At 59.6% G+C, this 60,948-nt stretch overlaps 3 protein-coding genes and 1 non-coding gene across 4 annotated transcripts; 3 read left to right on the top strand and 1 right to left on the bottom strand.

Annotated features, from left to right (window-relative positions):
- Positions 1 to 524: 524 nt before the first annotated feature.
- LOC128938130 (sterol 26-hydroxylase, mitochondrial) lies at positions 525 to 5,411 on the bottom strand. Its single transcript, XM_054278175.1, has 9 exons — positions 5,178 to 5,411; positions 2,950 to 3,140; positions 2,485 to 2,684; positions 2,210 to 2,407; positions 1,911 to 2,071; positions 1,418 to 1,584; positions 1,122 to 1,203; positions 848 to 1,048; positions 525 to 749 (listed from the first exon to the last, which is right to left on the bottom strand). The coding sequence occupies exons 1-9, from the start codon at positions 5,409 to 5,411 to the stop codon at positions 624 to 626; spliced, it is 1,560 nt and encodes a 519-aa protein (XP_054134150.1). The 3' UTR covers positions 525 to 623.
- A 9,106-nt stretch (positions 5,412 to 14,517) lies between these two features.
- WNT6 (Wnt family member 6) lies at positions 14,518 to 26,638 on the top strand. Its single transcript, XM_054278293.1, has 4 exons — positions 14,518 to 14,594; positions 22,487 to 22,707; positions 25,585 to 25,886; positions 26,155 to 26,638. The coding sequence occupies exons 1-4, from the start codon at positions 14,518 to 14,520 to the stop codon at positions 26,614 to 26,616; spliced, it is 1,062 nt and encodes a 353-aa protein (XP_054134268.1). The 3' UTR covers positions 26,617 to 26,638.
- Positions 26,639 to 37,398: 10,760 nt separating this feature from the next.
- Positions 37,399 to 54,140, top strand: WNT10A (Wnt family member 10A). Its single transcript, XM_054277943.1, has 4 exons — positions 37,399 to 37,639; positions 40,355 to 40,617; positions 48,364 to 48,740; positions 53,378 to 54,140. Exons 1-4 carry the CDS (start codon positions 37,581 to 37,583, stop codon positions 53,843 to 53,845), a joined length of 1,167 nt encoding a protein of 388 aa, XP_054133918.1. The 5' UTR covers positions 37,399 to 37,580; the 3' UTR covers positions 53,846 to 54,140.
- On the top strand, positions 50,987 to 51,059 carry TRNAV-GAC (transfer RNA valine (anticodon GAC)). The gene has a single exon. It is a non-coding gene; the product is annotated as a tRNA-Val (tRNA).
- Positions 54,141 to 60,948: the final 6,808 nt, after the last annotated feature.

The raw sequence follows: 60,948 nt of genomic DNA, 5'->3' as shown, positions 1-60,948 counted from the left end.
CCCCTCCTGAGCAGGCTGGCTCTGCCAGGGGATGCAATACCAGTCCTGGGTGGTGACAGGCCTCCTCCCATCATGAGGAATGTGTTATTGCTGGGCTTTCCCAGGGCCACGGCTGGCTCTGTCCCTTGGGAAAGGCGCAAACCCCAAACACCACCAGCACTCAACCCTCCCCTGGGGGCAAGGGGAAAAGTGAGGCACAGAGAAGTTTCTGAGGCCAAGGTCAGCTGTTCAGAGAGGACCCAGATGTCCTGGCTCCAGGCACAGATCCACACGCAGCTACACAAGGACAGGACGAAGGAGACACCGAATGGCTGCAAGCCCCCTCCCTGCTTTCCCCCAGCCCCAAAAGGGCTCCCAGGTTCCTGACACAGCCCAGCTGGGCACGGGATGGGTGGGACACAACCCCCCTGCAGTGTGTCAAAGGCACAGCAGTTCCCCCAGCCTCCTGCTGATTTTGGGCAAGGGGCTACTAGTGGCCATGGGGTGATTTGGGTCAATCTCTCATCCCCCCCACCTTTCCCCCTGGCCCAAGCTGGCCAGGGAAGGGGTTTGCCTTCCTGTCCTCCTTGTGGGGCAGTAAGGGGGATCTCCATCTGGCACCCAGGGTGGGGGTGGACGTGCAGTCAGGGGGCTCCCGGGCGAGCGATGAATTCCAGGTTGATGGGCTTGTCAGCCACCAGGACAATGCGGGACACAGACGTCACTTCTACGCCACGGGGGTCCGGCCGCACCTCAAATGCCTGGATCATCTGTGGGGAGAAGAGGAGTTGGCAGTGCCTCAGGGACTCTCTGGGATGCATATCCCAGCTCATGGCAAGACACCCGAGGTGGAGGGATCCCTACTTACCCTGGCAAGGGCCAGGTGCATCTCCAGCTCAGCGATGCGGCGCCCGACACAGGCACGGACCCCGTAGCCGAAGGGGATGGAGCTGAAGGGGTGGTGAGGGGAGCCGTGTCCCCGGAGCCAGCGCTGGGGCAGGAACCGCTCGGGCTCGGGGAAGTAGGTTTCATCATGGGACATCGCGTAGTGCGCCAGGACAAAGAGGGTCTGCAGGGGGAAACTGGAGTTTAATGACCCCACTGAGTGCAGAGGGGGTCCCCACAGCACGGCCCCCACTCACATTCTTGGGGAAGAGGTAGTCTCCGATGACAATGTCCTTCTCATAGAAGACCCTGGCGTTGGTGGGCACCACAGGGTAGACTCTGGGATATGGAGAGAGTTAGTGGGGGAGCAGAACTCATCTGGAGAGAGCGAGATGAGACACGAGGACAAGGCTCAGCAGTTCCCCAGGGGAGAGGTGGATATTAACTCCAGAGGGACTGAAATACAGCCTTGCCTCCTGCCTGGTTGGTGCATCCCCCCTGGAGAAGGGGCTGGTGACCAGGACCTCAGGGCAGGGACAAGGCTGGCATGTACCTCAGAGTCTCCTTGATAATGGCCCGAAGCATCGGCAGCTTGGGGATATCCTCAGCAGCAGGAAACCGGTCGGGAGGCACAACAGCTTTCAGCTCCTGGTACAGGGTCTCCTGGATGTCTGGGTCCCGGGAGAGGTGGTACAAAGCCCAGGACAGCGTGTTGGAGGTCTGGGGAGTGGAGCACCAGGGGGAGTGAAGGAACTGGGGCCAGTACCTGAGCAGCCTTGTGCCAAGCACAGCATCGGTACGGCACCAGAGAGCCCCTGCTCTGGTAGGCAGAAAAGTCAGGGGTGAGGGGCAGCAAGCACAGGGGAGAGGGAGGCAGGGAGCAGAGGACAGGGTCTATATTGACCAGTCCCTGAGGGTTTGCCCCTGTGGAACATCAGCCGCAGCCAGGCTAGAGCTTGCAAGGGCTGGGTGGAGCATCGCCCCATGGGCTCCCCTGGGCATGGAGCACAGCAGGGATAGCCTGACAGCAGCTGCCTGGCTCTCACCGTGTCCACACCAGCCAGCAGCAATTCGGCCACGCTGCCATAGACCTCATCCAGGCTGAGTCTGCCACTGGCCAGCAGGTAGCTCAGGTAGCCAGACACCTCCGTGCCACGCTCCACCTGCCCCTCCAGCTCCTCCATCTTTCGGTCTATCAGTTTCTTGCCTGCAGGGACAGAGAGCAGGAACCAGAGCTGACAGAGCAAGGGCTGCCAAAAAGACATTTGGCCAGGGACTGCCCTGCTTTTGAGGGTCTTTAGGGAGTACAGTGCCACCACACTGGACCTCCACTGTCACCGCTCACCAAAGGCGAAAATGGTGTCCCAGCTGTCCAGGTAACGGTCCCAGAAGGGCAGCACCTTGCGGCTCCATCGGGGCAGGACGGTGGCAAAGATGGAGTTCTTGAACATGAGGTTGATGGAGTCAATGAAGTGCTGGGTCTCAGGAGGGACCTGCTGCTTGAGGCACCCGATGCGGGTCTCGAAGAGGATGTAAGAGATGCCTGTGGGGGACAAACAGCATCCAGACCTCTGGCAGAATGGGAACGGTGGGACAGGGTGGGGGTGAGGACACCCCTACCTTCCAGGGCAAAGCGGTAGAGCAGGTTGGCCACGTCCCCCACCAGCACCCCCGAGGGGCTGCGGCTCCGCTCCTCCCGCAGGCGCACCATCAGGTCTGACACCACCTCCCCGATGGCGTCCGCGTACAGCAGCGCCTCCGAGGGCTTCAGCAGCCGCTTGTTGAGCACCTGGCGCAGGCGGTACCAGCGCTCCCCTTCCCTGCATGGGGACGAGGTTCAGCGCCGGGGGCACGGACGGGCAGGGGGCAGTGGCTGGCAGCAGTTCCCCAATCCCTGTGTGCACACTCCCCACCCAGGCTGGAGCCATCCCAGGGGTCATTCTGCCCGCCATGGCCATGCCCTTCCGCTTGGTGGGGACAGGCAGCTTGCAGGAGTGGGAGTAATGCCAACGGGCACCTGGGCCCTGCACCTAGGGGAGGGGCAGGAGATGCTGGCCCAGAGAGCGCAGCCAGGGCGGGACTCACTCGGTGAAGGGTCCGTAGGGCAGGCGCCGGGTGTCCCGGTGCTCCTTCCACAGCGCCATGTCGCTCCGCATCGGGTACTTGCCCTCCTGCCGCAGCAGCTGCTCCAGCACCACTGGGCTCCCAATGTTGATGTTCCTATAATGTCCGAAGGTTGACTTCCAGATAGGTCCATAGAGGCGTCGGGATATCACCTGTGATCCACAAAGCGTGGCAGGGTCAATGGGACAAGCTGGGTCAGATCCTCCCTGCTCCAACCCTGAATGTGCCTATCTGCACCCATCCCACGGACCCCTCAGCATCACCTCAGCTCAAGCACCTGCCTCTGATGCCCCCAAGCTGGCAGCATCCTTGAACTGCTCTGCAGATGGCCTGGGCTGGTGTCTCCAGGCTCATTTCCTCTCCCAGCACTAAGTACACCAGGCACTGACCCCTCAGCACAGACTGGCACATCCTTCACCCACCCCAGAGATGCAGAGACAGCCTGGAGGGTCTTTTGGGGAAGGATGACCAAGAAGGGACAGCAGGGACAGAGACAACTGCCAAGCACAGGAGTGTGCTGAGATGCAGGACCATTGCAGCAACCACCAGCAGGACTAAGTCCTGCTGCTTCCAGCATGGCCCCAGCTCTGCTTAACGTGGGGACAACAGTTGCTGAGTGGGTCCTTGAACTCACCACCCAGTAAGGGTGGTTAATGATCACCAGTGGGAGAACAGCACCAGGCTAGGGCATGACTGGGCTGCTCCCAGAACAGGCTGTCACGTCCAGGGCATGGCCCTGGGGCCACAGGCTCACCAGCCAGCTAGGGGATGTTCGCCAACATCAGCCCTGCTCTGGGCCCTGTTGGCTGCAGCTCCCTTCTCCTTGTCTGCAGCCACAGGTGCCATGCCTGCTGCCCTGGCCAGGAGCACCATGACCTCCAAGTGCATCCCTTGGGGGCAGCTGGGCAGCCCTTTGCAAATGGATCTGCACAGGGCCACGTCCAAAAGCCACTTTCCATCCCACCCAGGCACTGCCAGAGCCCCTGCAGAGCATGGCCAAGCATGGGGGGGTTGCAGGGGACTTAGCAGGCAAGCCCTGGTCCCTGTTCCCCGTGGCTGCGGGGATGCACGTGGTACAATCTCCCTTGGTGACTGTCTGCATCGCAGCCTGTGCCTGGATTCAGCTGGATTCGTCACCACGGGGAGACGTTCCTCGTTCCTCGTGCATGGTGGCAGGAGGAGGGGGAGGGATGGCTGCCCTGGTACTGAAGGCAGCTCCTGGGCATGGGGCAGCTGTGCCCCGGCTTGGAGCCTGCCCACCAGCATCTGCTGGCAGCCAGGACCTGACACAGTGCAGGCCTTGGAGAGCTAGAGCTGCCTGGATACGGGGAAAGGCACCTCCAGAGCATGTGGGCATCTTTCTGCAAAGCCAGGCTGTGTCCCAAGGGCAGGAGGGAGCTCCAGTGCCTACACCCCAAAACCCCACTGTCCTGAGACAGTCCCTTCTTCAACCAGCAGTGCCTGGTGCTCTGAGATGCCAGGGAGGCCTGATCCCGCACGCTCCTCGGGCTGGTCAGAGCTCCAGGGCGCTGGAAGATGCCGCCTGGCTTGCAGCCAGCCAAGCCCATTGCTTGCTTCATCCGACGTATGAGGAAGTGTTGAGAGAAGAAAACAAATACCTCTGCCTACCCCTCCCCTGTCTTATATCATCTGCCCAAAAACCAGCCCAGTCACCTGCACCCAAAACCGCTGCTCCCTCCAGCTGTCACAGCCGGGAGCCCAGGCATGCCAGGACCCTGTGAGATGCCCCCGAACCTTTGCCCTCAGCTGCCCGGCTGGCTCGGGGATGTTGGAACAGCCCTGGGCAGGCTGGACCCTCCCGAGGTCACTCGGTTCTGCTGGTCCCTCTCTGCCTGCTGCCCTCAGCATCACCCTACGGCGCCGAGTGCCCCCCGCCGCCCAGCCCCTCTGCTCCCCGGCACTGCCGCCCCCGCTCAGCTCCCTGCCGTCACTTGTCGGCAGCTCACCCCCTCCCCGGAGCGCATCTCCCCCTGCCCCCAGCCCGCACCCACTCCCTCCCTTGCAAAGCCCCGGGTCCAGCACCCTCCCTGCAGCCCCCCGGCAGCCCCTCCATCCCACGCACCCCTCCGAACCCTCCTCCGCCGCTACGCCCCCGAGCAGGGTGGCCAGGCCCCCGCGCAGCCCGACCCCCGCACGCCCGCACCCCGGGCCGGGCTGCCCCGGCGCACCTGCAGCCGGTGCGTGTGCAGCAGGTAGCCCCGCAGGAAGAGCCAGACGAAAGTACGGAGCAGCCCCGGCCCCGGCAGCTCCTCCGGTCCCTTCAGCCGCGCCGGCCCAGCCGCCGCTGCCGCCGAGCCCCCGGTCCTGCGCGGCGGTCCCGGGCTGCTGCGCGGCGGCGGCGGGCGGGGGCGCAGGAGCAGCGGCAGCAGCGGCCACCGGGCCCCGCCGCTCGGGCCCGCCATGCTCCGTCGGCAGCGCACGGGACGGGGCGGGGCGGGGAGGCACGGAGGGTGGTGGGGGGCGGCACCGGGGGCGGTGCGGGGGGCGGCGCGGGGGCGGCGACCGGGCACGGGCACCGGGGACCGAGCATCGCGCACCGGGTACCGCGCACCGGCGAGAGAGAATCGCGCACCCGCGGCGTTGCGCAACGGGTGCTGGCCCCGGCTGCTGCGCTCTGGGTGCGGGGTACCGGCTGCTGCTCAGCGGGACCGGGCACGGGGCAGTCCGTACCGTGCGCCGGGCGCCGGCTGCGGCACACCTTCCACCGGGCCGTGCAGACCGGCTGCAGCGTGCTACGTACTCGGTACGGCACACTGGGCACCATGAGCCACACACCGAGTACTGGACAGTGGTGACTGCTCAGCAGCATCCCGGATCAGGCAGCGGGTGCTGGGTGCTGGAAATGGCACCAGGGGTGCCCGGTGCCCCGTAGCAGGTACTGGGTGCCAGGTGTTGTGCCTGGTGGAGCTTTGCACGTGGCAGCTGGCAGCCAGCACTGGCGTGGCACGGCAGGTACAGCGCCCTGGCACCATGGAGCCTGTGGCACCAGGTGCTGCTGTATCCTGGGCATTGCATCCATAGGCAGCGGGTGCTGGGCATTGCACACCAGGCACGGGCACAAGGACTGAGCACAGCACCAGCCAGGGAACAACGTGTGCCAGCACTGGCATTGCACTCTGGCATTGGATTTCACATCCCAGACCCTGCACACCTCGTATCAGCTCCAGGTTCACTACTGGGCTCCTCTTTAAGTCTGCTTGGCCTCCTGGACTGAGCCCTCCTGCCCTGCTTCTGTTCCCTGCCTGTCACCCCCCTGTGTATGCCTCGACCCCCAGCAGGGCAGGATGGTGCTGTGGGGAGCTGGGTCCAAACTGTCCCAGGCTCTTTCTCACCACTTTCTCCAGGCACTGCCAGCCAGGACCACGGGTGGGGAGACCTTGGTAAGTCCACTGTGGCTGCTGGCACCAAACTGGAGGGAGGTTTGCTATGTTTTCACACCAGTGAGAGAACAGTGCCAGCTCCTGCCTCAGGCTGGTGCAGGCCAAGCTGTCCAGCCCGTGAGCAGGACCCTGCTGGGTGTCTGGGACCATGCATGCAGGACGTGTCTGTTCTGGCCAGCCTGGGACAGTGGGGCAGGCAGGACCCTGTCCAGGTGTCACTCCAGGGGTGTCCCACACCATGGGACATCAGTGCTGATCATTAACCGCCCTTATCGGGCATTGGGTACAAGGTCCTGGCCAGGGAGGCTGAGTGAGGCTGGGCAGGTATCTGGGAGCCCCGTGAGTGGCTGTTGTTGCCCTCGGTCCTGTCTCACCAGGGCACCGGGAGTGTCCCGGGCCAGGCTCCAGGCTGATGCTTTGTGTGCTCCCTGCCAGCGGGACCGGGACTGGGGTGCAGGACACGGGCACCCCCGTGCTTGCAGACACCCCTGAGGCACCCCAGGCTGGGACAGCCAAGAACGAGCGCCTGCTGCCATCTCATGGCTGCTCACAGCCAGCTCTGTGCTTGCCCTGTCCCGGCCGGGTTCAGAGCCTGTGCACCAGGAGAGTCCCCGCCCGAGGACTTCTGTGAGCTCCCAGCCTGGGAAACTGAGGCCCTGTAGCTCTCACTCCCCCCGGCAGAGGATGCCCTGGCCTCTCCCAACCTGCTGTAACTGTGCTTCCCTTTGCCGGGCAGTGGAACCCTGAGACCTCTTTCAGTTTAAAACAATTGCCACTTGCAAAAAGAGTGAAAACTACAGCTACTGGCAAAAGGTCCCTCTCCATCTTTCTTATAAGCCCGTTTATACATTGAAAGGTTGCAATAAGATATTCCTGGAGCCTTCTCCAGGTTGCACAACAAAAATCTCAGCCTGTCTTCACGGGAGAGGTGCTCCAGCCCCCTGATCATTTTGTAGCCTTGTCTGGCTCGCCTGAACCTGCTCCAACAGGTTCATGTCTCGCACTGAGGACCCCAGAGCTGCTCTGTTTCACGTGGGTTCTCCAAATGTGGAGTAGAGCAGGAGCAACCACCTTCCCTGCCCTGCTGGGCATGCTGCTTATTTTCCAGTCTCAGACGTGATCTGCAAGTGCACATTATTGACTCATTTACTGATCCACCAGTGCCTCTGACTCCTCCACAAGGCTGGTCTCCATCCATCCATCCATCCATCCATCCATCCATCCATCCATCCCACAAACCCGTACTAGGGTCGCCCCGATCTGTGTTCAGGACCTGGCGCTCGGCCTTGTGAAGGACAGGCTGTACCACGGCAGCGACTCCCCGGGCCGGTCCCCGGTGCTCCCCAACCTGCTCGGGACGCGGAGCGGGGCCCCGTTATCCCGGCTCCTTCCCGCTCCCGCCGCTAGGCTGTGCTCCCCGCCCTCGGACGGAGGGAGCGGCGGGGCCGCTGCCAGGGCTGCGGGGGAGGCGGTGCTGGGGGCCGGGAGCGCTCGGTGGATCAGCCCCTCTCAGTCTCCCGGCGGGGATTCCGAAGGGATCAGGCTGGGCCATGGCCCCTCCAGGCCGGAGGATGCCGCCCGGAGCCGGGGACACCGGCAGCTCCCGGGAGGTCCCGCAGCGCGGGGCCAGCCCGGCCTGGCGACAAGCGCGGCAGAGGCGGGAGAGCAAATGCTGTCTTCAGCCGTGGGGATGTGGAGCTGGGGGTGGCAGGTCACATCCTGTGTGTCACTTTGCCCCAGGGATGCTGTGACTGTACTCATGCCACAGAGCCATTGTCAGGTCCGATCTCATCTCCCTGGCAGGACCTGTGCGTGCAGAGTCAGGCACTGTGGGACCCCCTGCCCCTCTGTCCCTCAGCCATCCACCACACGCTGCTCATGGAGGGTCCTGGCTGCTTGTCCTCCTCAGAGGGAGGGTCCCCTCCTTTATGTGACTTTGCAGTGTCACCCAGGAGCTGGAAATCTCTCCCAGAGCTGCATCCACTGACCCCGATTTGCTCTCCCACCAACGGGGGGAGGAAGTGGGGTGTCCCAGGAGAGGGCATCCCTTGACTCATCCCCAGGAAAGCCCAGGCTGTGAGAAGGCTGATCCTGGGACCGAGGACTGTAAACAGCCCAGAGCACTGAACTGGAGATAGCCTGTTACATCAACTGTGTGTCACCACACTGTCACTGCCTGAGTCATGAGCCACGCTGGGGCCAGTGGGGCTGCAAAGGGGGACATGGGGAGATCAAGAGGAATGTGCACAGATCCCAGGTCTGGAGACAGCTGCTCTTCTCTGACACAAAGAGTTCAAGCGGGCCCTCTTGGCCCTCTCCCAAAGGTCCCCTTCCCCTCCTTTCCCTCTGTCTGACCCCTCAGACCTGGGCAGAGGCCTGGGGGCAGCAGAAAGCTTTTGAAACAAAGGGCAAATCAACCAGCATGATGGTGTGTCCCCCATGAACACCATGGAGGGCCCAGCACCTGGCAGAAGGCTCTGATCCAGGCTGCCCCTGCCTTGTGCCCCATGGGACCCTGGTGGGCCAGGAGCTTCCCCCGAGGACGTGAGAGTGGGATGCCGGAGAGAACCCGGGGCTGGCATGCTGTTATCACAGGAGACGGGAGGCAGCCCCAGGCTGCTCTCAAGTGCTCCTGGCTGATTAGTGACTTCAAGTGCCTATGGAGTTATTCTAAGTCAAGTAGGAGCAAAGGGAGCCGACCCGAGAGCAGTGCCGGGCTTTCCTGGAGTTTCCCACATCACCTCTGCTCCCTGCCAAACTCTCCAAGATGGGGAGGTGTCTCCTCTTTTTCCATCTGCTCTCCCTGTCCCTTACTCCTCCTGCAAGAGGCTGTTTGCTCCAGCCTAAAGCAAACCTGATTTTATCTCCTGACTCCAGTTCACTTGGCTGTGGGCCATGGTGGATGCCTCCCACGCAGAGGTTGTGAAGCCCATGCGGGGACCCGTGCACAGAGCGGGCTGTGTGAGCTGTGTGTGCCACATGACATCATGTTTACAGCCCCGGGGGCCCAAGGACAGCGGCATCGCTCACAGCCCAGATATGCGTGTCCTTCCCATGGACGGACAGATGGACGCGTGGGGAGCTGGGGCGAGTGGGACTGGCCGCACACCCATGCCTCCCTGAGGAGCGGTGGTTTCAGCTTTGTTGCTCTGCAAGCCAGTTTCCTTGGCCTCAGTTTCCCCTTTGGCCAGTGGAGAGTGGATTCTGTGCTAGCAGTGAGGGTGCACTGCTGCAGCAGCATGAAGTCAGGCCTTCAAATTGTTGTGCAGCGAGAATGGCAAATTTTCTCCCCTTGGGACGTGGATGTTCCCTTCTCTCCCAGGACACATGCTGTGTGAAACTTAGGTTGTTTGGAAAGAGCAACAATGTCCAGAGTTACAGGCTAAAAAGTGCTGCTAGGGCCTTTTTTTCTCCTGTCCATCTGTCCATCCATCCATCTATCCACACTCGCAAGCAGCTTTCTCACAGCCATCTCTCTATCCATCTCCTGAGCTTTCTGTACACTCATCCATCCATCCATCAACAAATGCATACATTACTCTTCCCATCCAGCCCCCTTACCTGTCCAGCCAGGGCTACCAACCCATCCATCCATCCATCCATCCATCCATCCATCCATCCATCCATCCATCCATCCATCCATCTCCCGCCTGTCAGTGCCTAAGGGATGACCAGCCCTCCCCGGATGTGGTGTGTGCTCACAAGTGTGTGCACATGTGTGTGTGTGTGGGTCATGGCCATGCAAAGTGCTGTGGGTTGTGATGTCCCAGGCCATGTCCAGCCATGGGGCAGGGCCAGGAGTGCTGGCCAGGGGGAGGGGGACTTGTCTAAATTAAGAATGGGCCCTACAGTCGCTGTCAGCACCGGGCTGCTGTCATCTGGGGACAGGTCCTCATCAGCTCTGCTTGCTGCCCGCCAGCCTGACATGAAAGGGCTCTGCACCCCGATAAGGCCCCAGACACTTGGTCCCAGAGGTGGGCAGCACTGTGGCCAGGCCTGGGGACCCCTGAGGAGTAAGTCCTAGCATGGCTGTCCCCAAATTCACTGTCACTTCAGCACCATGTGGCTTGTTTGTTTGCATCAGTTGGGAGCCCAGCCCTGGGGGCCACCCTCCACTTTGAGACCTGGATCATGCCCTGTGTCACCACCATCTCCCACTGGTGACATAACCCCAGGGAGGGCACCATCCTCATCATCCCCCTGGCTGCCACAGGCCTGTCTGCTGGCTGCTACCCTGCACTGGAGTCCCCCAGCTGTGAGCAGCCATGGATGGGGACCGTGTTGTTTTAATAAGATCATTCTGCTCCTGCCGTGAGGTCGCAACCCGGGCTTATGACATCACAGCGCGCTGCCATGGAAATGCCGGGATGTCACAAACACAGCTCGATGACCTCACTGCAGGAGCAGCAGAGGAGGCCAACGTGGGTTTGATTGCCAATGTCCTCAGGAATAAAGGAGGGGAGGGACGCTGGGAAAGTATGCGGCCGCTGAGCGCCGGGGTGTTTGGGTTGGAAATGGCCACGCTTTCCCCACAGCGGGAAAGGCCCATTACTTCCTCCCCTGTCCACTCCCTCCCAGCAGCCAGAGCCCCCCCAGCCTTGTGGCTGTGGGGTAGGAGGGCTGTTGGAGCAGGGCACCCCCATCCATGCCCTTGGGGCTGCATGGCTGGGAACGAGAGACAGAGCTCAGCAAGTACCAGGGCACCAGCCTAGAGCCAGAGGGGGGTCAGTGGGGGGTGCAGCATGGGCCACTCAGGGGATGCTTTGTCTCACAAGCAGGCTGGGGATCGCTGGGGATGCTGTCACAAGAGGCAGAGTGGCCTGGAGTCCAGGGGAGGTCTCCTCTTCCTTAAGAGGACTTCAAAGTCACACTGCTATATGGGGATGATTCCCCAACACAGCACCCTCAAAACTGGACCTCAAGACACCTCTTGGCCCAACCCAGCCACCCAATAACTGTCCCCTCCCCAGCCCGTAACCAACAACTTCTCCTGGGGACCCTAGGCCCAGCTGGGGACCCCACAGCCCCTCTGTCCCCTCACCCCTGCCACAGCTGAGCTCTATGTCCTTTGCCACTGGGAGAAACATGGCTGGTTGGGGGGCACCCGTCCCCCCAGCTCTCTGTTGCAGGGGTGCAGGGGTGCCTGCTCTCCCCCTGCAGTCCCCATCATTAATTTCCATCAGTGGCCAAGTGGGGCCGGGGCTGCCTGGGGGTGGCCGAGGAACACGGCGCTTTCCCCTGATAGCAAAAATAAATACATTAAAATTCTTGCAGGAGGCAGAAGAATGCGGGACGGCAGGAAAAAATTGTTTTATAATTTGTAATAACACAAAAGCCGGGGGGGGGGGGGGGGAGTGCGCTGCGAGAGGCGAGGAAAGGCAGAGACAAAGGATCAGCTGTGATGGTGGAGGCTGCTTCAGAGTGGCAGTGGCATCCCTGTCACCCTGGATTAGTATGACCACTGTCACCTTGTCCCCTGAAGTACGTGTGCCTTTGGGTCTTGTTGCAGAAGGGGAGGAAGCAAGAAAATTACCAGGGCTGAGAGAACAGACAACCACTCCCCACCTGCTCAAGCAGGTCTCAGCATCTCTGTGCCTCAGTTTCCCCTTGCTAAAGGAGAATTCTTATGCAGCTGTGAGAAGAGCTGTGAAATAGAGGCAAACTCCTGGCATACACCCCATCCCAGGTCCTCTGATCCAGACACAGGGCAAGGAGCCCACCTTTGTCCAGTCTGCCCCACAGCCCCTCTAAGGGGGCTTTGCCCTGGGACCCAGGCAGTGGGACCAGCTCCCCTGAGTGTGCTGGGGGCACGGCAGCCCCCCGGCCCCTCCAGCCTCACCGGAGCTGACATGACAAGGCGAGTCGCTGAGCACCAGCCGCACCTGCTCGCCGAGACGGCACCCCCGCCCCCCGCTCCCCTCTTCGGGGCAAAATCAAAGGGATTTTTCTGCCCTTAGGAAATCAGATAAAGGCTTCTCACCTGCCCCGCGCTGCCTTTGCGAGGAGGCCAGGCGCTAGGGGCGGAGGGACAACAGGCACTTTCAACACGCCGGCAGATGAGCCGAGCCGAGCGCTGCCGGCAGGGGCTGGGCCCCTGGGCACGGCTCAGCCTGGCCAGCCGCAGCAGGGATGTCCCCTCTCACCAGCTGCGGTTGTGGACTATCCCCCAAATCAGAGCTTACGGGGCCCCTGTAGGACAGCCAGCATGGAGGGGTGGGTGAAGGAAAAGCAACAGGGACAGGGCATGGTGCAGCAATGCAGCGCCCAGCTCAGGGACTGAGCCCGTGTCCCTGTGTCCCCGTGTCCCCACGCTGTGGCCAGGGCAGCTCAGTGCTAGTCACCATGGCAAGGGTGCAGACCAGGAGCCCATTTCCTGTGTGGGAGGGCAGAGAAGGAGCAGGTGTGAGTCCTCTAGAGGTGGTGGGAGTCTCTTACCTCCTGTGCCCAGGAGGGAGAGAATTGTGCCAAGCTGCTGATAAAGCCTGAGTCATTCACCACCGAATGCTGCTAGCAGGGAGCAGACGTGCCCAGGTGAAGGGATGAAACCACGGGTGATCAAGGCAAGGGGAACATTATGGGCAAGCCAGGGGCTTGAGATGGGCAGGGTATGGGAGGCCATGTGGGGGGACAGAGCACAAATGGCTGCTGGAGGGAGGGCTGATCTCACCAGCAGCAAGGGTGCCCTGCTTTACCCATCACGGGTGGAAGACACTTTTCTTTCCCTTGGGCTAATCCAGTGGGCTGGCTGGTTGCTCCATGGAGCTGGGTACAGAGATCAGGTGAGACTCCCCCAGGGCAGATCCTCTCCCAGGATCCATGGCCCAGAAGCTGCAGGGCTGGGAGCTGATCCCCAACCTCTGCTGGGAGCCATAAATGGTACAAGAGGAATCAGAGATGCAGAGCACTGGACTGAGCTCTGGAAAACCATCCCTGAGGCTCCTCTGTGGGGAGCATTGGTGTGGCAGGCTATGGGCTCCTCCTGTCCCCAGCTGCACAGCCCTTGTGTGGCCCCTTGCTACCTTCTGGGCACGTCAGCTTCCTCCTGCCCTGGCAGCTCCTGCTGCTCCTGCTGTTATGAGCTGGTGTGGGAACTGTGTCTCCTCTGGGTCCCCAGCACCTGAAAGGAAAACACCATGAGCAAGATGTCCCTCACCACCAGGAGAATAGTAACTCCTGGTCTCCTTGCTCCTAGGGCTGGCTCCATCATTCTCCTGCGTGTCCCTCTGCCCCAGGTGTGTCTCTCCAGAGTGCTGGAGCTAAATGTGGGGAGATGCTTGTGAGGGGTCACTCCTCCAGCTTTCCCAGGTGGGACAGACTGGTCCGAGGACAGGCAGGGTCATGGAGCCAGGGTTGTGCCAGGCGAGCCCAGGCAGGGACAGGGGCCGGGCAGGGCTGTGCTGGGGCAACACGGGGGCGCCAGGTTTGGGCAAGGCCACGCCAGGGGTGTCAGGGTCGTGCACGAGTGTGACAGGAAGGTGTCGGGGACACCTCGAGGCCAGGCCGGGTTTGACAGGGCTGCGGCAGGACCCCGAGTGGAGCCGGGCAGGGCTGTGCCAAGCAGGGCTTTGCCAGGCAGGTCCGCGCCAAGCAGGTCCGCAGCAGGTCCGGGGCTTCGGGGGCAGGGCTGTGCCAGCCAGATCCGCAAAAAGGGCTGCACATTCACACATTCAAACGCGGCGGCAGGACGCGGGGCCAGGCGGGCTGCGGCCACCGTCCTCTCCCGGAGAGTGCCCGTGCCCGCATCGCGTCCGTGGCTCTGCGCTGGGAACGGAGCCTGGCACCCGGGAGTCCCCCCGCCCGGCCCGCCCTGTCCGTCCCCCGGGCTCCGGTTTCCCTGTCGGAGCAGATGCTTTCGCAGCCCCGTCCCTCCTCCTTCTCCGGAGCAGCCTCCGCGCCGCGCTCCAGCCGCCCGGAGGTGCCTGCCCAGCCCAGCCCAGCCCAGCCCGGCCCGGCTCGGCCCGGACGGCCCCGCCGGCCGCGCTGCTGCCCGGCCCGGCCCGGCCCGGCTCGGCCCGGCGGAGGGAGACAGTGGGCACCCACCCGCCGGGGCCCCGGCCGGACCTCGGGGGTGCCCGGCTCCCGGCCAGCGGCGTGGAGCGAGTTCGACGCTTTCCTCAGTCCTGGCAGGATGCTGCCTTCCTCCCGGACCCAGCTGGGGCTCTTCTTCATCCTCCTCTGCCCCGCTAACATCATCGGGCTCTGGTGGTGAGTAGGACATCCCGCGGGGGGAAGCAGGAGGGCGCGCAGGGTATCTCGATCTCCGGGGGCTGTCTCCCCCAGCCTGGGGACAAAAGAGTCCCCTGCACCCAGGCACCACTTGGGTTGGAATTGCTGCTCGCTGGCTGCCCTGGTCCAGGCCGGGGCACCCACATACTGTCAGCGTTTGGGCACACAAGTGTGCTGGAGGCAGCAGCTGGGGGATCCCCAGGAGTACAGGGTGCACGGGTCCTGTGGTGAGAGCTGCACTTTGCCTCCCCGCATCCCCAGCCCACTGCCTGGGAAGCTTGCATGCCTGAGGGGTGGGCAAGGGGGCTTAGCGGCTTCCAGACCCCTTCAATAAGTCAAATTTAATTAAAAGCCTTAGGGTCCCTACAGTGTCCCCCCTGAATGGTGGCCCGGACACAGCAGGGACAAAACCCCTATTTGTAATGGTGCCCTCATCAAAGGCAGAGACGGTGCCTTGCAGGATACCAGAGGGGGTGGGGGATTCATTACAGGCACAGAACTGGGACCCAGCCTTGGAAAGCCCAGGTATCTGTCGAAACATGAACTATTTAAATCTATTAAGAATTTCACCCAGCCTGTCTTTATCCGGTTTTAAGTGCTTAGATTCCAGCTCCCCGGCGTGCCGTCCGGGCTATCATTCATTATCTGAGGCTATTCGTCTCCACATTGTCACACTCTTTTGACCCCTAAAATAAAGCTCTCCATAAGCCTTTCCCCTCACAGTGCCCTGCCTGCCCACCAGTGATTTATTCCACATCTCCATTCCCTCTGCTAGCCCTGGCTCCAGGGCTGCACTGGGGATCTTTGTGAGAGTAAATGGTGCTGTTACAGTCACTTGTGCATCAGCTGAGAGTTTGTCCCTGGAGCCCAAGCGTTGAGTTTATTGCCAGGCAAGGGTTTAGCATGGGGCTGAGAGGGACTTGCCTTGGGTTTTTGTGCTAGAAGAGGGGAGGGTGAGGCAGGGCAAGCCTGGCCAAGGCAGGGTGCTTGTGGAGGGGCTCCATGCTCCGTGCCACCCAGATCAGGGTAGCTGTGCCATTGCAGGGCATGTGCCATCCTGCTGCTGTTTCTTCCTGGCCAATTCTCAGACACACACAGAGCTGTCCCTTCAGCTGTCCATGCTTTCCCTGCCCCATCCTTACCAATATCTCCAAGTTCATGGTGCTGTACTCCAGTTTTGAGGACATCTGCCCATGACTGGAGCAGGTAAAGGGGAAGCAGAAGCTCATTTTGCTGTCATTTCAGGGGCAGGCAGACAGCACCAGCCAGGGCAGGGTAAGGGGTACCAGTGTCCCTTGCTCCAGGTGCTCAGAACTGCATCCCCCCATGGAGTCTGGGTCCTGCTGGTGCCATGTGTGCACAAGAGCAGTGACTGCAGGAGATTAGCAGGATTTGGCAGAGGAGGGCAAGGGGTCAAACTTGCTTTTTCTTCTTTTAAAAAAAGAAGAAGAAGAAAAGGAACCTTTATTTTAAGAAAAATAACTCAGCTGCCTGATGCACAGCAAATGCACTGGGCAGTGGAGTGGCTTCAGGGGGATCACCAGCTCACTCTGCTTCACTCTGGAGCCAGAGAGCTGGGAAGGGATGGTGGGTGAGTGAGGCCACCAGCACTGCCAAACAGATGTGCCAGGCTTCCTGGGACCGGGCAGAGGAGCAGCTGGGTGATTCATGAACTGCTTCTCTCAGAGTTTGGTGTTTTGGCCCCTGGCTGAGATGATCTCAGGGAGCCCTTCCTGTATGGGGCAGAGGAGTCTGGGCACTCATGACAGGCATCTCCCGTGTGCCTGCTCCTGTTCTGGTCCCCTCTCCCCGGTCTGGGTAGCACTGGTGTCAGTGGGTTTTGCTGTTGGTGGGAAGGGGTTCAGGGGAGCAGCTGTGTGTTGTGCCAGAGCTCCTGGAAGCCCCAGGACTGGCGGCATTGATAGAGCAGTTCACTATCACTGATGCATGGGGACTTTGGTGGCACACATTTGTGTGTGCATCACTGGGCACTTGTGGGTGCTTAGCCAAGGTGCTCAGCCATTTTCCCCTGGCCAAGAAAGAAATGTCTTTACAATTTCCCCATCCCACCCCTGAGTACATTATCTGTGTGCTGGGGGGGATACAGGGGCTGCCTGTTTAAGCCAGCATTTTCCCCCACTGATGTCTTAATTTCTGAGAGGGCTGGGCTGGATCTCAAGATGCAGTCCCAGCCCAGGCAAGCAGCAGGGCCTGGCCACTCACAGGTGGTAACTGTGCCCATTGGGATCCTGGCACATGGCTGCATCTATGGAAAAAGAATTAGGTGTGGTGTACAAGCACCGACACCCTGCTAGTGACACTGTAGCCTGAGAAAGGGCATCCCCATTGTGTGAGGATGTCCCCAGAGAGCTCACTGAAGACACACACCTTCCCATGGCAAAAGGGAGCAGGCTGTGGTCAGTGCCAATGGAAGATATGTCACTCACGTGCTGCTGGCACCTTGATTAGTGCCAAGCTGCAGGGAGTAGGCTCTCCTTGCTCCCAGCGGCTCTGTAAATCCTCTTTCTTCCTCCTCCCCTATTCTTTACACATTTCTTGCTCAGCTCCTTGTGCAACAGTGATTTCTCCCTGAGCAGAACAGGTAGGGACTGCCTGGGGCTCCTGGGCTGGCCCAGAGGCTGCAGAGATACAGAGCAGGCAAACTGAGTGTCTGAGGAGCCCCAGGCAGGTTCAGGGCAGGGTTTCAGCCAAGCCGGTTTGCAGGAGCGCAGAGGCACTCTGGGGATGGGGGCAAGCAAAACCAGCTCCCCTGGTGCCTCTTGGCTCTCCACGGGCATGCTGAGAGCAGCTGGGAGATGGAGGGGAAAGCAAGGGAGAAAATCATCCCAGCTGAAATGTGCTCTGCTCCAGCTGTGGGTCTGAGGGGGCCCAGAGGGACGGACACCTGCGCTCCATCCCCTGCCCATCCATGCACGAGGGCAGTGCACCTCCAGCTTCTCTTCAGAGGTGCTCAGAGAGGACCTCTCTCACCAGCCCCTGTGGCTGTACCCTTGCTTGAGGGGTCCCAGTCCCATGTCCCTCAAACCACACACCTGTGTGACCACCCAGCAGTGTTCTCTCCTCTTTCCCTGCCCAGCTCCCCCAGTGCAGGGCTAGAGCCTGTGAGGGCAGGCTGCTGGGCTGGAGGGCCCTGCCTTGGGCTGAGCCTTGTGAGTCACTCCTGGCCCTGCTGACCCACAGCTGCCACCCCACGGCTGCCCAGCCTTCCCCAGCATGCCTTCTGCCCTGGGGCAGCACCATATGGGCAGGAATGAATCTGCCACGGGGAGAGCCCCTGCCTGATGCCATCTCCCTGTGCCCTTGCTGGGGCAGCTGCTGACCTGCTGGGCTTTTCAATGGGACAATGTTTCTCTTGCACCCTTTGAGATGACTACTGGCTCCAGCATTGGGTGACTTGTTTTCTCCCACAAGGCAGCTGAACTTTCCCCAGTGCCATTCCTTGTCCCTGCTCCTGGTCACATCCATCTCCCATGGTGACACACAGGCTCCCTGGACATGGGAGATGTGCCCTACTCATGCCCACAGCTGGAGGATTTGTCTGGCCTTTGCATCAGAACCTTGAGTGCTTCAAACCCCCCTCGCGCAGGAGGGTACTGGGCACACCCTGACATCTGCTCAGGATTTGCAGAGTCCCCCCACAACATGTGGCACCCACATCTGGGCATGAACTAGCCAAGCCCTCATGCTACCCCAGCTCCAGCCTCTGCCAGCACCCAGAAGGAGGCAGTGACCATGAGTGAGTGGACTTCTTTCCTCTTATCCCAGCCCTTCCAGGGTTTGGACATGGCCTTAAGACCACCACCTCTGCAGATGGATGCTCCCTCCATCCCCCCAGTACCTGCAGCACAAGTTTGGGCAGCTCCTGCTCACGACAGCCTGGCCTCAGCATGATCCTGCAGCCAGCAGGTCCATGGCTTGGTGCAATGCCATGCCAAAGCCTCGATCCTTTAGGCAGCTCCCCAGCTGTTTGCAGCCATCCTTGCCAAGGAGATGTAAGGAGGAGGGCGGGGAATGGGGGTCCCCCTTCTCTTCCCAACCCATGGCATTTCCTGCTGCCTCAGTGCCCCGGGTGCTGCTCGGCAGCCAAGCCCTGGCTGTGCCCCCCGGGGCAGTGACTTGCTGCTTACTCACCACACCCCCGTGGGCTCCTGCTCTGGCTCCACACCCAGTGCCCTGGTACTGGCAGCACCCAAACATGCCCTGGGTGAGGGGCTGGGTGCCCACCACATGCCTGCATGGGCTGAGGGAAAGCTGGGTGGGTGAAAATTCTTCTGTGGGTTCCCCTTGCCCTGTTTGCACAGCTGGGAAAGAGACAGGCTCCCTTTGGGTGTGACTTGTCACACAGTGTGACATCATTGTGTGGGGTGTGAGGTGACCCATGTCCCCAGGGATGGAGGTCAGGTGTCCAGGGCTGTCACCCTGCAGTTCTTACCTCTCCAGGTGGGTGCAGAATTACCTGTGGGCTCAGAGTGCTGACCTGGGTACCCCAGTACCTACATCACCCTGCTAAGGGCTTCCAGAGGCTGGGACAGAGACCTGTATGCGAGGCAAGATGCAGCCTTACTGCCCTAGAGCAGATCCCCCTGCCCCACAGGAGTGCCCAGGCAGCAGTACCCAATGGGTGCAGGCCTGTCAGATCCCACATGGAGCTGGCATGGCCCAGCCACTGCTCTCCTGCAGGTGTGACTTTTGAAAGCTGACTGTCCTCCTCCTCACTGCGTAGCTCTACTGGCCTCACTGCCTTGGCTTCCTGCAAACCAGGACCCTGCTGGTTCCCCTCCATAATGGTCTGCTGGCAGGGAGCAGAAGTCCTGCTCCACATCATCCCCATGCCCAAGGAGAAGATGGTGACCCGTCCCAGGCTCCTTGGTCCATGATTTTGGCTGGGAATGAGAGTGGGACATAGTGGAAGTCCCATGACCATGAGCTGAGCTGTGGAAAATGGTGATTGTATCTCTGGGAACCCCTGTCTCTGTTGCAGCAGGCACAGCATCCAGAGCACAGGGGTTGCATCAGAAGCCCCAGTGACTCCTGTTTGACGTGTGTCACTGGGACTGGGCTCAGGCTGTGGCTGTGGCAGCTAAGGGCTGACAGCAGCAGGTGGGCAGTGGTTTGCAGCCCTTTGTCTGTGCCTCAGTCTCCCCTTTCAGCAGTGGGGGCTGTTTCCCTTACACAGGGCTGCGGGAGGTTGGATAGTGGGGCTCACCATCCCACTGGCTTTTGGGCCCGCCAGAGCCCCCAGCAGCAGCTCTGGCAGGCAGCAAAGGGCACAGGGGCAGGCAGCAGGGATGCTCAGTGCTGCTGATCCTGGCTGGGGTCTCTAGGCAGGGGCCGGGGTGCCCCAGGTGAGGTGTGGGGAGCCGGGCTGGCGACCCTGCTCCTTCACCAGGGCAGGGGGAGGAGTGCCCGGCAGCAGAGGTGGGGCACCTTAATTGTAGATGCGGGAGGCCTTGGAGCGGGACAAGCTCAGGCAGATCTGGGCCCTGCGCCGGAGCCCTTGCCAAAGTGGTAGCAGTTTGGCAGCATTTTTCTTGCCCTTGTCTCCCCCCATTCTCCCCCGCTCTAAACCCTCCAAAGCAAAACAGCTCTCGGGCTCCCGGCAGCCTCGCCGTGCCAGAAAGTGGAGCCCAGCGGAAATTAATATCGCTCTGGACTTAGGAGCCCACCCCAGCCTGGCCGGCAGGGACAGAGCTGCTGCTCTCCCGCCAGCCTCGCCGCCGCCTGGACCATGGGTGGGGACCCCCGGTGAGGCGCCCATCGCCCCCAGACCCGCGGGGCTCAGCTCTCCTTCCTGGCCTGATCCAGCGGGCCGGGGTGAGCCACAGTTCAGCATTTGATCTGGCGGCCCCGGGGGCTGGAGCATCGTTTTTATATGAGTACAAAGAGTCGTCTCTTAATGAAAGTCCCATCCCGGCTCCCCCTCTCCCCCACTCCAGCGGCGGGGGCAGCCAAACCTCCGCCATCCTGCGGTGGCCACAAAGGACAGCAAGCTTGGGGACCAATATGGAGGCTTGGATCCCTCTGTGGTCATCATGGGATGGGTCTGGACAGATTTTCTGGTCACATTCCACGTGGGCCTCAGTTTCCCCATCTGTGGAGGACCTGGACCAGGCAAGCTCTGCAATGCTTCCCCAGCTGCCCCATCTCTTTGCAGAGGTCCATGTGAATCATGCAGCAAAAGAAACTGAGCTGCTGGGAGCAAAGGGAGATGAGTTCTCCCTGGCAGGAGTGTGGGATTGACTCAGTTTCCCTGCTGGAAGTTCCCTTTCCAGGCTGTTTGTTGAGCTGTTTAACCTTTAAACCTCCAGTGAAAGCATAAGGGCTCCTTTTCCAGGCTGTGTGAGAGGGCACATCCTCTCCAAGCCAGCTGGGGTCTGGTAGGCTGGAGATCCAGGCAGCTGGGGAGCTGACATGAATCAGGGGGATCCTGGCAGGGCTTTGAGCTTCAAACAAGGGGCTTGGAGGGGGTTTGCACTGGGGACAGGATTGCAAGCAGAGAAGTGCAGCCTGGTGTCCCAAACACAGCCCCCCAGCTGCACGAGAGTGAAAAGGAAACCCAGAACACAGTTAAACACTGAGATTCAGCTTGTGATTTTTGAGCCCCTGGGGCTTGGCCAGACTATAAAGCTCTGGGTTTGGAAGCTGTGCAGCTGATGCTCTCCAGTGAGTGGGGCTGAAGGCAGCACGGGCCGCCCAAGCACTGCTCCCCAGGGAATCCCAGGGATTGTAACCCTCCCAATCATCAGGCATATCCTGATCCTGGGGTCTGCTGGGTCCAGCCCTGAGCTTCTGTGGGCATCCATGGCCATGAAAATCATGTTGTTGAGCGGGATGATGAGCCCACAGGAGCAGCGCTGGAGGCGGGGGTGGGCTGAGTTTAGGCTGTGCTGAATTGGTGTGGCCCACGGCTCCGGAGCTGCCCGTGGCAGAGCTGGAACACGGCCCGTGCCAGCACGAGGCAGGGCGCTGGAGGCTGCGCAGCTGCACCGTGGAGGGCACTCCAGGCAAAATGTGTGGGGAAAGTACAGGAGTTTCTGTAGCCCATGGCACACCGGGGAGCACAGCACCGCGCTCAGACTTTGCCTTCGGGGCCAGGGAGTCAGGCACCTCACGCCAGCTGTGCTGGCAAGGAGGAGCTGCCTCTGACGTGGGCCCAGCCAAGACTTGCCCTCCCTCGCTGGCATTGGCAAAGCTGGCAATGCCATCTGCATCCCTCCCTTGCACTCCCGCAGCCGCCTGCGGCTCCGTTCCCTGGAGTCAGGGCCTGGGTTTGGGAGGTGACTACAGGATCCTGGCCAGCAGCCGAGGGCCTTTATCAGAAGCAAGGTCACTCTTCTTGTCTCCCACGGGGTGAAGCAGCGAGAACCCGTGGAGAGGGGGAAACACACCAAGATTCTTGGCTGGGCTCCTTGTTGTGTCCACAGCTCTGGGAGACGCAGCTGCATCGGGCATCAGTCACATGGCAACGCCAGGGCTGGGTCAGGTCAGTGCCAGCCCCAAAGAGCAGGTGCTGAGTAGCACAATATTTCTGCCATCTCCCTTGGGGACACCACCATGAATGTCTCCAAGGATGTAGAGTGGTTAAAGCCTGTCCCACAGTAGGAGATCCCCCCAGTTCCCCAACGGATGGACAGGGCAAGGTATTGCCTGGGTGAGCCACCCATCCCTATTGTCCTAGCCCCACTGCATATGTCTTTCTGTCCCCTTGTCGCCCGGGCTCAGCATGGAGCTGGCACTGCCCCACAGCCTTGCTCCATCCCTGGGGGTAGGGCTGCTCGTGTCCCACCCACACCCTGGTCTCTGCTGGGCTTGGGTGCTGGTTTTGCTCTGCTCGCTGTCCCCTCCTGCAGGGCAGTGGGGAGCCCCCTGGTCATGGACCCCAACAGCATCTGCCGCAAGACGAAGCGGCTGGCGGGGAAGCAGGCAGAGCTGTGCCAGCTGGAGCCAGAGATCGTGCAGGAGGTGGCCAAGGGCACCAAGCTGGGCGTCCGGGAGTGCCAGTACCAATTCCGCTTCCGCCGCTGGAACTGCACCAGCCACAGCAAGTACTTTGGCAAGATCCTGCAGCAGGGTAAGGCCAGCGCTTCCTCAGCTTCCCGTTTCCCAAAAGACCCCAGCTTGGGGAAGCACCTCCCCGGGGCTCCTGGAGGAATCTTGGCGTGCAGAGTTGTGTGTGTGTGTGTGTGTGTGTGTGTGTGTGTGTGTGCAGGGGGTTGCTCAGTGCTCCCCGGTGCAGTCACGCCGAGGTTTTACTGCCAGGACATGTCTCCCTGTGTTGTAATGAAGCAATTACCAATGCTCCCAGACAGCGCGGGGCTTCACGAAGCCCAAGAATGCACCCTCGTCTGGCAGTGATTTACTGCTCCCCCGGGACCCCAGGGTGTGCTGTGGGAAGGGGCCCGGCTGGGAGGCAGTGTGCAGCCCTTGGGAGCTGCCCCCCACACGTGGGTGCCCTTCACATCCCTCCTCCTGGCCTTGCAGGCAGCAGAGGAGTGTTTGTCTCCTGTCCCTGTCCCTGTCCCTGTCCCTGGATGGGCATCCTGGTGTCACCCTGAGGAACAGGGCTGGGTGGCAAGAAGGCTTGTGCAGGTCTCAGGCAGTGGGTACAGCAGTCCAAGCCAGGCCCAGCTTCCCCAAAATCAGAGCAGGGGCAGAGCAGGAGGGCACCCGTGAGTGTGTGAGGGATGGGAAATCCCTGCCATGCTCCTCAGGGAGAGTAGCTGGGAGTGGATGGTGCTCCAAGCAAGAGGGGCTGCTTGAAACTCCTTGGGCTGGTAGGATCACTTAATGGGAAGTGAGTTTAGCCCTGTCCCTCTTCCCATGTTGGTCCCTGTGCTATGGCAGATGAAGATGCTGGAGCAAGCCCCGGTCTCCTCAGCCATCGCATCTGTTGGTGCTTGGCCAGCCCAAGGCAAGGTGGATATGTCCATGGGCCATGCAGGGGGGTGAAGGTGGCATCCCTGGGGGGATTGGAGAGGGCGGGGTGCCTTGGGCACCCAACTGACTGCTGATACTGGTGGGGGTCAGAGCTGAAGCCTCAAGGGAGACACTGGCCCATGGGAGAGGAATAGGCTCATTAAAAAGCTGATTTGCGGATGTGGGTTCCCCCCAACACAGGGAGGTGTATTCAGCCAAGAGGCAGAGAGGGCACATGGGAGACTCTCCTGCCTCTGGAGTCACCTATTGTCACCATAAACTGGCAGTGAGGCAGGTGGGACCTGTGCCAGGCAGGGATCTGCTCTGGAAGTGGGCCGGTGCCAGAACGCAGGGCCAGACCAGGTGGGGATTGAAAGGCTCTGGCAGATGAGCTGCTGGGTACCCAGGAACAGCTCATGTTGGAGGAGGCACAGGCACATCAGGCATGGGGATGCTGAAGGAGCCACCACGATGGTGGTGGTTGGTCCAGCCTCGATGCTGGGGTGCTGGAGATAAGCAATGTTTTAGGGACAGTGGTGAGTTTGAGTCCCTGGCATTCTGAGGACATGGGGCATCCCAGCTAGAGGTGTTGAGTTCCCCAGGGCAGCAAGGTGGGTGTCAGAAGCCTTCAGAGGTGCAGGGACTCCTGCAGGGACTGCACAAAGTATCTCACCATTTTCGGAGTTCCAAGCTCCATCAGATGAATACCACCCATTCCAATATCCTTTTCTGTCCAAGGATGCTGCAAACCTCTCATTCCTGGCCATGGCCTTCGTGGCACAGTCATGGCTGTCCCCTCTTCCCTTGCTGCCACCTGTGCCAGGTGTGGCATGCCAGGGCAGGCTGGCTTGGGGGCAGCCACGTGTCTGGAGGAACTGTCAGAGGAGCGGCATCCCCCCAGGGCCCGGCTGGCAGGGTGGCATGGGGACCTCTGCCAGCTTTGGGCTGTCTGCTGAGGGTTCTGCCAGCCCCAGGTGGGAGCAGGCGGGTGGTCGGGTGGGCCCGGGGAGGGGGTGGTACCCCCTTGGTGGCACTGCCAGAAAGGCACCGCTCTGCCCAGCTCCTGCTCACACCGGAGGGATGCAGGTGCTGCGTGGGCTTTTGGAAGAGCCGCTCATGGAACTGGTGCCCTGCTATCCCTCTTCCTGCAGCCTCCCCACGTCAGAAGATGGAGGGATGGGACACCCCCCAAACCCCCCCGTCCCCTCCCTGCCCAGGAATCCCCTGCAGGCCAGCCCCTGGGCCAGCCCTGCCCTGGCATCCGGGCGGGCAGGAGCGGGGCTGGCACGGCGCAGGGGGCGCGGAGCCCCCCGAGCAGGGCGCCGCACCCCTGCCGCCAGAATCCCCCGCTGGCTGCGGCTGCGAGCGGCAGGTCCGGGCAGGGGAAAGATGCTTGGAATTCGTGTCCCGGAGCAGAGAGAGACAGGAGCAAATACTAATAATAAATAATCCTGCAGGGTGGAGGCTGTGCCGGTGCAGAGGGGGGGGCGGGCAGCTCCCCATGGCAAAGAGGGTGGTGGGGGGGGAGAGCAGGCAGCACAGCTTCATCACTGCCGCCCTGCAGAGGGTGAGTGGCACCCTCGGTATCCCTCGCAGTGTGCCCTTCCAGGTGCCAGTTTGGAGACTGGGTTGGGATTTTTACTGTTTGGAGGGAAATTGCAGGGTAGTGTGAGGAAGCTGTGGGTACCGCCTGGTCATCTGGGACCACCCTCTGCTCTCTGATCTTCCCTCTTTGCTATGGGGCAGCACCCAGACTTTCAGGGGAGGTGGGAGATCTGTTGCATCTCCACAGCTGAGTGCAGGAACACTGGCAGGGCCTGACCATCCCCCAGAACCTTCAAATCTGCTCGCAGGAGGCATCTCCTGCTCCAGGCAGCCCGTTCCAGGGTGGGTGCATCGCCCAGGGAACAGCACTGAGCACATGTGAAGAGGGAGAACGGGGAAGCCCCTGGGATGTCAGCCAGGGGTGGTGCTTTGCTAGCTGGAGCTGACCCCCCATCCCAGCCCTGTCTGTTCTCCTGTTCTCCTGCAGATATCCGTGAGACAGCCTTCGTGTACGCCATCACGGCGGCGGGAGTGAGCCACGCCATCACGCAGGCCTGCAGCATGGGCGAGCTGCTGCAGTGTGGCTGCGAGCTGACGCGGAGCCGGGCGCCCCCCTCGCCCACGGCAGGGCCGGGCACAGAGGGCACCGCCTGGGAGTGGGGCGGCTGCGGGGATGATGTGCAGTTTGGCTACGAGAAATCCCAGCAGTTCATGGATGCCAAGAACAAGAAAGGCAAAAATGACATCCGAGCTCTTATCGACCTGCACAACAACGAAGCCGGGCGCTTGGTAAGGCCCCTGCACTCCCTGTCCCCCGCAGCCCTTGTGCCCCTGCCCAGCCCTCCACCTCCAGTGTCCCCAAGTCGTGTACCTGCACCAGCTTTGGCTGAAATATTACCCAATATCTTTTGGGAATCCTTTGCAGGTGCTTTGGAAACCCCTGGGCCTCTCTCCACCCCCACCCCTCTCCCAGGCCAGGGCAGCAGCACGGGGCAGGGTTTTGGCTGGGGGTGCTGGGCAGGGCCCCGAGGGCTGAGCATGGCTGTCTCTCCCTCAGGCAGTGCGCAGCTACATGAGGACAGAGTGCAAATGCCACGGGCTCTCGGGCTCCTGCACGCTGCGGACCTGCTGGAGGAAGATGCCCCATTTCCGCGAGGTGGGCGATCGCCTGCTCGAGCGCTTCAACGGGGCCTTCAAGGTGATGGGAGGCAACGACGGCAAAACCCTCATCCCTGTGGGCGACAACATCAAGCCTCCCGATAAACAGGACCTCATCTACTCAGCCGACTCGCCTGATTTCTGCTCGGCTAATCGTAAGACGGGCTCGCTGGGCACCAGGGGCCGCGTCTGCAACAGCACGGCCATGGACACGAGCGGCTGCGACCTGCTGTGCTGCGGGAGAGGGCACCGGGACGAGACGGTGGTGCTGGAGGAGAACTGCCTCTGCCGCTTCCACTGGTGCTGCGTGGTGCAGTGCCGCAAGTGCTCCGTCCGCCAGGAGCTCAGCCTCTGCATCTGACGGCCCGGGGTCAGGCGAGGACAATTTGGGAGGCCACCTCCAGGCTCACAGGGCCCCCCGGGACAGAGACAGGTGGAGCCGGGGGCAGGGTCAGCGTGGGTGAGCTCAGCTCTGCGCTCTGCGGAGTCCTGGTTTCCCCAGAGGGCAGCACGGGGCTGCCTGGCACCCCCATGGTCCCCGTGGCACAGAGCTTCCATAATAAAGCTATTTAAAGCCGTATGCCACAGAGCTTCCTGGGGAGGGCTGAGAAACGCTGACCACTGTACTGGAGTGGGATTTACCAGAGAGCTGCCTTGCCCCAGCTGTGAGTCGCAGTCAGTCACACTCCTGCCAGCACCTAGCCCTGCTGGGACCTGTAGTGAAGTCCAGCTCATTTTTTATCTACCCTCTGTTTTTCTCTGTGGTTGTCAAGCCTGGAGATGTGTGTGGATGAGGGCGAGTGCTCTCCTGCCCTGCTCTGCTGCTTCCAGTGTGTGAGTGCTCTCCTCCCATCACCCACAGCTGTCAGTGCTTGGGGTGCCCGTTTGTGTCCTGCCACCATCTGACCTGGGATGTTTGCAGTCCATGGTGCCTCCACTCGTGCCTCATGCCTGAGGTACATCTAGCTGCCCTAACACTGTGCTGTTGTGCTCTGACTTTCTCGAGGGGACCCTGTATTCTTTTCACTCCATCCATGTCACTGCAGTCCCCGCTGCAGAGCCTGGCACACAGAAGCCCTGGACAGCGCTGACACTGTTGGCTTGGTGGCATGCAAGGCATTCACTTGGCATGCCATGGGCCACGTGCAACCCCACCTGGGTGGCAGGGTGCCAGGCATGTGTGTCTTTATAACCTGATCAGCCTGTGCCCCTCATGGACAAACACAGGGTGAGGAGCAGCCTGCCTGGCTGCCCAGCAAGGCAAGCTGCCAAGCCTCTGTTCCAGGGGCTCCAGGAATCTCTGAGGGGGTCCCTCCCATGCTGCAAGGAGCCCACAGGAACTGGTTTCTCCAGGGTTACCCAGCACAGGGGTTTAGGTAACTGCAGGGTGGAATGTGTGTGTGCAGTGCCTGCTCAGCTGGCAAGGCCCACTGGGCTGAGGACCCCCAGAGGGCAGTCAGCAGGATGAGAGCCTGGGCAGAGGCCCACACTCCTTTGCCTGCCCTCCACACTGCAGCAGTGCTGCACACTGGGGGCTTTCCTGTACGCCCCTCTTCAGGAGAGCTTTAAACTGAGATGGCTGAAGTGGCAATGCCCCATGTGCTGGGTACTGCCAGGCAGGGTGAAAGCAGAGCTCACAGTGCTGGGCACACTGCAAGGCAGGGGAGGCTGCATGGGGTGCTGGGGATGCCCCCCAGTGTGCCTTCCTCGCCTGCCCCACCCCAGGCAGCCAGCAGGGAAGGGCAGCAGAAGCACGGTGCTGGTGAACCATTAACTTAGCCCAGCAATCATTAGGGAGGAAGTCTCTAAATCTGTTAGCTGCAGCTTTGCAGCTGGAAATTCTCTTCTGACTTGGCCACAGTGGTGCTGGGAGAAGGGAGGCACACAGGGCTCCCGGGAACTCCTGTGGGAAAGCCCACCCACAGGAACACAGGGGTGGGTGTGAGCAGGGTAGGGTGGGTGCTGGTGAAGGTACCTGTGCATGCAAGCAGCTTGGTGTGTGTGCATGCACAGGTAGCATGTTTGTGCTTGTTCATACGTGTGCATGTGAGCTTGTATCACCCTCACTGTGTGTGTGAGCCCCTCGTGGGTGTGTAAATAGGTTGGCCTGTGTGTTTTCCTGCATCTCTATGAATACACAGCAAATCGCCAGTGTGTGTGACTGTGACACTGTCCCACATGTGCCTGTGTGAGAGTATGTTTGTGTGTCATATTATGTATCTTCAGGTGTGTCTGGGACAGGGAAGACGTGTGTGGGTGCAAAATGGTCCTCCAGGAAGGGAGCTGGAGAGTTGCAGGAGCTGTGTGCTGGAAGATGTGCAGAGCTGTTCCATAGGCTCTGCAGGTGCCTCTGAATTGGATGCACTTGAGCACACCCCATGGCCTGGACTGCCTGTCAGGAGAGGTCAGTTCAGACAGGTCCTGTGAAACTTTAGGTCACTCCTGCTGTCCTCTGGAACCATAGCTGACACCACCTATAGAGGGATTCTGAAACTCTCTGTGAGGTGTTCAGAGTCTGGGCTCCAGCCTTCAGCAAGTTCCTTCTCTGGATTCTGTCTCAGCTCCCCCACAATGGGCTGCTTTCATGCTGCATGGACATGGCTCTGGAGATGTGGCAATGGATAAACCCCTGAGAAGACATTCAGTACTTTTGAGTAAGGCATCTGACCTGTGTCCTCTCTGCCATTGCCCCAAATCACAGCTCCTGAAGGATGGAGATCACAGAAGCCAAAAATGTGGAGGGGAAGTGCACGGTCTGTGCTTGTGGGGTAACGCCTCTGCACATCCACGAGTTACCTCTGCACTGTGTCTGTGAGCTTCCCATGGGTGTGCAAACCACTTGGGCTGTGTGTCTTGTTCTCTGTCCATCTGGGGAAAAGGGGCAGCTCTTGTGGGGGCTGACAGCTCCTTACTGGAGCTCCCTACTGCTCTTGATCTGGCAAAGCCAATTCCTTTCCCTCGATAGCCAGGAGAAGCCCTGACACAGGCAAATGCTGCCAGCAGCCTGTCAGGGTCTGGACTGGCCCAGTGGTCTGGAGAGGGCTGAACAGCCAGCAGAGGCCCCTAGAAATCTCCGAATTCTCTAGACCTCCACAGCTCCCCAAGAGCTCCCCATCCAATAGGACCTCACCCCAGACTCCCAACACACCCCAGCAGTCCCTCAGGGCAGTTACTCTCCCCATGTCCCCAGAAGTGCTCCAGGAGTCCCTCAGATTCCTAGAAGTCCTGCAGCCCTCCAGGCCCCCAGGAACCTGCGGAACCCCTCAAACCCAGCCTGAAGAACCCCTCAAGCCCTCCCGGCCTGGGGGCAAAGCATCCCCGCCGTCGCTATGGCAACCCGGGATGCGGAGTGGGCAGAAGGAGACCGCCAGGGGGCGCTGCGGCACGGCACGGGGGACATGGAACGGGATGGGATGGGATGGGATGGGATGGGATGGGATGGGACGGGACGGGACGGGACGGGATGGGACGGGATGGGATGGGATGGAAGGATGCATGGGGAACATGGGAGTGGGAATAGGATGGGGTGGGATGGAGAGATGCACAGGGAATGTGGGAGTGGGCACAGGGTTTATTGGTGAACATGGCAGTTTGATGTTTACAGTTGGACTCCATGATCCTAGAGGTCTTTTCCCACCAAAATGATTCTGTGGCTCTGTGAATGTGGCTGTGTGTGGGGGCTCGTGGAGATTCATTGGGTTGTGCAAGTGGCTGTGCTTGGGGTGAACGTGTGGGGTGTGAGTGTGTATGGGTGTGCATGGCAGAATGGGCACAGGAGTGGATGTGTGTGAGTGTGTACAACCCATGATTCCCATCCCAATGCTCCTGTGGGCAGTGGTCAAGCAGGACTCGGTTCTGGGGGGGCTGGTGAAAGCCAGGAGTGCACAAGGGGGGCTGTGTGGGTGCAATAAGGAGCTGGAGAGCTCGGGAGTGTAGCTGTAGATGTGCGTGTGTAGCCCAGATCCTGCTACTGGACAGTTTACATTGCAAAACTTGCAGGATCTTCCCAAGGGAAAAAGAGGAAGTTTATAATAATTGGATTAAAAAAAAAAAAAAGAGAGAGAGAGAGAGAGAATCCCAGACCCCTGTAATGTTAATTACTCTGGTTTTTGTTTTGTTTTTGTTTTTTACATTTTCTTTCCAAATGGGAAGAATGCAGTTTCCCTTCAATTTCCCAAGTAAAAACAGCTGGACAGATTAATTCAATCAAATTTGAAAAGGAAAATCTCTCTGGACTGAGACCAAAATTGGAATATTTTTGCCCCCCAAAAAGAAGTACTTTAGGAAAATTTGCAGTAATGCTAATAAATTCTAAGAGGGGGAGGCCAAGAAACCTGGGTACCAGCTGAGCCAAGCTGAGTGGTCAGGCTCAGACAGTGGCACCCAAGAGCTGTGTCAAACCCTGTTCCTGTGGCTGTGCTGCCTGCTCACTGCTCGTGGCTTAGCAGGGGCTGCCTGGCCAGCAGCAGGGCTGGGTCCTGGCCAGGGCTCCTGCCTGCCCAGCCTTGCTGTCCCGGGAGGCCTCTGACTCTCCTTCTCCAGGCTCTGCTGCTCCCTCCAGGGAGCTGCCTGCAACTGTCCTGCTCTGCCCTCACTCCATTTCCAGTGACAGATGTCAGCCGGGCAGCCATGAGGACACATCAAACCCCAGTTTGTCCAGGTGGGCCTGGCTCATCCCTGCCCATCGTGGGGGTCCTGCTGAGCCAGCCCAGCCCCTCCTGGCTCTGCCCCGTTTCTGGGACTCGGGTGTGTGCAGGGGCTGCCTGGAGGAGGGCACACGGGTACTGGGGGGTGTCCAGGCCAGATCTGCTGCAGCATCTCCCAGCACCCAAGAAGGGAATATTTTGGGACCTAAAGCAGAGTGCAGAGAGGGGTGTGATCTCTCGAGGGACAGGAGATGGGCTGCACAAGGACCCCAGACATGCTCTTTGGAGACACTGCCTATGAACATGAGGGGTCTATGTCCTTCCTTTTCCTGTTGGACCCTGTCCAACACTGGTGTCTATGCCCTGCTCTGTGCACACAACCCTAGAATGGTGGGACTGGCTGTGCTGGCCTGGCACACACTAAGCAGTGCTTGTGAGGGCAGTGGGCTCTGGAGCCTGTCAGGGAGCTGCCTGACACCAGGGCACCCCTTAGATCCCCCATCCCAGAAGAAGGGCAGAGCAGAAGCTCTGTCACTCCTGGGTCCTGTTTCTGATGGCCAACATCTCACCTTACCCAAGCATCTTCCACTCCATGGCCTCATTACTCACCCTGTAACAAAGGCAGCAGCCGTCCTCCATCTCTAGGGAGGGGATCTGCCTATGCATACCCCTGCAAGGCAGAGCTGCAGGAAAAGTGATTGCTGAGGTGGCTTCATGCCCTGATCACTGCACATGGGGACCAGCACTTCCCACCTATCCTTGTGGCTGTGCCCCCTCCCCACAGGAGGCACCTGGAGCAGCCCTGCACAGATGTGCTTGGGCAGTCCTACCCAGCCACCTCCCTGCTGCCTCAGCAGCCTGGCCCTTCTGGGGACATGCTCTCCTTGCCAAAGGCAATGCAAGGGCTGGGATCCCCATGGTGGTCGTACCAGCTCTGCCATGGGGTGTCCCTGCATGGCCAGTCCCTGTGTGTGTGGGAGGCAGTGTGCACGGGGGCTTGCTCCAGCCCCGTGGGATGGTGTCCACAGCAGGCTTCAGCCCTTTCCTTGCACCCTCTGCCAGCAGCTGGGAGGAAGATGAAGAGGCAAGATCTGCTGCCTCACTGCAAGGATGCTCCAGGGATGGCCAGAGGCAGGCAGGCCCTGCCTTTCCAGCCTGACTGAGGCAGCGTGGCTGAGTGCTGGTGCTGGCCCTGCCCCAGTGCCCCGGGCAGCTGGCAGGACTGGCCGGGCCAGACCAGTGGCCGTGCCTGGTCCTGAGTCACAGCAAGCACACCCGGGCAGGCTGTGGGGTATGAGCCAGCCACAAGGCAGTGATGCTGGGGGCTCCAGTGCTGCTGGGCTGGGGAAGTTTGGCGTGGTGACTAATGCTGCCACAAAAGGCAGGGTCACCCTGACCCCACACCCAGCCCTGACTCACGTAGCTGTCGCTCCAGCCCCATGAGGAGAGCTGTGCTTCAGGATGTCAAAAGCTGGGTAAGTGGATGGCTGCATGGGCTCCCAGCAGGTCTCCCCTTCCTCCTCCTTCTCCTTGTCCAAGCTTCCTCTCACTTTAAGATTTCCCAGAGATTTACCCCTGCACCCCTTCAGCCCCACTCTGCGTCATCAGAGCTGCCTCACCTTCCCACACCTGCACACACAAGCTGGCTGGCCCTGGTGGTCCCAGAGGCCATCAGCCCCTCCAAAGCTGCAGCATGGCCAGGATTGTGCTTGTCCAGAGCAGGCTGTTCTCTCCCTGTGCTGCTTTCTGGTCACATCTAGGGGCCCACAGCCAGTCTGTAAGAACAAGTAGGAGCAGCATGGCACACACAGAGGTCTCAAGCCCTGCATTTTCCTGCCATCCATTCCTAGTTTGTCATCCTTGGACATCACAGAATCTCAGAGAAGCTGCATGACTGTCCAGGACACAGGCCTTGGAAGTTGCTTATCACAAGGCAGAAGGGGCTGGAGGAGGGCATATGCCAGGAGGAAAGGGGGGAACAGAGCCAGCAAGTTATGGGCTGAGCGCTGAGGTGCTGCAAAGGAGCTCAGATGGAGAGGGCAACAGGAGAGCCAGCTCCATTGTCCTAGGGCTGTGGGGTGCTGCTCCTGCACAAGGGAAGGGAAACAAAGCAGGCAAAGTGCAGGCAGCATGAGGGCTGGACAGGAGGATATGCAGTGTAAGAGATGGAGGGATGGCAAGAGGGACGGAGAGACAGAGAGACAGAAGGATGGAGGGAAGGGAGGATGGAGAGGAAGAGGTATGGATGCTTCCCCAGTCCCCTGCACAAAGCACATCCTGGAGCATCATGTAATCTGCTGAAAGAAGGGACCTGCCTGAGTGCTCTGGCCTGGGCAGGGGAGTTCCAAGGGGTATTCCCAAAGTGCACTGCACCAGGTACTTCCCCATCACCTTTTGTACGCTGGTTCTGGGGAGCAACCACCTTCATTCCAGCTCTGACAGCATCTCACATCCCTTCCTGGTCTCTGCAGAGTGTGGGGCTGCTGAACAGTGCTGGAGATGGGACCGAAGCTTGGAGGTGACAGGTCCCATGATCAACTGATGCTGCATTCCCAGCTGGGAGTCTATAGTACTGACAAGAACAGATGCAGTGCTCTCAGAAAGCTCAGCTTTTTGCCCTGAGCTTTGATGGTCCCATCAGGACCAAAGCACCCTCCACCAGCCTCACATCCCTGCCTACACCCATTCCTGCTCAGCAGGGCCAGGTCCTGTCCTTGGCCCCCCAGTTCCCCAGGCCTCAACAGGTGCTTAGTCTTGTGCTTGAGGGCTTTGCTGGTGTGATGCAGAGGAAAGGGTGGAGCAAAAGGCTCACCTGGCTCCTCTTGAGCCCCAGGACATTGCTGGGACATGAGGAAACAGGTTCCCCCCCTGCCTGCCCCCACTGTGAGCACTGGGACACAGCAGCTGCTCTCCTCCCCAGGTCAGCAGGAGTGAGATACACTTGGAAGTGATTGTGAAAGGATGAAAGTTCTTCTCTGATTTGCCTTGGCATTTATTTTGTGCACAGGATCCTAACAAACAAACATCTGTGCTCCTGAAGCCTGGAAGGAAGGGTCCCTTCCCCAGGGAAGGAACTTCTGGTGGGAAGGTGTCCTGCTTTCACCAGGGGATCTCTGGTGGGTCCAGGCTGAGGACAGCACACGCCTGGATGTAATCCCTGGGGTGGCCCGAGAAAGAAAGGGGTGCTGAGGACCTGCTGAGGACACCTGAGCCAGGAAGCTGCCTGAAACTGGAGGCTGTTCCTCTGCCCTATCTCTGCCTGCTCAGTGGGGGTTCAGACAGTCTGTTCCAGGATGTAAAGGGAAAACTCAAGACAGGAGCCAGATCTTATGTGTGAGGAAGTGCAGAGGGTGGGAGCAATGGCTTCTATGTTAGGGACCATTGTGTGTCATGCCCACAAACCTGCTGGTGTGTTCTGCCCAACCCTGACACCACAGCTCTCATCACCAGTCTGCACCTCTGCCTCCTTTGGTAGAGGGTTGCTAAAGGGTGTCCTGACACCATTCCCAAACTCGTGTGGGACACTGCACATCACTGGCTGGGTGCTGGGCGAACCAGGAGGGCAGCAGCTATGGAGAAAGTGATGAGTGCTGGGTGATGCTGTGCCAGGAACCTCTCTGTGCTCTCAGGCCCTTGCCAGAGGGACAGAGGCTCTGCACCCTCACCTCTTGCCAAAATGTGTGGGCAAGGATGTTGGAGGGCAGATGCTGGCTCTGTACCAGGGTCCATACCTGCACACAGGCTAAGCCCACTCAGCAGCAGAGCTGGGGGCAGGAGAACAGCCAGCAACCTCAGGACTGCTGAAGAAACCTCAATGGTGATGCCACACCGCAGCACCCAGGGGAACCAGCACAGCCTCAGGGCTCACCCCCAGACTGCAAGTCATGTCCCAAAGGAAGTGCATTTTCCTCTCTGGTGCAAACAGGAACCATGACACGAGCAGAGAAGGTGGCCCCTGTTGGTGCTGCTGGGCTGATGGGGAGATGCCCAGTGCCTGCCTGGTGGAGAGTGGTTTGGCACCTGCCAGGCAGCTGTTTATGGCTCAAACAGCAGCCTGGGTGGGCTGTGGTGGCTGGGGATAGTGGGAGCCTGCAAGGGTACTGCCTGCCACCCCCACCCCCAGCACCCACGCTGAGGCCTCTAGCCCCAGAATGGGCACCCAAACTAGGGAGACACCAAGCATCTCCATGACTGGGGAGAGGCTGCATTGGGGCAGATCACATTTGCTGTGAGCCTGGGCTTTTCTAGGGCACCCTCCTGTCCCCAAGGAACCAGCAGGGAGACACAGGGATAACCTGCAAGGCTACTGCACAGCTCCCAGATGAAAGATACCCTGCCCACTGGGACTCCATGAGGGTAAAGGGTGCCCAAGAACTAAACGGATGGTGCCAAGGAGGTGGTCAAAAACTCTGTGTCAAACCTGGGAGTGCTCGTGGGCTGAGGCTGGGAGTGCTTGGTGGCCTTGTTGAGGGAAGGCAGAACCACATCCACAACTTCTCCAACTTCTCTACAGGCACTGGCCCTGCAGCACTGCTCTCCTGGCACTGGGCTGGAGGAACCCAAAAGGGGGCTGGCACATGGCATGTGCATGGCCATTCTCCATGCCCCACACACAGAGTCACACCCCAGCATATGCCACTCATGCTCACACTCCTGTGCACACTGACAGGCACCCACATGGCCCACACCATCAGGAATGCCTTCCTGCACAACCACAACTCGTGCCAGCACCCCCAGTCCCCCTGTGAACACCCTGATACCTCTGTGAACCTCCAGCACCTCCTGCACATCCCAAACCACAGGGACACTTGTCCCCACTCCTCCTCCATGCTACTATGCACAGCCTTCTCCCCATGTTTGCTCACTCCATGCCCCATGGATTTCCTGTCTGCTGGTACACTCACTCCCTACACACCCCACACCCTGCACTCTCTCCATCCCCATTAACACTTCCCCCTGCCCTCAAACCCTGCCTATTCACCCCATGCCTCGATCACATTCAATCCGCACTGTCCACACTTGACCACATCACACACACTCGCTTTACACCCCGTGCACACTCGCCCCACACCCAGGGCACGCAGGCACTGGGACTGAGAACAGTCCTCAACACTCCACACACGCTCACGCTCACCATTCACACTTTCCCTGTGCTCCATGCACACTCCCCCATGCCCTGCACCCTTATGCCATACCCAGTGCCCGCTCACACCCCATGCCCGATGCACTCAGCCCACACTGCACACATATCACATCCCTGCAGCCTCGCCCCTGCCATGCACACTCACCTGTACACTGCTTTCTCACCGTGCACAAGGGTCCCCTGCTCATACAAGCTGTGCACACTCCCCCTTGTCCCACACACACTGAACCAAGCCGCGCACGATCACCCCACACCCTGTGCCCTCACCCACACTTGGTGTACTCTCACGCTGAGCACATTCACTGCACACCTCGTGTATGCTCACCCCACGCCATGCACATTCACTCCGTGCACACTCTGCTTCCATGTGCACACCACCAAACCCCACGCCCACAGCACCTTTCCCCCATGCCCTGAGCACACTCCTCCCAGCAGCGTTCAGTCCCCCAGGTCCCCACGAATTCGGTGCCACAGCATGCACGCTCACCTGCCGCCCCACGCACAGTCCCGCACACCGTGCACACAACAAGCCCGCGGGCCAGGTACACGCAGCTCTCCCCGCGCTCCGGATCCACGCCGCACACGCTCACCCCACACCACGAGCACTTACCCCGCACCCTCCGCACCCTCCTCCGCGCTGAGCATTCCCACCACACACACTTCTCCGCGCTCCGCACGCTTACCTCACACACCGTGCCCGTTCACCCACGCTGTGCCCACCCCACGCCGCTTTCCCCCCGGCCCCGCGCCCACTCTCCCGCCGCCCGTGCCCGCTCGCCCCCCCCGCCGCCCGCTCCCTCTCCGGTAGGCTGCGTGCGACACGCCGGCTCCCCGCCCCGCTGCCACCCTCTGCCCCGTCCTTCCCCCGCGGGCTCCTGTCTGGACGTGTCGGGACTCGGGCTCCGGGCGCTGAGTAATGCTCGGCGCAGCGCGATCCCAGGCAGAGCCGCTGCCGCCGCCGCTCCGCGCCCAGCGCTCCCGGGGCGCTCCGGCCGCGACCCTGCACGCTCCGCCGGAGGCCCGGCGACACCGGCGGCGGGGGGCGGCGGGGGGGCCGCGGCTCCCCATGTGCCTGCGGGCCCCGCGGGAGCCGCGGAGCCGCTCGCCCGGCGAGCCCTGCCCACGCCCGCCGCGGCCCCGGAGCCCCGGGGCGCCCTGGGGAGCGGCGGGGGAGCGCACCCCGCGGGCCGAGGGCCCCCCCGGCCCCCCGGCACGTCCCGCCATGGGGGGCTGAGCCGGGGGGCTGCGCGCGGCGGGGCGGCGGCGGGCAGGGCGGGGGGCGCGCAGCCCTCGCCGGGCTCGGAGGGCGCCGGGGCGGCGGGAGGCGGGGGGCGCATCCCGGGAGGATGGCAGAGCCGCCCCGGCGAGCCGAGCCCCGGCGCGCAGGGAGCCAGTGAGAGGGAGGAGAGGGGAAAACACAAACAAGCAAACAACCCACAACAAACAAAGCGGGCAGAGAGCAGCGCCGAGCCCCGCCGCCCCTGCCCCAAAGGCGCCCGCCCGCCCGCAGCCCGCACAGCCGCTGCCCCAGCGAAGATGCGCCCGGCCCTGGCCCACGGACTCTGCTCGCTGCTGCTCAGCCTCTGGGTACCCAGGTAGGAGCTGCACCCCTCCATCCCCAGCCCCGCCGCTGAGAGCCCCGGCCGCACGGGGAGGGCGCCGGGATCCGCCGCGCCCAGCCCCGCACCGGGGGCGGTCTGCCCGGGGGGCTCCGGGGGGGTCCCGCCGCCCCAGCCCGGCCCCGCACGCTTGCGGCCCCCGTTCCAGGGGCTGTCAGGGCTGCTGCCCCCCTCCGCCTTCTCTCGTCCCGACGGAACGCCGGTGGGATGCGCAGCTTCTCCCGCTCCAGGAGGCTGTCCCCCTTCCTCCCCGGCCAGAGACGCTCCAGCGCCCGCCCCGACTGCCTCAGTTTCCCCGCTCGCCCGCGGAGGACGGGGGAATGCCGGCTGGGATGTCACTGTCGTGGGGGTCGGTGCCTCCTGGATCCCCCTGCGTCCTCTCCCTGGCTCCGCCTGTCCTAAATGCTAGAGGGGTAAGAGGGGGCCGCCTGCTTTCCAGAAAGCGAACCCCCAAATTCACCGTCCCTGTCCGTCTTCGCCTTCCCTCTGCCCGCTCCCAAACTTGTGCACTGCAGGCAGCCGGGGGTTAATCCTGGTGCTGGTACGAGTCGGGGGGGGGGGTCCCCCGCCCTTCCCCCTCCCTCCAGCCCCTTTAAATATAATTTGTTAACGTTGGGACTTGTATTAATTAAAGCAGCAGCCGCTGCAGCCTGTGACCTGGGGGCCTGTCACCGTGAAATCAAGTTTAAATCCAGATTTAAAGGGGGAAGAGAGCTGGGGGGAGCGCTGTATCCTCCTAAGAAGTGTGACAGTGACAGCTTCTTGCCGATCCCTGGTCCTCCTGAGCCCTGGGTGGAGCGAGAGGTAGAAGGACCTTCCCTCTACTCTCCGAAGCCCCTGCCTCAGTTTCCCTGCAGTGCAATCGGGAGAAAGACCGTAGCATCGCCCCCATCCCGGGATGCCCTGGGAAAAGATGGCAGGCGCTGTGTCAGGCTCAGGACATGAAGGGAACAAAGTCATTGCAGTGTTTGGGGCAGGAGCTCCTGGGGTTGGAGATGGTGGTGGCTGTGTCCTGCTCTGCATCTTTTGTCAGCCAGGGCTTGCTTGACAGTGGGAGTGAGTGCAGGAAGCTGGGAAGAAGATTTCCCCTCCTGTGTAGGGGTTTTGGAGGGATGTACTCCCTTTGTCTCTCTTCTCCGTTCCACCTCGACTCTCCCTATTGGAGTCACTGTGGATTTGTACTGGGGCATATTCATATACTACCCATGGAAGTGGTGGGATGGCTATAAACACCCTTGGGAAGCTGGAGAAAGCAGCCTGATCCTGACAGCTCTCCCTCTGCCCTGAGCAAGCTGTAATTCAGCAGAGACACTGGGGCTGAACCTTCCCTCCAGAGCTGGGTGAGTGCTGAGCTGGGGACCTCATCCCCTGGCAGCTGCTTCTGTCCGTGTACCTGCACCAGGCTTGCAGGGTTTGAGGGAACAGAGGGGGAGTAACCCATCTCCCCAAGACCTGGCAGCTGCAGTCCTTCCTGCAGCATCCTCCTCCAAGTCTTGTTTCTGTAATCAAAGTTCAAAGGGCTTTGAGCTCCTTGCTTCTCCCAGGGACCCAGCTCTTGCCTGTCCCGGGGAACAGGGAGAGACTTTCCTGGGGAGAGCTCCCAGCAGGGATCAAGCTCTCCTGAACAAGTGGGGTGGTGCTGAGCTCCTAGTGGACCATGCTGCAAGATGCTGGATGCTGTTGGACGTCCCACTGTCTGCTGCTTGCTTTGTGGGTCTTCCACTTGGGCACTGTTTATCCAAGAGTCCTTCAAGACATTCCCTGGAGTTGGGCAAATACTTCCTACTGTCTCCTTCTCCAGATTTGTCTGTCATGTGTACCTCTGTATTAGCTCCAGGCATCTCTTTCTGGACATGCTTTGTCTCCCCACATCCCACATCCCACATCCCACCTCCACACACTCCACACTTCCCAATTTCCCCAGGTCACATCTCTGTTTGTGTAAGTACCTGTACCCCTGCCATGGACCATGTGCTTCTCCTTGCACCCATCCATGTGCTGCTCTCTGTGCTTCTGTGGCCACAGGTGTCTGGTTCAGTGGGGCTAGGATGTGACAGTGGACTTGGGATTGCTGCTGGGAGCTTGAGGAAAGTTGGCACAGTGCTTGGCTCCATAGTTCACAGCTGAGCTGGAAAGAAAACGCTGATCCTTCCCTTTACCTCCCTTGTAAGGACCAGCAGTGTTGGGGGGATGCAGGAGATGCAGGGAGGGGATCAGCCAGCAGCACTGGCTGGAATGGTCCTCCTGCTCTAGGGTCTCTCAGTTCTCCCAGGGGGAAGCCCATGCTTTCTGTGGAAGGCAGGTTGGGGCATTGTGTGCTGAGAGTCTGCAGTGCATGGCTGGTGTGGGAGATCCCTGGTGGAGCACACAGAGAGAGCAAGCCTGGGAGATGCTGGGCTCCATGGGCAGGATGGCCAGATTTAACTGCTGCTGGCAGAGGCTGCCAGGGTGCCTGTACTGTACTTATGCTGTTGGAGGCGATTGCAGCCCCAGTGCTGCTGGTTTTCTCTGCCTGGATAAGCTGAGCTGAGTTTTTCCAGCCTTCCCTATAGGCGATGGGCACCGTGTGGGTTGAGGAGCCTCTCCCTTCCCTGTATGTGTCCCCCACAGACTTTTCCCCTTCCCCAAATGGAAAACCAAGTGGTTGACACATTGCTTGCTCTGGGCTCAAGGGTGTCCTTTCCCTCCCAGCTCGTGCTCCAATGAGATCCTGGGCCTGAAGCTGCCCTCAGAGCCGGTGCTGAATGCCAACACGGTGTGCCTGACGCTGCCGGGGCTGACACGGCGGCAGCTGGAGGTGTGCGTGCGCCACCCCGACGTCACCGCCTCCGCCATCCAGGGCATCCAGATCGCCATCCATGAGTGCCAGCACCAGTTCCGGGACCAGCGCTGGAACTGCTCCAGCCTTGAGACCAAGAACAAGATTCCATATGAGAGCATCATCTTCAGCAGAGGTAAGGGTTGGACGGTTCTCTTCCTGTCCCGCTATCCAGCCCCTGCTCTCTGGAGCCCTCATGGGCTCCCCCTGCACCCCTGCACAGCTCTTCCCTGGCCCAGGGGAGGATGAGGTGAGCTCCTCAGCACCCCCATGGATGAAGGCAGACAGATGTTATGGTCTGCCAAAGGAGCACTGCACTATGGTAAAGCTGTTCCATGCACCTTTGTACTGCACTAGCCCTTGTCCTGAGCTGCTCCTCCCTGACCAACTCCAGCTGCTCCTAAGGCTCTTTCCAGGCCCTCCTGCTTTCTGGCATCTTCTCCCTGTGTGGTGTAGGCTGGTGTTTGGAGCAGTGCCATGGGTGTGCAGCATAGTTGATGGGTCTGAAGGTGGATGCCATGCTCTGGGATTTGGTTTGGTGGATACAGTTGAACATCTTGGCTCAGTCCTGCTCTGGGGATGGTGTTTTAGTGTGTTGTGATGAGCTGAAGTGCCCCTAACTAGTGGGATGTAGCTCTGTGAAGCTGTCACCCTGGTGTTCTGCCCAGTGCAGAGGGCTAAGGGGTCGCTGTTTTGTGGGACCCTAAAGCATGATGGCAGAGGGGACAGGGATACAGGCTGTCCTGGGAGCTCACCTGCCCACAGAGCCCCCAGCTGTGCTGCTGAGAGAGCTCTCCTAGCTCCCCACATTCTGCCAAAGATCCTCGTGTCAGGATCTCCTCTCCCTCGTAGTCATGTCTGGCTCTGCCTGTATCAGAGCCTCCCTGGCTGATACTCTCTCCCTCAGGAGCAGTCTCTGGGATGCAGAGGGGTGGCCTGCATGGTGCAGATTAGGGTTGTGACCTGATGGGATCTTCTAGAGGACTTGAACGTATATTTTCACCCGAGTACCCTTCATTGAAAACTGTGCCTCAGCATATTTCTAAGTGCCCATTGCCACAGGAAGGGCATGGTCAGGAAGGACAGTGTGGTGCCAGTGGCCAGCAGCCAGGGTGCTGAGGGCAGGACGGGTGCCCAGCACACAGACCACTCCTCCAGCTGCCAAGAAAGGTGAAAACTACCCAAGAAACTGCTCACATACCCGCTTTGTGAGCCTCTCAGCCTGATGCCCAGCAGAGAGTTGCAACCATCCACTCTTCTTCAAACATCCTTCCATATCCTACATCTTCTTTCCCTGGGACTATGAGGAGAGTCTCAATGGGGAGAGGTTGGCAGCTTGAGGCTTACATGTCATTGAGGGGATGTGGTGCCAGGAGCCCACAGGCAGCAAGTGGGGAGAAGGCTGGAGAGGGGATCACAGAAGTGTTTTGGTGTCCAAGATGTCCAGGGTAGCCTGGATAGCCTCGCTGGGTGGAATGCTCCTCAGAATATGTGACATCAGGGCCGTGGTCCTGCCATGGAGCAGCTCTGGACCTTAGTGCCTGGAGAAGGGCAGCGTCTCTTCCCTCTGTGAGCAGTGCCCAGGTTAGGGCCTGGCAGGAAGGGTGGGGACTGTCAACCCTGATAAGCATCGAGGTATTTCCAGGTCCTCTGAGGAATGTGGTTCACTTCTAGTCTCCTGGGGCGGCAGGAGACACTGGCTCGAGTTGCTCACACACCCAGACAAGCTGCCTTGCTCCGGGTACCACCAGGCTGGGAGAGAAGCACCAGCAGCAGAGAGCAGTGACCTGCATCCCCCCCCTCAGCTCACCTTGTCTGCTGCTGGCCCCAGGGCCTTGCATCTCACTTGTGTCTCAGATGCTCCTGCAGCCCTCCCTGCTGTCAGGGCTGTGACTGATGGATGTGGGGGCTCCCACAGACCCTGGACTCCTGCCCTGTCTCAAGCTGTTGGATATGGCTCAGCCCAGGCACTCAGCATTGGTGGGATCCCATTCTCTGGAATGGAGACACGACATCCAGCAGCAGGGCAGGATGGAGGTAGGGCTGGAGCATCAGAGCAGGCAGGCATCTCATGGCACTCCTGTTTTGGCAGCAGGGGTTGCAGGATGAGCCCTAAGCTATCTCATGTAGTTGCTTGGAGCCATTCTGGCATGGAGCAAGCCTTGATACCAGAACCCTGGCCCAGTTTGAACCCACTCATGTCCCTGAGTAGCAGTGCTGGAGCTGTGAGCCTTGCCTTCCATCTGTTCCAGGCACAGCCATCAGAGAGGGGATGCATCTCAGCGAGTGGTAGAAGCGAGGGGTGCAGGCTCCATGGCGCAGACTTTAATGCACCTGAGCTCCAGGGAGCAGGGCTCTGCTCTGCGCCCTGCCCCATCCCTGCCGTGCCTGGGAACACAACGTGCTTGTAGGATCATTGTTTGTAACCCGAAGTGACAGACCCCTTTAATCTTTCATTCCTTTTCCCACTTCTTCTGCCATCAGCTCAGCCGTGCGTGAATCTCACTTTAAATTATTTGTAGCTGGCTTCTCCCTCCCGCTCTCCCCGCCTGGCTTCGCTCCCCGACTCTGTCCTGTCCTCCTGCATCTCTCACGTCTTCTCCAGAGTGGGCATGAGCCAGACAGGATGCTACACTGCTCCAGCGGTCCCATGGTGCCCATCTCTCAGTGCCCAGTATGCAGGCACTCAGTGCTGCCAGGGACCTCATCCCCTGGGGACAGAGAAGAGGACAATGGCAGATGGGTGTCCATCTCCCCATCCTGCTGAGCTGGTCCCAGAAGTCTGAGTGCAAGCTCTGGGTAGACAGGAAGGAGAGGCTTCCAATCAGACAGGGCTGGGAGTCTAGGGTGGCTTCAGAGCAGCACAGCTGGAGACAGGGATGCTGCCAGCATCATGGGCAGAGCACAGACCTGGGAGATGCTGCCATCCCTGGGGCATGGGAAACAGTGGCTGTGACACTCAACAGCAGGTTAGTGGAGGGCAAGGAGGGTCCCCAGAAGTTTACCATTCCTGCTCTCACAGAATCAGTGGGTTATTTGAGACACCACCATGGTCTGTGGTCTGGTCTTTTGGTGCTGCATCCTTGGGGTATGAGATGTCCTTTGTAACTTCTGTTGAGTCTCCAGTGCCATCTGCACCCCTCATCCTCCTTGGCCCATGTCCTTGTTAAGCCAGTCTCAACAGTGCTATTGCAAATCCTCCAGTCTTCCCTGGCTCCCCAGCTGGCTGCCTGTGCTCACCACCTTCCTGCCCATTCTCTGGCACTGTCACTTCTGCCAGGACTCTCCAGTGCTGTTCCTGGTCCCATCCTTCTCTGCTGTACCTCCCTCTCCCTCCATGTGCTCACCTAGCTGACAGAGACATTCTCTTCTGGCCTCAGGAGAGGTAGGGGGAAGGAGCAATGAGGTCGAGGCAGGTGGCTCCATCTACACCAACAGTGGAAATAGATCCCATGTTCCTGCTCCAAGGGTGAGCAGCATGATTGTGCCTACCCTGCTGGAGAGGACGGCCTGTTGTCCTGATGTATTGTCCCACCACAGCATCTGTGGGCTGCCAGGCACTGTGTGGCTTGGCTGGGCTGACCTGTGCCTGGTGTCTGACAAAAACCAAGCTGCAGATGGTGGTGGGTCACTGAGTCTTGGTCCTTGTCCAGTGTGTGTGCACCCATGGGTGGGTACAATGCCATCAGGGCTGGGACTCTCTGGCTGTTGGGCAGGGGCTGTCTGAGGTGTGCTGTGGGACTGACTATTCCCTTTTGCTCATGCCAACCCGAGCCCCATCTACATGGACCTCTGAAAAAAATTAGGACCCCCCCCCCATGGAGGGGCTGGATGTCCTTGAAGGCCTTCAAAGGCTCATGGTTGGAGGGGACATGACCCTGTTGTGCAGTATTTCTTGGTTCCTGCAGCCTTTGGAGAGATGGGTGATGCTGCCAGGCCCTGTGCCCACCTTAGAAGGGCTCACTGGTGACAAAGGGTCTGCATGGCCATGGCCAGATCTTGATTTCTTCCAGCAGGGAGTGGGGAACTCCCTGCAAGGCTGGAAACACCAGGTGCTGGGGCCCAGCCAGCTGTGAAACGGAGCTAGGGGAAGCTTTGCCGCGTGCTGAGGGAGGCAGGTGCTGTTTCAGCTATCCAGGGAGATGCTGCCAAGCTCAGGACCCCGGCACCCAGCTCTGCAGAGCCCCAGCCAAGCTCTGGAGCCCGCAGACCGCAGCGCCTGGCCTGGCGCACCTGCAGCTGGGCTGCTGGCAGGGATTTGTGCACCCCCGGGCAAACCAAGGGCTTTGCCCACCTGGCCCTGCAGCACATGCGGGTACTGTGGAGGCTTGGCTTCATCCCTGTGGGCTCCCCCATTCCCTGGACCTTCTCCCCACTGGTGGTGGAAGGGAGACCCTGGGGCCAGGCAGGATTGCTGGCGATGTGGGGCCGAGCTGGGCTCCCTGCAGCCTGCACGGCAGCGAGGGCTGCTCCCTCACGCTGCCGTGGGCGGACAGCAGCGAGGGCTGCAGGCTGTCCCTGGCACGCTCAAGGAGGTGCAGGGAGGCAAGTTGGGATCTGCAGGGAGGCATTTAGTGCCTGGTGCTGGGCCAGACCCTGGCAGGTTCACCTGCAGTTTAATTAGGGAGAGGGGAGGGAGCGGGGCTGGGGGAGAGGCAGCATGTCGGGACCGGCCGTCTCGGCAGGCCTCGCGGGAGGTGGCGGGAGAAGTTCTCCTCTGCCTTATATCAGGGCTGGGGCAATGTGCCCACAGCACCTGGCAGCTGCACCCCATCCTGGGGGGTATTGCCATGAAGGGGGCAGCTGAGCATCCCTGGGGTACCCTAGGGTGGGCCTGTGTGAGGCTGTCCCGTGGCTCCCTCAGTGCCAGCCAGGCATTGCAGTGAGGAGTGCTGGGAGAGAGCTGCTGCCCGCATGTGATGGTGAGCTGTGGGAGGAAGGCCGTGCCTCCAGCTGTCCCTGGTCTACAGACCGTAGAGCCCAGAGTTGTGCCTGAGCCATCTGCTTGAAGGATGGAGGAATTGCAGTGTCCATGGCAGAGGCAGTGCTGCTGTGACTTGGGGTCTTGCTAAATGACCCTCCATCTCTTAAGCACTGCTTGACAGGAAAAACTTTCCCCCCTAAGAAAGCTGCTTTGGGAGTTGACCTGGGGAAGAGATTTCAGACCTGTCCTCCTTGCCTAGCATGGTCTTTAGGTACACAGCAGGCTGGATGCTGGTGGTGGTTTCAGGATTGTGTCCTCCTTTCTCTCTTCCCTGCAGGATGCAATACTTCTTGTACCTCCCACAGCTACACCTCTTCTGTGGTCTCTGGAGGGATATGGTGACTCAAAAATCACTGCTAAGGTCTTAGGTGGCTGGGGTAGCTGGAGAGCCTCCCCACAAAGGGCTCAGGGCTGGCCACCACACACCACTCTTGGCTGTGGTTCCTGTAAGCTTCCAGCCTTGCTGAGCTCAAGAGACAGGTGTCTGTTGCAGCCATGTTGCTTGTTGCTTTGCTTCAATCCTCTGTCTCTGGTGTGGCTGGGGTAGAGCAAGGAATGTAAACTGAACCTCCTAGCAAAACTGTACTGGCATGGCTGCTGTGATCCCAGTGCTGTCCTGACCCCTCCTCCCCTTTGCTCACAGCTCCCCATGAGAGCAGGTGAGGGAAGAAGGGGAGAAGGCAGGGAAGAGTGGTGGGGCCAGGCAGAGTGATACTGAGCAGGGAAAGGACCATGATGAGATGGGAACAAGACTTCCTGAATGCTGTGATGCCATGTCTTGGGGACCAGTCTGTCCCCTGCCCACAACCTGGGGAATGGCAGCTCCAGACAAGAGGTCCTATACATCATCCATCAGCTCACATGTACTGGGAGAGCACTAGAGGAGGAAGGAGGACTAGGGCTTTAACCCATGGGTTTCCCAGCCATGGAGGGTGCCCAATCAACCTGACCTCTTTACCTGTCAGGACACAGGCTTGCTAGACGGACTGGGTGGGGTAGAGCTTGTGTCTGGTCTCAGAAGAGATTTTAAGGAGATGCGACACCGGAAATTATATTTTAGACTGGAGAAACGTGTGAGAAAGAGGCAGGGCTGAGAGGAGGGTGTTGTGCTGGTGAAGGGTTCGCTCCCCCTGTCCCCAGGCACTGGCTGTGCAAGGAGCTGGGGATGCCCAGCGGGGTGGCAGTGACGAATTGGGCTGTGCCCAGGTTTGGCATATGAAGGGCTGAAGCTGACCCAGGTAGTGGGATCAGAGAACTGACATAGGGAAGATTTGGGAATCCAGGAGACCTTTCTGTGCTGGTTCTCCATCCTCCCTTGCTCACCTGGGATTGAAGTTGCCCAGATGTGGGCCTTCATGCTCCAGCAGCGCTGTGGGTGTGTTGCAGGCACTGCCTGCCAGCACTCTCCCTGGGGAGGCTGCACGGCACAGTGTACGCACCAGCGGCCCCATTACCTGCCCGCTGAAAAATGTTGTTCAACTTGTGCATGGAAAGAGGCAGGCTGAGAGCAAGCTTGTCCCACACCGAGGGGAAGCTGGGAGAGGCTCCTGCTGGCTTTTAAGCAGTGCCTCGTTAATTTTTTAAACGCACCAGTGTCAAATTAACACACAAAAGAGCAGCACGACTTTAAATGCAGGTTTCCGGGCTGCATTTCATTTTCCTTTAATAAGATCATAGCGTTTGCTCAGCGGGCGGCAGTAACCGCGGAGGAGACATGCGTGATGGGAGCACTGCCCAGCACTGCCAGCAGCAGCACTTGCACTCTCCCTGCTCCTGGCTCTGGGGCACAGGCAGGGCTTTGGGGTGCTCACTCCAGACCCCTGTTTGATGGCGTGGATTTGGTGAAGAAAACACTCCAAAACCTGTTGTCTGTTCAGCTGTGTCAAAGGCAAACTGCTCATGTCCAACAGAGGGAGAGAGGCTGGGAACTCCAGCTATTTATTTATTCACATGTGACGCCACGGCACAAAATCTGGCACTCCCTGCATCCTTGCCTCATGCTGGGGCCAGTCAGTGTGCACCAAAGCAAAGGGCACTGCAGGCTCCCCGCCTGACCTGGGAACCACAAACAAAAATAGTACTTTGCATTTCAAATAGAATAGAAACTCCCAGGGAGGAGAGGGTCCTTACCTGGCTTCAGTGAAGCCAAGAGATTCTCAGGTGTTCCCTGCTCACAGCCACATGGAGCCCCATGAAGCCCCTTCTGTGAGACCTGTCCCTGTCCCCATCTGCCCTGTCCCCCGCTAATGACACTTGTGGATGTCCTCACTCCCTAGTGTTTAATGACAACCAGCTGCTGGCTCTGGCAGTGCACGGTATGGTCACGCCATGCTCCAACTGATGAGGGATGCTCATTTTTTTCCAGACTAATGTCACATTTAGAGCTTCTTGTGGGACCTGGCAGGGTTCAGGGTGGGAAGGGATATGGGCAGATGAATGGGGCTGGACACACAGTGCAGCCTGCTCTTTTTACTGCCTAATCTGCACCCTGTGAGTAAGCAGAAGTGGCCCATTCTTCAGCAGAAATATCTCTTGGCCAGTGTTATATTTAGTATAGTAGGAAACTCTGAGTGGAGAAGGGAGGAGGGATTGCCTTTCCCATCAGACGCTGATGCCTGAGCAGTGCTGTGGTGGCATCTCCTGGAGTGATGTGAGAGCAGGGTGGTGGTGAAAGCTGGTGTCCCAGCTAGGGCAGGGCAGCAGTGTGTCCTGGTGGGGATGGGGCTGGAGAGCAGAAAGTGGCGATTCACTCCTGGCCTGTGTGGGAGCTGGTGCATCAGGAAGAAGCAAGACACAAGCTGAACCTCCCAATCCCTGCACCCAGTGTGACGATGAACTCACCCAGCCCCGCTCGGGGGTCACAGCACCCAGCCTGACTCAGTTTCTCCTTCCTCGCAGGCTTTCGGGAGAGCGCCTTTGCCTACGCCATAGCGGCTGCCGGCGTGGTGCACGCCGTGTCCAACGCCTGTGCCCTGGGGAAGCTGCAGGCCTGTGGCTGTGACCAGAAGCGCCGGGGCGATGAGGAGGCTTTCCGGCGCAAGCTGCACCGCCTGCAGCTGGAGGCCATGAACCGCGGCAAGGGCATGGTGCATGGTGTGCACATGGAGCACATGCCCGCTGAGACCCCTGGCCTCCAGGACTCCTGGGAGTGGGGAGGCTGCAGCCCTGATGTGGACTATGGAGAGAAGTTCTCCAAGGATTTCCTTGATTCCCGGGAAACCTACAGGGATATCCACTCCCGGATGCGGCTGCACAACAACCGCGTGGGCCGTCAGGTGAGCGGGGCGCTGGTCACGGCTGTGGGGAGGGGATGGGGGGAACAGGGTCCCCAGGACATGTGTGGGAAGGCCCTGAGGGACTCGTGCTGGCTGCTGTGGAACCGTTTGTGAGTCTGGGATTGCCCCCAAGGCACCCCCTCTCCCCAGTCTTGCCCAGAACAAAGGCAGTGATGCCTTTAGCCAGACAGGGCGGCAAGGATATGCTGGCCAAGCACCTGCTGGGAGCAATACCTCTGAGCATTGCTGCTGTGGCCTTGCCAAGGGACGCTGGCCAGGCCACTGTCACCTGTCTGTGCTGCAGCGGTGCTACCGGGGTGGCACAGCAATGATTCTGGCTCCTGCCTCTCAGGTGTTGGGCAGCTGCAGAGGGGTAAGCTAAAGACAGGGAGGAGAAAATCACTGGCATCATGGGGACACAGCACAGATTCTGCAGCACCTAGATGTGTCTTTGCCTCTAGAAAGGGAGTCAGTGCCCTGAGGAGGCAGATGTGAATGAGACTGAGTTAGGCAGTGGGCTCCTATGCCAGCTGGGAAATACAGCATGCCCTTGGGAGCAGAGGTGACAGCCCACAGCCTTGTCCCCCATCTCAAGCAGTGTGCTGGAGCCTGCTCAGGCAAGCAGGACAGCCTCCCCTCCATTCTTATGATGTCAGGTCTCGTTACAGGTACTAATTAGTAGCTCACTCTGTCTGGAAGCTGAGGTTTAAAACACTGGAGACAAGAAGCACGAAGGCAGGAGGGGCTGGGAGGATGGCTGCCTTTCCCTGCCTGCTTTTGCTCACAGCAGGTGCCTGAGAGATCACATCCTTTGAATCCAACAGGACACATGTCCCCAAGACCCCAGCCACATGCTGCCAGGGCCGTGCCAAGGGATGTGTAGAGGCTGCAAGAATAAATAATTAAAGGCCAGAATTCCACAGGGAATGTTTCCTTGGGATGGCTCAGACATTTGGATGTGTCTCTTGCTTTGAGCAAGTTTGAGGCCAGCTGTGAGGTGAGGATGCTGCAGAGCAGGACTTTAATGTGTGGCTTACCCTGATGCTGGAGCTGAGGTTTACTGCCCTGGAAAAGCCACCCCAGTTTGGCCAAGCTGTAAATGCCTGGGGAATACCAAAACTTTTGATTTGTTTGGCTTTGTTTGCTTGTGTGTGGTGAAAGTTCACTCAGTGTTAGGCAGCTGAATCCTCTGCAGACTGCTCTTGCCCTATCTGGGCAAGACCCCTGTTCCAGTTCTGACTGCAGGGCTCATCCTGATTCCCCTACATCTCTCCATGCCCTGGATCTCCAGGACTCTTGGCAGTGCTCAGAAACCTGTGGTCATGTTCCCTATTTCCCAAGAGAAACCTCACAGCCTGCAGAAGGAAGGGAAGGTGAGAGAGGAATATTTGCTCTGGCAGGATGTCACGAAACATTTCCCATGGGATCCAGTAACAGTGAGAATGCCTGGGGTCTGCTTGTCCCTGAGGACAGACAGGCACGAGACTGGCAATGTCAGCTCTTGGTGGCTTCAGAAACAGGATCTGGACTGATGAAAGGAGCCTGGGAGCTAGAAGAAGAGGCAGAAAAAGACTAAAGGGATAAAGAGGGAACAGTACCTGTGCAGGTAGGGAAGCAATGCCTGGACAGGCCGCTCTGGGACCTTGTTGAGATGAAGGTGTGAGCCCATGTGTGGTGCTGTGGGTGCCGGGCACTGGAGCAAGGAGATGATGCTGTGCCTGGTCTGTGTCTGTTGGTGCTGTGCTTATTGCCAGAGCTGGCCCTGGGGATGAGTTCCCACTTGGGATGGGTTCTCCAACTCCCCACCTGCTCTTACAGCAATGCTGTGGGTCCCACACCCACCCAAGCCCCACTTACTACTAGGAGCAATTTTTCTGCTCTAATAAGGAACAATCTCCTGGGATTTCCCAGGAAAGGAATGGCTGTGCTGGTTGCAGCAGCTCTGTGCTCATCAAGCTCCAGGGGCACAAGTCCTGAGGCTGAACCTCTTTAGCAGGGCAGCGATGTGGACGTGCACGCCTCGTGCCATGCCCTGCCATGCACCCTCCCTCCCTCTCCATGCACCAAGCAGCTGCAGCACCCAGAACTCTCCAGCATCTCACAGATACTGAGCATCCTCTTTGTGGTTCCTGTGTGTCCCGAGGGTGCTGTGCCTGTGGGTGAGCCTGTCTCCTGGCTCAGACCCTACAATGCTGGAAGGAGGTGACAATTCCATGGATGGTGGCACCCAGGTGCTATCAGAGGTGGTTTCTGTAGTGTAGTGGTTATCACGTTCGCCTGACACGCGGAAGGTCCCTGGTTCGAAACCAGGCAGAAACACACTGATTTTTTCCTTTTTACACCCAGCTATGAGGCTGGGCAGGGGATTGCAACTGCAAGGGATGTGCAGCATCCTCTGATAGAGCCCTGCAGTGGTGACCTTGCTCCTGAGGAATAGGAAGCCCTGGGACAATCATTGCTTGGTCCAACTGAAGACTGAGGTGGGTGTTCTGCATCCCTGGCAGGCAGCAAGCTCCCCAGCAAGGAGCAGCAGGAGTGTGAGAGAGGCTTTGCAGGTCCTCCTAGCTCACCAGATCAGAGAGCAAGAGAGGATGAAAGGAAGCCAGGAACTACCCATTACCCTCACAACAAAGACCTACGATAAAGTTCTTATGAGCGTGCCTGGGAGGAGCTGGGAATGTGTGAAAGAAAGCACCAGCGAGTCTGGGCATGTGTCGAACCTGGGTGTCTATGAGACAGGGAAAGGACGGGTAAGGGTGCATGGAGAGAATTCAATGACAAAAGCACGGGGCCAGGACTCAGATGGGCCCTTCTTGCATGTCCCAGCTCTGTCAGGGTCCTGTCCCCTCTGTGCTGCCTGTGCAGGGGTGGACCGGTGTTGTGGTGCTAAGGCTCAGGATGTTCAGCAGTGATGGCTTGGGTGATGGAGATGGCCACACTTGACACCTTCTTCAGCCCCTGCTGTGACCAGCTGTAGGCCTAAATGAATCCCTGTCCAGCTACCACACCACTGCCATCTTCATGGTGAGCCTGCCAGCCACAGCCCTGAATGCAGATTTTCCTGGTCCAGCCAAGCCAGCAGGGTGGGAATGTGGGAAAGGGTGACAGTGCTAGACTGTTCCCAGGGATAGTGACAAGAACAGTGGTGAGCAGCTGGTGTCACACCCAGAATATGGTGGAGAGGCCAGGTAGCTCATTACCTGTGAGGTGGAGGCAGGAGCAGGACTCTGAGCAGGATGAAAGCCAAACTCCAGCCCAGACCAGACCTCTCCGCCGTGTGCCCCAAGCTCCAGGCGTGTTTCATTACCATAACTGCTTAGCAACTTGGAGATTTACTCAAAAACAAGAAAACAAGAAATAAAAACTACCCACCCCTACCTAAACAAGGCTCTCCTGTCACATGTGTCCCTCCCAGGCAGGGGGCAGGAATAGACAACATGTGGCAGGCATGAAGCCAGGTAGATGGGCAGGACTGGCATTGTAGGACAGCACCTTTCACAGGGACAGGTGTCCCCTGGAGTGCCCCACAAGCCCTGGAGCAGGGCCCTGGGTATGGGGATCAGCCTGTTGTAGTCTGCAAGCCCCATCTGAACTCCTGGTGAGGTTTGGGTGTCCGCATGGGAAGGGAACTTGGTGAAGCCTGTGTGAGCACATGGATATGGAGGGAGGGAATCCCTGTTGGGACAGAGCAGAGGACATTATAAACTGTCTCTTTCCAGGCTGTGTGGGGATGTGTGGCCATGTTGTGCCCCTCAGGATTGATGGGCATGAGCTGTTTCTCTTGGCTTGGCCACAGCAGTATCCCTTACAGGGATGGGGGATGTAGCGAATCCCAGCATGCAGTCTGGGGGGCTCAGCAGCCTTGCCAAGGGAGTCCAAGGAACCCCACACTGGCCTCTGACCCCTGCACGAGCTGTGCTTTCAGGCTTGCCCAAAGCCCATCCCATGCACCCTGGCCCTTGCAGGGGTGAATGGGTAGCACTGGCTGCAATGCAGCCTCTACAGACTGTAAGCCAGGGATGTGATCCCTGCTTGGAATTCAGAACTGTGGCCAGGTTGGCTGAAGGAGAGCAGGCAAGAGCTAAAAGCAGAGCTGCTCCTAGGACTCCCAGAACTGGGGCTTTATGGGATGAAGGCCTTGGGGTGGGGAAAGGAAGGGGAAGCATCAGTCCCACCAGCCCCACTCACAGTGCTACTGCCTGGTGAGGTGTGTGGGAGACCCTTGCACTGGGGAGGTATGGCTGCACACATGCAGCCATGCTGGCTTATAAGTCGGGTCCTGGATCAGGTTGATGCTGCTGGAACCAAGCAGCAGTGGGAGGTGAGATCCAGGCTCCTTCTCCTCCCTGTGCTCAAAGAGCTCACCCTCTCCTTTAGGTGCCAATCCCTTGATGAAACATAAAAGCCAGTTGGTATTACCAGGATGGGAAGGGACAGGGTGTGGGACATGAGTTGCACTGGGCACAGCAACAGGGCGCAGCCTTGCTGGCTTTGCAGTTCCAGAGCTTTGATGGCTACTCATGCCAGCCCTTGATGTTCCCGTGGTGCCAACCCACACAGAGCTCCATTGTGGCTTCTCCAGTCCCCAAAACGCGTCTCCTTCATGCTCACTCCTGTGTCCTTCCTTCTCCGCCCAGGTGGTGATGGACAACATGAGGAGAAAGTGCAAATGCCACGGTACCTCAGGGAGCTGCCAGCTGAAGACATGCTGGCAGGTGACGCCTGAATTTCGCCTGGTGGGGTCCCTGCTCAAGGACCGCTTCTACGGGGCCACCCTCATCCGGCCCCACAACCGGAATGCCGGGCAGCTGGAGCCGGGCCACGCTCGGCACCGCCGCCGAGCCGGCATCAGCGAGCTGGTTTACTTTGAGAAGTCACCCGACTTCTGCGAGCGAGAGCCGGCGCTGGACTCCTTGGGCACTCAAGGGCGCCTGTGCAACAAGACCAGCCCGGGCATGGACAACTGCGAGAGCCTGTGCTGCGGCCGCGGCCACAACATCCTGCGGCAGACGCGCAGCGAGCGCTGCAACTGCAAGTTCCACTGGTGCTGCTTCGTGGCGTGCGAGGAGTGCCGCATCACCGAGTGGGTCAGCGTGTGCAAGTAGCCAGGCAGGGCTGGGTGCCCACCCCAGGGTGCCAGGGACAAGCACGCCTGCCTGCGGCAGGGGAGGGAGACGGGGATTGGCGCCGGCGGGAGGTGGAGCCGCGATACCCGCTTCCCTCCGCTCCGAGGGAGCAGGAGAGGACATGCTCGGCACCCTCCAAAATCAGCACTTTGTCGTCACCTGGGAAGGGCAAGGCAGGGCTGCCCGCTGCCCCCCAACCCCACATGAGAGCACCAAGGCTCCCGGCCCCGGGGAGCCCACGGCCATGCTGTACAGACCGCCGACACCAGCACCACTCGGGGGGGCGGAGGGAGGGCCTGGGGGTGGGGGACTGCCCGCTGGCACCCAGCGGTATGGAGCAGGATGGGGTCATGGACAGCAGGGCATGGGGAGCCCAGGGTGGGAGGGAAGTGGGGGGGACACACACTAGCACTGTGCACAAGTTCCTCCAACCACGTGCGAGGTTGTGCTCGGAGCAGGATGGGGTTGGAGCACCCCGTGGGATGGAGAAGGGGCACGGCTCCCCGGGCTGGGGCTCAGCTCTTACCTCTGGGCTGGCTTGGGCTTCGCGGCCGGAGGGGCGGGTGCCCGGGGCTGTGCTGTGTGTGTCTGTGTTATTATATGGTAAGTTATTTTCTGATTGTGAATAAAAGTGGATTGGAGACAGCACACGGTATTTCAGGATGCAGCACCCTGCTCTTCCTGCTGCCAAGGGCTCTCCGTTCCTCTAGGGTGACAGAAGGTTGGAGGGCAACCCTCGGTGCTGCTGACCTACTTGTGTGAGACTTTCTCTCGGGTGCTCTCCTGCCATCCCATAATAACTGTCCTGTCAGCTGTTTGGAGACTGGCAGAAGGTGAGGACCCGTCACAGGCATCCCAGCCACTGGCAAGGTGGCTGCTGGGGAGCTTCTGCCCACTTGGATGCATGCTAGACCCCATCCATCCCATGGAATCCTGGCTGTTGCCCCCGTGCCTGTGACCATGTGGAGCTGGGAGCTGCCCCACTGTGTCCCACACTCCAGGACAGGGATGGTGGGGCTGGAGAGCAGGGAGAGGGGAAGGCAGCACGGGTGGGCCAGGCAATGGGGGTCCACAAATGGCAGCTTGCTGTGGTGGTGGGGAGGGCTGCAGCAGCCTGCAGGGGCCAGGCAGTGAATCAAGCTGCTGCTGTCTCCTGGCTGATAACTTCCCTGCTCCTCCCACGGCTGTGTACCCCTTGGGGCTACACACACACACACACAAAAAAAAAAAAAAAAAAAAAAAAAAAAAAAAAAAGTGAATTAAAAAAAAAAAAAACTAAATCAAGGAGGAAAATACCAGGCTGGAAGGGAGCGAGCAGCCCGGCTCCAGCAGGGAGTGGCCCGTGTCCTCGTTTCATAACGCTCACGCACACAGCTGGAGCTGCATCGGCCGGGACAAATGCTCTGCCCTTCACCACCCCTCTGCCCTTCACCACCCCTGCAGGGGAGAGCTGGCTATTCCCTCCAGGAGGGACCATGTGGATGGGGTCCTTGCTTCTGGAACCAGGTGAGGAGAGGAGGAGAATGCTGTAGGTGCTGGAAGGAAGCACAGGAGCTTCAGTGACCTTGCGGCACCTGCATGGCTCTGTCTGCCGGCACAGAAGGGACAGCAAGACACGAGGTCTCCGCGGTGGCTCCCAGCAGCAGAGACATTGGGCTGGTGTTCTTGCAGGGAACAGGATCTCAGCTTGGGCTTTGGGGCACCCAGGCTTGCCCTGTGAGGCATGAAAGCAATGTTGTTCCCGTGGGGCAAGTTTACTCTGACAGAGCAGTTCATTTTCCCTCCTGAGATCCTACTTTTCCATCTCCAATATCCATCTCCAGTAGCAAGGCCCTTTTTCCAGATCCCCAAGACTTTTGCCTTTTGGCCATTAGCCCAAGGACTAATTGGACCCCCTGAGGTTCCCCTCCCTCCCAGGCTGGCCAAACCTAAGGTTGTGCTACTCAGGGCAGGGGAGCTCTGCACATCCATCACGCTCCAGCCCTTGGTAGGTGCCGTTGGCTGCCCCCCTCCCAGGGGCTGCTTTGCAGATGCCTGTGATCTCAGGGCTGCCTGGGGTGATGACTGACTCACCACGGAAGCTCTCACCACTCTGCATTGTCCCTTTCACCCCTGCCTGCTAATCCCAGACCACCTGCTCTGCCACAGCAGGATCCTAGGATATGACTCCCCCATAAGAGGACCAGAGTGGGGACAAGGTGTGTTTGATGATGCCCAGAGAAGTGATGCAGGGCAGGGCCATTCTCCCAAGGATGTATCACATCCCCCAGCAAGGCACTAGGCTCTGGGTATCCTGGATCTGCAAGGACTGCAGCTTGCTCTTGCCTTCCAGCCAATTATAGGAATAGCATTGTGAAAGAGCATACCAGTGATGCCAGCACACCTTGGCTGAGACTCCCAGCGCAGTGCCCTGTGCTCTTTGGTTCTGTGGAGATACCGTGTGAGCTGGAGACTCTGGGACACTCAGAGGAAAAGATAAGATCCCTTGATGTTTGTCAGTCTGCAGGAAGCATGGCTGGGGTGCAAGTGCTGTGCTAGAAGGCTGCTTTGGGCTGCAGGCAGCACGCTCTGGGTGCAGGCAGCTCCAGGGCACAGGCATCCTGCTTGCAGCATCTCATTTTCCTCCTGGGGCCAGCTGGCTCCCAGTGCAATACCAGTCTTCAAGATCTGCTCTGTGGTTTCTCTGCTGAGTGTCTGGGAGCCACAGGCAAGGTGCCAGTGTGCCTGTGGTTACAAAAAACAGTGTCCCCATGCTTCCCTAGCTAGGAAGCAGCCACTGGGCAGCTGTTTTCACAACCACACTGCTGCACAGAGCGCGTGCAGGACACCTCCTCTCCCCACGGCCGCTGCTGAGCTTCCAGAGCCAGCTGCCAGTGAGGGCTTGGCTCCCCAAGTCTGGGCATTCCAAACTTCTCTTCCATGGACCACCCTCTCTGATGCACTGATGGGATATGTCCCAGTCCCACCAAACACCCGTGTATCCTCATACAGAGGGACTGTTTGAGCCTGCTGAGCTCCAGCCTTGCCTATGCTGGTGCATGGCCCCCTGCTGCCCCATGAAGGACAACTCCGCCTGCAGAGCCCTGCGCACAGCTCTGGGCTCAAGTGGGAAGGGTCAAGGTTCTTCACCCAAGAGCAACAATGACCGTCAGTGTAGAACAGCCCAGGTAGATGATGAAGGTGGTTTCCAGTAGAGGGGACCGGATTTCTCCAGTGTTTTCCAGTCATCTTCCTACAGAGGCAAATCACTAAGGGAATTCCAAAACTGAAAAAGGAAATGGCCATTCCTTTCATTTGCATGTCATAAAAGGGCACTGAAGGCTCTAAAGAAGACAACAAGTCCTTGCTGGCAAAACCAGGTAAAACTTATTCCAGTTTCATGAAGTATTTTGGCCCAAGCTCTAGAAATTCCTCCGTCCTTGAGGGTCCCTGCTGCCGGGGGAGCCACCAGCCCAGTGTGAAGTCCAGTGGTTTTCTCAAACTTTGAACTTCCTGGTCCCAGGGGCAGGAAAGCTTCTCAGATCCTTCCAGTAAACCGAAAGTAAATCTCACTTCTTGCCCCTGTGGTTGTGGAGAGTGATGGGAAAGCCTGACCTGAGTGTGACTGCTGAGAAGGCAATAGAGAGACCTGAGCTGGTCTGATCAGTTTGTACTTCTGCCAGGTCTGAAGCCAGATCTGTGGCTGTCCAGATGTGGATACCCCAGGCTGGTGCTCTCCCAGACCCTGGCCTTGTGCCTACCGACAGACACAGAGTGGAAGAGCCAAAGGGACAGTGGATTCTCTCCAGCATAGCAGGTTTCTGGGCCCTTTCTCCTCTCACCCAAAGCCCCAGCTCATCTCTTGCTTCTGGAAAGCTCCAGTAAGGGTGGGGAAGGTCTCTGGGGGTGGCAGGGGAGTAGTGGGGGGGCTGGGACTTTCCCCAGGAGATCACAGGAGGAACTTTGGCTGGAGGGTGGGGGGAACCGATGAGGAGTTGCTACATCATGCCCCAATGAGCCGTGAGTAACTCCTCTGGTATTTCTTCCCCTCACAGAACAGTCATCAGAGCCAGATCCTGCCTGGGGGAATCACTGCACGGGAACGCCCAGCCCCATCCAAATTCCATTCCTGCTCCCATCAGAGCTCTCAATATGAAGCAGAGCTATGAGTGGACAGTTCTGTCTCAGTGGTCACCCGGTCCCATGCCACCCACTGGGGTGACACGAGCATGGGCATGGGCATGACTGGCAGTGCTGGCTGGCCGAGCCTGGTCCGCTGCTCACCCACAAGAGCAGCCAGATGCACCTGGGCTGCTGGAGTCAGGAGAGAGCAAAGCCTCGTTGTGTCTGCTTATCCAAGGGGAGCAGAGGGCAGCCCCTCTCCTGCTTTAGTCTGGGCAACTGGCCTCCATACTTGAGAAGCAAGTAGCCACGGCTTGAGCCCCATGCTGAGAGCCTGGCTGGCACTGTTGTGTGAGCTGAGATGCAGAGAGGTGCTCCGAGCCTTTCCTGACGTTCAGCCCCAACATGTCGTGCTTGGCACCAGCACCCGTGCAAGCCCCCGAAGAAGAAAAAAGTTTGGCCCTGACTGACCTGCTTGGCAAGGCAAGGTACCTACAGCGAGGCAGCACCTGGCTTGGGATAGGAGCCCAGGAGTCCTGTGCTCCCCCCACCAGGACCAGCTCCTGCCCACCACCCCCTAGCACAGCGTTCCAATGGCATTGCCCTCCCTCATGAGGGGTGGGTCACCTACCCAGGGAGAAGGCTGCAGCCACCATTGTGTTGGGCTCATTGAGGTACCAGACAAGCTGGCAGCAGCCAGGCTCTGGGAGTGTCACCACTGGCTGGGCACACTGCAGCCTCCCTGCTCAGCCACAGCTGCACCAGCCCTGGCCATGGGGCTGCCACATGCCTGCAGAAGGGCCAACAGAGTTTGGACACAGGTGGGATGTGGAGATGGAGAGCAGAGGGAGGGTTTGGTCTGAAGGCTGTGATGGAGCCAGGGCAGCTCCAAAGGCTCTAGGAGGAGGCTGGGCAAGGGATGGGAAAGATCTGGGCTGAGAAGAGTTTGGGGTACACTGTGCCCCTTAGAAAAAAGATCTGAGCAGAGGCAGTGGGCACACTGGAGTGAGAGCAGGGGGCAAGATGCATGAGGAAGGAGGCTGATATTGTTTGGGAAGGGGGTGATGTGGAGGTCCTCCACAGCCCAGACCCCAGTGGCTGACTCAAGTGTTCTTTACTCTCTTAGTCCTAAATGTGGTCCTCTGGCCAAGAAAACACCAGGGACACCCCAGACCTCTTGGAGAGTGTGTGAGGAACACCAGCCCCTGGCACAAGTCTGTGACATGCAAGAATAGGGTACCCAACACTTTTCCTTATCCCTTGATCAGGGAGTGCCCAACCCTGGCCACTGTGAATAGGGTCCAGCAGCATTCCCAGCTCATTGCTTCCATGAGGCTGATGGAGGAGGCAAGAGGATGCCTGGCTGTGACAGCACAGGACATGCCAGGGAAGGATGTGAGACTGGAAGCAGCCTGGTGGGGACACCAGGACAGGTGGGGAAAGAGGAAAAGCTTTTTGGGCACAGATGGAGAACACCTGGGGAAGACCTTGTGCTACTCCTCTCCTTCCCCCATTGCAAAGGGATGTTTTGGGCTCAGCAGGGAGATGATGGAGGGGCACATCTGGCACAGGGGCAGGACACCGGTGCAGGAGGGTGGGAGCAGGCAGCTGGGGGTCGGGGGATGAAAGCACAGGGTCCAGGAGGAGGGAGCGACAGGAGCGGTGCAGAGGCAGCCAGCACAGCCAGGTGCAGTGGGAAGGGCTGGGGGGAAGGCAGGGAAAAGAGGCCAAGTGCAAAGAGAGCAAAGGCAGCGGAGGAAAAGAGAGCGTGGCCAGAGAGGCAGAGATGAAAGGGGGAGTGAGGCAGGGGAGAGATGAAAGGGCCACGGCGCGGGTGCTGCTGCCTCCTCCCCAGGCTCCCGGGGCTCTGTAATCCCCGAGGAGCTGGCTCCTCTCATGTGGTGGCCCGCAGCTGTGTGCGGTCGGCTCAGCCCCACCGCTCCGCACTGGGACTTTCCAGGAGGGGGAGAAAGCCAACACAAAACACATGACTGAACCAGCGCCTGCCAGGCCCCTGCACGCGGGGTCCGGGGGCACCCTGGCACGCGGCACGCCCTGGGATGCCACAGCCCGCGGGGACCAGGGCCACATGGCAGACGTGGTCCCCTCTGCTCTGGCGAAAGCTGGCCCAGGGCAGGGTGAACAGACCTGGCCTGGTCAAGGGGCAAAGCCAAGAGGTGCAGGCGAGAGCTTGAGGTTGAGCCAGGGAGAACACGGCTCAAACAGAACCTGCAGCAGCCTAGGGTGGCCTCTTAGGGACACCCTCTGAGGTCACAAAGGTGGGGGTGAAGGGGCCATATGGGCTTGGTCCTTCTCTCCAGATTTCTCTGTTAAGTGCCATACTGCCTGCTGGGCTTGGCTCTGGGTACCAGGGATGCAGCAGGACTTGGCACGTGGAGCTGGAACCCATCCTGGTGGGTCACTGGGCCGTTTGTTTGACTGCTCCAAGGCAAACTGAAAATCAGGCCGCTGCAGATACTGAAGCAGCCCTTTCAAGGCACTTGTTACCTAGGTTATCTCTGTTGTCCATGCCCAGCTCTGGCCATTATGGGGGTTCTTTCCCATAGCAGATGACTTTGCTGCTTGGCAGCCTCCTGTTCACCACTGCTGACTGCAAGGATGCTGGGCTCCATAGGGATGCAGGCTCTCTTCTCATCTTTGGGGCAGGTGGGGCAGTAGATGTGGTGCCCATGGAGGGTGTCCCATGCCTCTCTTCCTCCTTGTATCAGTTTTGCCCACTCCAGCCTTCTCTCCTGCGCCCATATGAACCTGGTGAGCTCAGCTAGAAATCACTCTGACAGCTTGAGCAGCACCAGAAGCTGCCTTTGCCTTCTTGTCTCAGGGATTTTCCTCTCCCCATCTCCAGTTTCAAGACTAAAGAGGCAGCTTGGCCAGTGAGTTCCTCTGAGCCTCTAGTGAGTGTCACTCTGTAGGACTCTCCTGTTCCAAAGGCTCTCATGGAGCAGGGTTGCCAGCTCCAC

The sequence above is a fragment of the Melozone crissalis genome, unplaced genomic scaffold, assembly GCF_028551555.1.
Source record: "Melozone crissalis strain CALT ecotype California unplaced genomic scaffold, PUWL_Pcris_2 ptg000023l_1, whole genome shotgun sequence".
In the NCBI taxonomy this organism is placed as follows: domain Eukaryota; kingdom Metazoa; phylum Chordata; class Aves; order Passeriformes; family Passerellidae; genus Melozone; species Melozone crissalis.
The sequence above is the reverse complement of the archived record's forward strand: the minus strand, read 5'-3'. Positions and strand labels throughout refer to the sequence as shown.

Bases quoted from the DNA above. Each gene is read 5' to 3' on its own strand.
- LOC128938130 (XM_054278175.1), bottom strand. From the start codon at position 5,411: ATGGCGGGCCCGAGCGGCGGGGCCCGGTGGCCGCTGCTGCCGCTGCTC. The intron at 3,141-5,177 runs GTGCGCCGGGGC...TGTGGATCACAG, and splicing joins TGCACACGCACCGGCTGCAG to GTGATATCCCGACGCCTCTA. The intron at 2,685-2,949 runs GTGAGTCCCGCC...GTCCCCATGCAG, and splicing joins CCCTACGGACCCTTCACCGA to GGAAGGGGAGCGCTGGTACC.
- WNT6 (XM_054278293.1), top strand. From the start codon at position 14,518: ATGCTGCCTTCCTCCCGGACCCAGCTGGGGCTCTTCTTCATCCTCCTC. The intron at 14,595-22,486 runs GTGAGTAGGACA...CCCCTCCTGCAG, and splicing joins AACATCATCGGGCTCTGGTG to GGCAGTGGGGAGCCCCCTGG. The intron at 25,887-26,154 runs GTAAGGCCCCTG...TCTCTCCCTCAG, and splicing joins ACAACGAAGCCGGGCGCTTG to GCAGTGCGCAGCTACATGAG.
- WNT10A (XM_054277943.1), top strand. From the start codon at position 37,581: ATGCGCCCGGCCCTGGCCCACGGACTCTGCTCGCTGCTGCTCAGCCTC. The intron at 40,618-48,363 runs GTAAGGGTTGGA...CCTTCCTCGCAG, and splicing joins GAGCATCATCTTCAGCAGAG to GCTTTCGGGAGAGCGCCTTT. The intron at 48,741-53,377 runs GTGAGCGGGGCG...TTCTCCGCCCAG, and splicing joins ACAACCGCGTGGGCCGTCAG to GTGGTGATGGACAACATGAG.